Source organism: Eucalyptus grandis, chromosome 2 (genome assembly GCF_016545825.1).
Source record: "Eucalyptus grandis isolate ANBG69807.140 chromosome 2, ASM1654582v1, whole genome shotgun sequence".
Classification (NCBI taxonomy): Eukaryota; Viridiplantae; Streptophyta; class Magnoliopsida; order Myrtales; family Myrtaceae; genus Eucalyptus; species Eucalyptus grandis.
In genome coordinates, this window is record NC_052613.1 from 46,140,837 (window position 1) to 46,212,598 (window position 71,762).

The window sequence follows — 71,762 nt, forward strand, 5'->3', positions numbered from 1 at the left end:
TGGGTCAGAAAACTTGCAAGCATGAGTTCTTTCATGTCCTCCTCAATCACTAGTCTCTGTCTATTTCTTTTTGTTCTGTTGATGATGTCAATCTCTTATTGTAGAGCAATCTCAATCCCTAAAACTAACGAAACTAATCTAGATGCGTTGCTCCAATTCAAGGATAAGATATCTAACGATCCGTTCGGGGTTTTCGGCATGTGGAATGAATCCGTCCATTTCTGCCAGTGGCATGGGATCAAGTGTGGCCATCGGCATCCGAGGATCATCGATTTGATACTTCCATCTCTAAAACTTGTAGGCTCGCTATCTCCTTTTATTGGAAACTTGAGCTTCCTCCAGAAATTGGACATCCGAAACAACAGTTTCATAGGCGAAATCCCCTTGGAGATTGGTCACTTGTATAGACTCAAATACTTAGGCCCTGGGAACAACTCATTCTCTGGTCGAATTCCTGCCAACATCTCAGGTTGCATTAATCTTGAACGGGACTAGGCAAAAATATGCTAGTTGGTGAAGTTCCGATAGCAATTGCTTCTATGTCGAAGCTAATAAATTTTTCAGTACACTCAAACAATCTCTCTGGAAACTTCCTTGAATTCGTTGGAACCTCACATCTCTGGTGTCCATCTCAGCAGCGTTGAATAACTTTGTGGGAAGAGTTCCGGCCCGTTGGGCCGTTTGCAAAATTTGGAGATTCTTTATCTCGGTGCAAATGGACTCTTTGGCACTCTCCCTTCCTCCGTCTTCAACATATCTTCTCTTGTCGGCTTTGATTTTCCCATAAACCAACTTGAAGGGAGTCTTCCTCCAGATTTAGGAGTCACTCTTCCTAATCTTGCTAGGTTAAATATCGGGGAGAATCAATTTACCGGGCCAATTCCTGCTTCCATCTCAAATGCCACTAAATTAATGTGGCTAGTAATCCCGACGAACAAACTTTCTGGAAAGATGCCTACTATGGAAAAGCTAAATCGGCTGCAGAAGATTAGTGTGTCAGAGAACTACCTAGGGAGCAGAGCGCAAAGTGACATGAAATTCCTTGAATCAATCAATTCGTCAAGCCTGAAATTCCTGGCAATCGATCACAACAATTTCGGAGGAAATTTGCTTGAATCCATAGGCAACATATCCTCCCAGTTGAATAGAATGTGGATCGACGAGAATCGATTGTCTGGAAATATCCCTTCAAGCATTGGGAATTTGTGAAGCCTAGAATGGTTGGAAATGGGCAATAACGAGTTCACGGGCAGCATTCCCGTTACCATTGGAAATCTCATCAAGCTGAAGAAATTAGTTGCTCGGATGAATAAACTCACCGGGAATATCCCTTCCACAATAGGGAACCTAATAGAGCTACTGGCACTCATCTTGACTGGGAACAATTTTCAAGGGAGCATCCCTCCAAGAATCAAGAAATGCCAAAACTTGATAGCAATCGACCTTTCGCAGAATGATCTAAGTGGAATCATACCATCTCAAGCTTTTACTATCTCTTCTCTATCTATCTTTCTCGATCTATCTGAAAACCAATTGAGGGGTTCCTTACCAGAAGAAATCGGTACATTGAAAAACTTGGCCAAGTTAGACATACATGGCAACCAACTATCTGGAGAAATCCCTAGTAGCCTCGGTAGATGCACTAGCCTGGTGGAGCTTCACATTCAAAATAATCTATTCGAAGGGAATATATCTTTGTTCTTGAGTTCCTTGAATGGTCTTCAGTACACAGACCTCTCGAGCAATAATTTATCTGGCCCTATTCCGACATATCTGGAGAAATTTTAATTGCAGTACCTGAATCTATCTTTCAACCACTTCGAGGGTGAGGTACCAAGCAAAGGGGTGTTCCTGAACACTAGTGCGACTTCGCTTGAAGGAAACGATAAGCTCTGTGGCGGTATGCTGATCCAACATTTGCCAAGTTGTTCGACAAGCAAAGGAAAACAAGGATCATCTACCTCCCGTTACATTATCATTGCAGTTACATTTGGGATAGTAGCGGCGCTGATTCTTCTGTTGCTACTGATGACGTTTTATTGGCTGAGGAGGAAGAAAAATGAGGCTTCTCCAGAGACTCCATCAATGGGGGGAATTCAGCGAGTGTCTTACGCAAACATAGTCAAAGCAACAAATGAGTTCAGCTCTAGCAATTTGATCGGAATGGGTGGTTTCGGCTCCGTGTATAAAGGGACCCTAGCAGATGAAAACAAAATAGTGGCTATTAAGGTTTTTGACCTGAAGCAACTAGGAGCATCCAAAAGTTTCATGGCAGAGTGTGAAGTCTTGAAAAACATTAGGCATCGAAATCTTGTTAAGATTCTAACAGCTTGTTCCAGTGTTGATTTCCAAGGCAATGAGTTTAAGGCTCTGGTCTACGAGTTCAAGGAAAATGGTAGCTTGGAGGAGTGGTTGCATCCGGACCTTGCACCAAATGGGATGCCAAGGCATAGGTTAAGTTTTGTTCAGAGACTAAACATTGCTTTCGATGTAGCTTGTGCGGTGGATTATCTCCATCATCAGTGCCAAACAGTGGTGATCCATTGTGACCTCAAGCCAAGCAACATTCTTCTGGATGCCCAAATGAATGGACATGTTGGCGACTTTGGCTTGGCTAGGATATTCCCAAATGCCATTGGTGATTTGCCCGTGAGTCAAAGAAGCTCAATTGCACTTAGAGGAACCATTGGCTATGCTCCTCCAGGTATGTATACTTGCAGTAAATCCAATGTCAATCGTCCTCTTATAAGCTCTTTCCCTGATAGTGCATGTAGGGAACTTGTTGTCTAAAATTATGTAGGCAAGACAGACTCGTTCATTCTCTGTGAAAACTTGTCTCAGCTAATTTTCCTGTGCCTTGTTGGAATAACCATAGCCACAGAGTTAAGTTCAGTTTAGTGCAGTTATTTTGTCATTCCTTTGATTCAATTGTACATTCTATTCATAAAAGTACGAGGTTATAAGAGTAGAAAATCTGAGTTTGACAAATCATGCTTAGCATGCTAAGTAACTTACTGATATTGACCTTAATTCATAATTGCTTCCCCCAGTAATTTTTTCCCCTTGCGTCTATACGTGCCTTCTCTTCATTGTCCTTATGATTTGATAAGCTGATCAGCTCATGGGTCAAGTGAAATCCAACTGCAGAGTATGGAATGGGAAGCGAAGTGTCAAAAGATGGTGATGCGTACAGCTACGGAGTCCTGCTGCTGGAGATTTTTACGGGAAAGAGACCCAACCATGACATGTTTAAGGATGCTTTGAACCTTCATGATTACTGCGCGGTGGCTTTGCTGGAAAAGGTGGCAGATATAGCGGATCAGCAGCTCCTATTTTGTGAGACAGAAGAATCATCAGTTACAGACACACTGAGCAATCACAGAAGCATCAGTACTCATGTTCAAGAGTGCTTGGCAATGATATTTGAAATTGGAGTTGCTTGTTCAGCAGAGCTGCCCCGAGAGAGACTGAAGATAAGCGACGCGGTGACAAGATTGCGTTCACTGAAAGAGAGAGTCAACAAAATGGGACTCTGCTAGAAGCGATGGAGAAATATCCACAGCATGGGAAGATTAGGAGTTTGATTGCTTACTGTTTCCTCAGTTCCTCGTTTGGAAATGTGGGTATGCGACATATTCCATGTTGATTACTTACTTTTTTCGTAGTTTCACGTTTTAGGGGCAGTAGATATGTCCCGACGTGCTAAATCCTGATAAAGGAGTACTTGAATAAAACACTTCAAAGACCCCTGTTCTATCATTAACAGCTCTATTTGCATATTCTCTTGTTGTTCATTTACACCTTTGTCACACGAAAGAGAAGCAAAAAATGCTCAGACTGAGGAATCAAAATCAAGGAATCGTCAAACAGTGACTTAGCAAAGCCCAGACTGCACCACTGTTTGCCCAGAACCATCTCCGAAACCAAGTTTCCTCGAGAAAGAAGAGAAGAAGAAGGGCTAAAATCAAATTACAGGGGACGAGGAATGTAATGGCGTTTGGAGACGGGATTGTAAAGAGACGAACAGACAATGTCGGAGGGAGAGGAAAGAGAAGCTAGCTTTCAGAGAAAATCCCTAGAGAAGCTCCGACATCTCCTCAACCAACCACCCATTGATAGTCGGCACAAAACCCGTACTATGATGCCATCTTGATTTTCTTGAAGTTTAGGGCTTGGTGTTGCGGGGCAACCTGTAGAGAACCCACAGGTGCTTCAGAGCCATTGATCTCGCGTCCCTCGGCTTCCATTCCCTTCTCTCTCGCTCTCGCTTTCTCGCTCGCTAGCTCGCCATCTCTGCAACAGTCGACTGAGAAAACCCTGAAGTCTTCGCTCGTCGTTTTGTACATGTAAGTTCTCGACGGAGAGAGCGACAAAGCACAATAGGAAAATGGCGTGAAGCCTGCCCGAAAGTCCTCCCTTCTAAGATTTCAGCCCAAACTCAGATCCAGCTACGGCCCGCCCAGCTTATGTCTTTCTCAATGAGCTAAATCTAGCCCGACGGGCTGAAATTTGAATGCCTTGGAACTTCGTCTTTGTGCGTGCCTTTCACACCCTCTATCCTTTCGGGAAATAGGGGCGGTACCCTTCCGGCACTCCGAAGTGCCGTAAGCGCAACGTTGGACACTTTGCAGCGTAAGCACAACGTCACACGACTTTGGGCTCAAGCTACACAGCGTAGGCCCGAAACTTCGAGGCATTGGCCCGTGCCGCGCAGCACATGCACCGCATATGCACAATGCTGGCTTTCTGCTACGAAGCATTAGTGAGGCAGAGACTTTTTCCTTTTTTGAAAAGAAAAGTTAACGAAATGAAGTGGCAAAACTCAGATCGAGATGGGATGAGCAAAATTGTGATGATGCATTGCAGTCCAGAACATGGTAAGGCAAGCTCATGGGCCTAGTTGTCCGAGATTCACATGGGCTTTGGTAGGTCGGAAACATTAAATAACTGGTTAACAATGCAAATAAAGAACATTATCCTTGAAAATGAAATCCCCAATCAATCTTTTGGGAACTTCCTTTTGAAATGCCGTAAATTTGATCCTGTTTTTATTTTTGGGGTTTAATCGGTTCGCTTCACAAGTGAACCAGAAGGTGATTCCTTCCAACTTTGGGTACAAAATCCCTTGATTTATTTCCTGGCAACTGTCATTTAAAAATGGTTAGTAACTTAGTATTTCCACTCCTAGATGGGATTCATCATGCGCTGGTTGTTTAATTGATGCAAGGGCTCACTAGAAACAAAAGTCAAGCCTTATTGGGAGCTCTCTAGGAGTAAAATCCTAATGAATTAGGCCAATGAAGAGGAGTGCACTCTTAAAAACATCAGAGAGGTGGTCCAATTGAATTATGCGAAAGTTGACTCGGACACTACTTGATTGCAAGAGAGTCCTATACAACGCAACAACCAACCCATAAAGCAACCAATATGATCTTAATATAAATTATTTGCTAAATATAATACTCATGAGAGATTTAATGTAGAATTCCTTTATCTCTCATTTGAATTGATTATCAAGCATTGTGCTCTCCAATCTACAAAATTTGTCTTACTACTACTCCATTTCAGACACTTCCCATTGCTTAATTTAATGTTTTTGAACTTGGGTTCATATCTATGACTATGTCGTTGCTCCTTAATAGAGAATCAAGAAAAGATAAATCGACACAATGCCATTGAGGATTCTCTCAATATATGTTAATTTGACCACGTCCTCTTTTAATCTACTGTTTATAAACAGCGACAGCAAGTATATAAGATTAAGAGTAGCCTCTCTCTTGAAGGCCAAACTATCTAGAAGGCAAAAGGAAGCGAACTTTCTGAGGTATATTTTATGTGCAACGTACGTCAATATCTGCAAGCTGTTTTCTAATACGATTACATATAACTGTGTTGGTGAAGGTGACTGATGTCTACTTATCAAGACTCTCATCTTCCATTTTATTCTCTTTTATATGATATGTCGTGATCATTAGTTGAAGGTAGGTCCCATTGTACTAATACAATAGACAAATTAATCAGTACTCGAAGCCTTTTCCTGCTTTTTTTTTTTTTCAAGTTGTTATATATTGACTGATGATGGACATATCCTTTAAAAAAGAAAAACCAGAAACCCAAAGTTAATTATTCATCTAATTTTAAGGTCATAATGACAAAGATTATGCGGGAGTCAATGGGGGAGTCAAACTGACGTGTGGTATAGCCAACTAACTTCTTTTAAGTGTTGTAGACGATATATATGGGAAAGTATCACTTTAATCCTGTCACTTTTCGCTCCATTTTCAGTTAGCATTCTCCATTTTTTAAAGTACCATTCTCCATCCCAGAAAAAGATTCGTGAGGCAAGAATATCAAATTACGCTCCTAAGTATCAGGCAAACCTCAACTCTGAGATTGCAACAAATCTTGGCCCCGAAATGCAAAACCCCAAAAGCCCCTACACCAACATACGGAGTCAAAGAAAATAGAGAAAACAAAGAGCGGAGAGGGAGGGAGGGAGGGAGGGAGGGATGGAGGGGGGAGAGAGAGAGAGATGCGGAGAGGGCGACAAGCAAGGCAGAGGGGAAGAGAGAGCGGCGATATGAAGCATGGCATAGGGCGGCAATGTGAAGCATGGCATAGCATCGGATGGAGGCAGTCGTTGGCAGTAAAGCGAGGCGAATGTGAGGTTAGGGTGGCTAGGGTTTGCATTTTCTAGTTGGAGTTTAGTTTTAAAGGGTTGAGCCAATATGGGAAGAAGAATGACATTTGTTGTGAATAACCATAAGATATCACCTGATATGAGATGCGATGAAGTACCTAATATGAAATTTGAGGAGGTAAAGTGGTCTTAGTTAAAAAAAAAAAAAAGGAAAAAAAAGAGAGAAAGGTGATTAGTATTTTCCTTAAATATATGTCATATTGCATGATTAAAGGGTGCATACTCGCTAAGGCAACTTTTTCGAAAGCAGGATGCAACTAATTCGACAATTTGATCATGATTAGAGACGCCGTCACAGACATCTCACGATGCACATGATCTGGTAATGGGCATATTACCAGCCAGCCTTCCCATGCTTTGTTTTTCTAAAGCATGCTCGAAGGTGATGCTCTCTTAATGAAGAAAACAAAGTAAGAAAGAGAAAAAGAGAGGAAAAAGGAAAGAAGAGGGAAACACAGAGGCGATCAACTTTTCAGGTGCGGATTAAGTAGGGAGCAATGCATGTTTGGAAAAGCACCAGGGGAATGTGGGGACCCTGCCATCAAACAAAGAGATTAGTTAAGTTGCCCCCAGTTTGATTAAGCCTTTTTGACTTGGAAAATGAATCTTTTTGTCGCCTTATAAGTTCGGGAGGACCAGCCAATCAATTCGTAATGCTACGCAATTAATTCGTCACCCAGTGATTGTTTAATAATTGAGAGTTAGGGGGCTTTTAGACCTTGGAGTAGCTGATTTTTGCACAGATATCTTTTTCTTTCTACACACATTAAGAGATTACTGAAACACTTTTGAAAGGCCTAAATTTCGAGCATTGTACTTAGAGGTATAACTTGGTTTGTTGACCGGGGATTCCAAATTTCAATTTAGTAGTACTTTTTTTTTTCCTTTGGCATTTCCTTTGTAGAAAAATAGAGCATACACCATTTGTGTAAAGATAATTTTGCATAGGCGCCCTTATCCACCATTGACTTAATATTTACAATTACCAATTCCCTCGACTTAATGGTGTAAAAAGCCACTTGTACAAAATCTTTTTTAACCTTGGAGGTATATTTTATAGTGATTCTTTTATATCGTGTGATTTTGTTACTACAGGAGAAAACACTAGTAAGAGGGATCTACATAAGAGAGTATAAGGAGAGGAAACAAAGTTATAATTAGAACGAACGAGGCCATTAGTATGCAAAGGGCAGATAAGCTTCTAAAATAAGGTAGTGTGTTAATTGAGTTTTATTAATACACTGCTACAAAAATGTTTCAGTCAAGACTACAACGAGACATTCTTGAGCAAATATTGGATATTCACTAAATCTTATTAATAGGCAAATGAGTAATACAATCGTCAAGATTCTAGCGCTGTTTTATTGAAATTAATTGAAAGATGCGATAGAACTCGATTATGAGCCCAGCGAAGTTTTTTTAGGGGTCAAACAAAGCTACTCCAAGTAACGCATTTGTCCTGCACAACCAGAAAAAAAGAAAAAGAAATTGTCTCCTACGATGGTGAAATTGTGAAATGAATGTGTCATCCCGGAACGAATGAAAATCCTCTTAGAGAGAGAGAGGAAAAGGGCCATCACACGTCATCGAAATGTCCCAGCCACATGTCCCCAGCGCCACGTGTATCACAACCCCGCCCGCCCTCGGGTTAGCCCAACCAGAGAACCTGGTTAAATCCCTCCCTATCTCTTAACCCACCTCCCAGTTCAAAAGTTCACACGAGGCCAGCCATTGGTCCCCCAATCCAGTTCAAATCACCCAGCACCACTGACTTCGGCCTGACCCCGCCCATCTCTCTCTCTCTCTATATCTATATATATACACGCTCTCTCCTCCATACTTGCGAAAAATTCACCTAAAGACTCGCCTTCTCTCTCCTCTCTCCTCTCTCCTGTCATCAGCAAAATCAGAAATTGTTGCAGAAAACACCGTCACTCGCGCTCTGCTGCTACTGAAGAAGAGAAAGAAAGGAGACCCAGTACCATTATCCATCCTCTCGCAGGTAGTTACTCAACGGTTATTGGCCCCCCGGCTTTCCCCATTTTGCCCCTCCCCTCCCCCCCTCCCCGGCGGCGGCGAAGAAGAAGAAGAACCGCCACCATGATCACGTGGCACGACCTCTACACCGTCCTGTCGGCGGTCGTCCCCCTCTACGTCGCCATGATCCTGGCCTACGGCTCGGTGCGGTGGTGGAAGATCTTCTCCCCCGACCAGTGCTCCGGCATCAACCGCTTCGTCGCCATCTTCGCCGTCCCCCTCCTCTCCTTCCACTTCATCGCCAAGAACGACATCTACGCCATGAACCTCCGCTTCATCGCCGCCGACACCCTCCAGAAGCTCATCATGCTCGCCGTCCTCGCCCTCTGGGCCAACTTCACCCGCAACGGCTCCCTCGAGTGGATGATCACCATCTTCTCCCTCTCCACCCTCCCCAACACCCTCGTCATGGGCATCCCCCTCCTCGAGGCCATGTACGGCCCCGGCGCCTCCAAGCGCGACGACGCCGGCGGCCTCATGGTCCAGGTCGTCGTCCTCCAGTGCATCATCTGGTACACCCTCCTCCTCTTCCTCTTCGAGTACCGCGGCGCCAAGATCCTCATCATGGAGCAGTTCCCGGAGACCGCCGCCTCCATCGTCTCCTTCAAGGTCGAGTCCGACGTCGTCTCCCTCGACGGTCGCGACTTCCTCGAGACCGACGCTGAGATCGGCGACGACGGCAAGCTCCACGTCACCCTCAGGAAGTCCAACGCCTCCAGGCGGTCCCTCGGCCCCGGCTCCTTCTCCGGGCTGACCCCGAGGCCCTCGAACCTCACCGGCGCCGAGATTTACAGCCTGAGCTCGTCCCGGAACCCGACCCCGAGGGGTTCCAACTTCAACCAGTCGGACTTCTACTCCATGATGGGGTTCGCCCCGAGGCGGTCCAACTTCGGGTCCGCCGATCTGTACTCTGTCCAGTCGTCCCGTGGCCCGACCCCGAGGCCATCGAATTTCGAGGAGAACTCTGCGGCAATGGCACAGTCCGTGCCGTCTCCAAGATTCGGGTTCTACCCGTCACAGACGGTTCCGACAGCATACCCGGCTCCGAATCCAGAAATCGCATCCGCTTTCACCAAAAACAGCAAGAACGCGCCACAGCATTTGCAGCCAAAGCAGGAAGGAAAAGCCAACCACGACGCCAAGGAGCTCCACATGTTCGTGTGGAGCTCCAGCGCGTCGCCGGTGTCCGAAGGAGGCGGGCACCACGTGTTCGGGGGGACCGAACTCGGAGCGTCGGAGCAATCCGGACGGTCCGATCAGGGCGCCAAGGAGATCCGCATGATCGTCGCTGACCACCCACCCAATGGCGAAACCAAAGGTAGTTCCTTTTTCTATGTTATTGGTTATCAACTCAGTTAATTTAATAATCAATCTTGCTATCGGGGGCGACAAAATTTCTGCTTGAAGGAATTCTTTTCAATTAGTAATCTTACGTTCGGCTCGCATTACTAAATTTTCTTCTCCTCTGTATTTCTAAATTATTAAATTTTGAACGTTTACATGGTTGTGGTGATGATGTAAAGCGGTTGCGGAAGCCGAGGGCTTGGGCGGGGGGGATGACTTCAGCTTTGGTGGGAAAGGCGGGGAGGGCGACGAGGAGAGGGAGAACAAGGAGGGCCCCACCGGGCTGACCAAGCTGGGGTCGAGCTCCACGGCGGAGCTGCACCCGAAGGCCGCGGGTGCGGCGGAGCAGCTGGGGGTCGGCGGCGGTGCCGGCGGCGAGGGCGGGAAGCATATGCCCCCGGCGAAAGTCATGACCCGCCTTATCCTCATCATGGTGTGGCGCAAGCTCATCCGCAACCCCAACACCTACTCCAGCCTCATCGGCCTCACGTGGTCCCTCATCGCTTTCCGGTGAGCCTTGAGCTGAATTTGAAAATCACGTACGACGGCAACGGCGTCGTCGTTGATGATCTATCGATTGGATTTGCAGGTGGAACGTGACAATGCCGGTGATAATAAACGAGTCGATCGAGATACTGTCCCGTGCCGGGCTGGGAATGGCTATGTTCAGCTTAGGTAAGTGCCCCAGTTGGGGGGTGTCATTTACTTCGGTAGGCCTTTTCGTTCAGGTTTTCCCACAATAAATCTGCACAGACCCGGCATGCTACGCCATAAGCTCGTGTTCGTCCCGAAAGGGCAAACCACGAGCCACCCCATGCTCTGCAATTTTCCCCCAAAGAAGAGAACACGAATCGTATCTTATCGAGACAAGGAAAGCGATTAAGGAAATTTCTTGGCATGAAGAACCGGATAACTCGTCGGCTTTTTTACTCCACGGTTCCATGTTTCGTTTGTTTGCTTGTTTCTTTTTTTGCCATTTTTTCGAAATGAAATATTGGAGGGCGATGTTGGTGGCTGACTGGGCTATAAATGTGTGACGGCGACACTGTCGCTGGGGAGGACCTGATCACGTGCTACGGCACCGCAGTGTTTTTTCTGGTGGTCACGCACTCGCGCGAGAGGCCTATCGTCGTCGTCGTGGGTATTGATTGCGGGGCGAGAGATGATTTGGGGACCAGTGAAGGGTGGGGCCCTTGCCCCCCGATGTCGCTTGCGGTCCTGAGCTGGTGGCATCATTTAACCCATTAGATGCCCGTCTCTTAATTTTAATGTGTTGTCGGAGTTTATACAAAGTCTAGCGTAGAAAATTCATCGCTATGCCTTAAAAAATTGATATAACATGTCTTATCAACGCTTTCATGTCTCTAGCAGAAATCCTTTCTTCTTTTTTTTATTTATTTAAAAAGTTTAGTGTGACGAGGTGTTTGATTGAGGTTGTTGTGTGATTGGCAGGTCTGTTCATGGCTTTGCAGCCCAAGATCATTGCGTGCGGGAACTCGGTCGCCTCGTTTGCCATGGCAGTGAGGTTCCTCACTGGCCCGGCCGTGATGGCCGCTGCTTCGATCGCCATCGGCTTGCACGGGAGACTCCTTCACATCGCCATTGTCCAGGTGCCGCTTCTAATTTCTTATCCAGTTCGCATTGCGTGATTGTCAACAGCAATCTTGAGGTCGGTTAGGCCTAATTTGCTTGTTTTTGATGCAACAGGCTGCTCTTCCGCAAGGCATCGTGCCCTTCGTGTTCGCCAAAGAGTACAACGTCCATCCAGCCATTCTTAGCACAGGGTAAGTCATTTCCTGCAAAGTCGACGCTATGAAAGTTCACCTAACAAATTATACGTGACCACTCGTTCCGTTCGTGCATTTTCCAGGGTGATTTTCGGGATGTTGATAGCACTGCCGATTACCCTAGTGTACTACATCCTTCTCGGGCTGTGAGCTTTCCTCGTCAGGCTCGAATCCACTGACTTTTAGATTGAGGAGCAAAAGGAGGAAGGGCAGCAAACACTAAAATACTGAGTATGATGCATCTTAACATGAGGAATTCCCGGAGGAGGAAGAAGAACGGAAGATTCCCAGCATGCTTGGAAGCAAAGAATATAGCTTTGACCCTAATACCAGGATTGATGCCTTCCCCCAAAAGGCCAGACGAGTCTTTTACCTAATTCTTGAAGACCCTCTTGAAGAAAACGCCTCCAAAGCTCGGCCTGCTTGAAGGAGACATGGAGGAGGGAAAGAAGGAAAGGAAAAAATCGATAAGCGGAGTCAATCAATCATTATCTTTTTTTTTTTTTTTGCTTTTTTGAAAGAAGTTCTTCTCTCCAGGCTAGGAGAACGACAAAAACGATGAATCGATTGTTAGTTTAAATCAAAAGAAGATGAGAGGAGGGGGGAATTTAGTTTCTTTATCCCTGTTAACCTCTTTTTTAATTTTTCTTCGTTGTGTTTTTGGTATCTAGCGGTGTTGTTCCGTTGTCCGTAGATCAGGCAATTATTTGCGCTTGTCGTGTTTCTGGCCTATTTCCTTTTTTTATTTATTTATGGTTGTAGTGTTCTTTTACTTCAGACATCGTGTGCACGATGAAAAGGGGGTGGTGCTGGATTTGTGGGCAGTAGTAGGGAGCCATTTGAGCTTAAGCTTTTGTTAATGATGAGATGACGTTTTGCTTTTCTTGTAAGAACAAAGTCGTGTGGTGCAACGTCGATGTAAGTGTTTTTTCTTTCTTCTTTTCTCCTTCTCTCCTCTTTAAAGCTTGCTTTCGCCGAATCGGAGAGTTCAATAATGGAGGGCCGAAATCAAAGAAAAGATCCGACATCATGTTTCAACTTTTGGTGAAAGGCACGTATGATTTCTTGCCACTCGGTGTGGTCTTTTATGACCTTTTTTTTTTTTTTCTTTTTTTTTGCATGGAGCCCGTCTTGGACCCCTCTCTCTCTCTCTCTCTCTCTCTTCTCAGTGAGATGATATGATGATGATGGTGATAAAAGAGCCGAAAAAGTGAAGTCAAAGGTGCTTGATATTCGGCATTTTTGCCCTTTTTCGACACTTTTATTAGTCGCCCGAAATATGACTTTTGCTAATGAAATCGTTTCCACTAGATCAAGTTAGTCGCCTTTCTTTTTCTCTCTTTTTTGACGAAAATAAGACTGGTGACGACCATGATGCCGGATTGTTCTTCTTTTTGTACATGATCGTTCTTGTATTTGAAGATCTTATTTTTTTTGGCGGATACCAGGCCTCCTCTTCATGTCCCCAACATCGCATTCACTCAGAAAATATATTAAAATGAATTAAAATATTTTAAAAAAATCAATAAAAAATGAAAAATAGATTAAAATATTACTAGAAATTGTCCAAATTACCATTGACTATGCCATCTAAGACAGCCGGCGTTACTTTAGTGTTTTTTTTTTTTATAATAAAATTGACCGGATGAACTTATTTGACAAAATGTAAAAATATTTAAAACTCAATCGACACAATCAAAAGGTTTTTGATTAATTAGTGGTGATCTCACAAAATTTCATATGATATAAGAATTGGACGTCGTAAATTCAAATTTTCTAAGCCTTATTTACTTCCTCAATTAAATATGTCCACCCTTAAGGTTAAGCAAATAAATTAGACTAAACATGAGGGGAAGTGATAGAATAACTAAATATTAAATTGTGTCTTCATCTAGTACATTAATCTTTTAGAACAATCTTTTCAAGGTTCCATTCGCCTCTTCGATTAAATAATATTAAATCACGTATTTATCTAATAGCTTAAACTTTTATAATAGTCTTTCCAGGCTTCATTTGTCTTTTCAATTAAATACATTTATGCTTAATATTAGGCAAAAAGGATTAGATTAGGTGTGAAAAAGTGCAATAGATTTAGAAATTTTTGGACAATTTTTCTGAGTAGGTAGCATTTGATGACAATTGCTGTGGCCGGTCAATTTTCATCTTTGTGCATGCACAAGACTGGTGAAGAAAGCTACTTTCTTTATGCTCAGGTTAGGAGCCTGTCAATCGGCACTTGGAGCTTTCACTCGATATCCACGAATTTCCACTCAGTTAGGTTAAATTTTGGTGCTCCAATGGCCTCCCTCCCACTTTTTGCAGAGGGCTACTACTTATGTCTCGCTACACCCTTCCCAAATCGCGTCGAGTCTCGACCATGATTACAACGTCGAACACGTGATTTGGCAGAAGCATGACCGAATTTTGTTTGGCCATCAGAATTCACTGGCATGTTTGATTGACTCGGATGATGTAGAAGAGATCCTGAAGCATTTGGATGAAAGTCCAAGGCCAGTTCCACCTAAGAATTCAATTTTGCTGCTTGCGCAGGCCCTGACTTATAAAATAATTAGTTTGTAATGGTATTGGTGAACAATTAGAGGTGAGTTCACCATCCATGGTGTCCATATTCACCCTAATAGTGAATAGTTAGAGTAGGCCATGCAGCATAAGATGACCGGCGTTGACGTGAATAATTTTTACAATCTTTAAAAATTTGAATTTTTTTTTAGTTTTTTCTTTCTATTTTTCATTATGGCTAGCGGGGTCATGGCCCTCATCGATCTGGCCAAAGGCCATTGCAGCCCCATCGAACACGAGGAAGACAACCCTTGCTAATGGTGGATGAGGGCTTGCAAGTTAGTGTGAGCGGTTTCAAGTTCCGTCCATGTTTCACTTGTAACCTATTTGTCAGAACATGTTCTATAATTTGAGGACCTCAAAACCTACTCTACATACTTAGAAATGTGAAAGTCTACCCAATTCCCAAGATCTACCCAAGATCTACCCAAGTTCTACTTGTATTCTTAATTGAACGATTGTAATGAATCATTAACTCAAATGATCATTATTTGCTACAATCTACTTATCACAAATCATATTTAAATACACGAAGATTATGAATATTAATAAAATAAAATTTCAATCATAGATATTGTAAGAAATGGAAACTTAGATTAGTAGTTTCGGATTATGCACTTGCCATGAAATGCTATAGTATCGCATAAAGATATAGAACAAGAAAAACACAAATAATTGTTTTAGGTTTGAGGTTCTAGGTTCCATCTAGAACTTAAAGCCTACCTGCCCATGGAGTAGGTTCTCTGATTTTTTAAACTTGAAATTGGACCAATTCTCAAGTTCTAAATTTTACTCCAAAACCAGGCTTAACCCTACTTGCAAGTCTAGACCTAATGGCAAGAGGGACAAATAAAAAAAGGAAAATAAGATAAAAATGTTTAAAATATTTAAAATATAATAAAATTTTCCACGTTAGTGTCGATCGTACTACGTAGGATGACCGATGTTCATCTTAACAATTTTCAATCAAAATTGACTAGAAGAATTAAATTGACAAATTGTCAAAAGGTTTATGATTAAAATGGTTAAATCAAAATGATTATAACTGAATTGACATTCGTATAACAAGTTTAAGACTTTTCTGGTAATTTTCTTAACTTTTGACCGGTTGATATGGGTAAAAGTCAATAGGCAGGTCGATATTAAAACATTAGATAGGCTTGAGCTTACCCAATTTTATATATTTCATCTAATAAAAATTGACACATGGCAATATGTTTCTTTTATTTAAGACATAAGCTAACTGCTCAACCCCCTCCCCATCGCAACGCCGCTATCGACCTCAGCCTTTGTACACTGCGGATTTCTTTTTAGAGATTTTCTCTCTCTTTCTACAACTTTGCCTCGCCAATCTTCATTCGGGTGGGACTAGGAATAACACATGCAAAAGTAATAAAATTTTCCAATTCTTTTTGAGCAGCTGAACACTTATCTCGTCTGAGAATATATAAAGTTTCCATAGACGTTTAGATTCTTTTCAGTATTTTCGGGAACTCTTCATTTCAAAGGTACATTTTGCCAAATCGCCAAACAAGTAGTTTTCACGGAAGTCTCTCAGTTTGGTGGATTTGGAAGGACAAAAGTAGGTCGTATAGGCCCTATTGTTGAACATCTTTCCTTCAAATTTCGTGGAATGGAAAACTTGTAATTAAATACAACCGACAAGGTCGTTCGATAATTTCCAAGCACGAAACAGAGGTTGGGGAGAGGGTATATTGAGCCAAAGAATCTAAGCGGTAATCGGGCGTATTTATGGTTGAAAAAGGAAAAAGGATATAGCAAACGAAAAGGAAATTAGATCTATCAAAGGTACCAAAATTTATTTCTTTTTTCAACATTGATTGTGCTGACATCTTATAACCATTTTCACAACAGCCTTATTCATTGCAAATGCTAGTTTGAACCGTCTCCATAAACACTTATGTGATTGCACCCCCAGTCAAATAAGATAGGTAAAACTCGCGAATTTATGAGTTTTGAGGCGGGAATTGGGTCGAATAAGCAGCTCTCTACACACGGGCAGGGGCGGGAGGATGGATGTTGCTGCCATTGACCGCCAATTTCGTAAGTTCTGCTGAAGACACGCATATTAGTTTTCCTTAACCAAGTCCTTTTAGGCGGGGGGCTCCACCTAATGCAAGCATTTGAAATACGCCACGAAACCAATAAATTCCTATAGATTGAATCTCTCCACTAATTAAGCGCCGGATTAAAACTCTACCTCCGAAGGGTTTCTCAAAACCTCCCCCCCTCCCCCTCGAACGGACAACATTCCACGAACCAAGGTTTTGCCGAGTCCGACGTGAAATCGGGGGAGTCGACAACCCAGGACCACAATTCGGTTTGGTGTAGCACCGGAAGGGAACACACGCACTACATCACGACTTGGGAAACCGCAGCGATTAGAGCTACAAGATTTGGTCCGCAATCCCCTCAAGATTAGTCGCGCGAATTACGACCCGAGATCATCATCCTTAAATTCCCCTTTGACTAATCACCGCTCCCGATGATTGCACCGGATCGATGGTGGCTGATGAAGGGAGGAGACGGGGGCGGCTCTTTCCATGGCTCGGTTTCTGGAAGGCGTGCACTGTATCGTAAGACCAACATGCCCTCGAGAGAGAGCGACGGGGAGGGGTGGTGCGACTGGGGACAGGGTCATCGGTGCCAGCTCGGACTCACATGGCCCTGTAGGAAGGTCGCTCCAAAACCCCACGTGTGTTGAGCCTCGTTTTTTCCAATGCCATCCATCTGGGTCTGGACCATCTCTCGATTTCGACATCTAGCCCTCCCTCACTCCTACTTCCAGGACCATTTCTATCGCTTTGGCTTTAATCATTTCCCTCCCGCTTGACTTTACCATCTATCTCGATAGAGAGTAGTTCTAGTCTCGATGTGTTGAAAAATCGCAGTGAAGTCCGTCTCTATGAGGGTGGTGGATCGGTTTCGTTTAAGAATTTCAAGAAGATTGAGCCGAAGATAGGTAACAATGCTTTAAGCTTAATTGGCCATAGAAGATGTTATAACCTTATGGAAATGTGTGCTAATATGTGACTTGCCAAGATAAGATCTTATTATGTGTCTCGACAAGACCTGAGGAGCTAATGAACTACCTGCTGAAATTCTTGAGGAAGTTGAGAGGTTCCAGGTTAGATCTTTACCAAACATCCAGCAAACTGAGACCAAAGTTCTTTATAGGAGCTTCAGATCAACTAGTATGGAGAAAACGCGCTTACAATTTCCATATATTCCACATTTTCCTGTGGGATGCACGGAAATTTTAGCTTATGGCTCATGGGTATGGCAAGGTAGCGTCATTTCTTACTTCTGTTAGGCATCCATGTATGTCAAATCAAAAGCGATTCAGGCTGACCCCCCCATTATTTACAAACGACGACAGTATCCATCCAAAAAAATTATTCAATGAACAATAAGCATGCACAAGCTCTACAAGTTTGGTACAACAAATCATATGAATGATTTGAACTGTTTTAAGGACCTGACAATGGGTACAAGTTATGTGCTAAAGACCCAAAATTAACGCAGCCCTAGAGATGTCCTGGTCATGCGTACAACTGGGACCGGCTCAGATCGCCCTTCTCCAAATCTCTTATAACGTTAATTCACTTTCGCGAGCATATGTAAACGTACGCCCCTCTTTTTTCCTTTCTCTCTTTTTAAAGACCAAAAGATGGGAATGAGGCAACCGATGTCGGCAAAACCCTCAGGCGTGATCACGAGATTGGTCCTCGCTAACTATAACGTGGAACGCGAGTCATCTCTGACTGGAGAGAACCTATGTACATCACGATCTAATTACAGCGAAGAAAAAAAGGGGGGGCTATAAATGTTAAACCATCCAAAGCCGGTGGGGGGCGACCTATAGCCAAAAGGCGCTGTCCTGTACTGGGCCCATGCTCATATGGATGCCCATAACGAGGTCATGTGGGTGGATGTTATATCGGGTCGCTAGGGCTTCCCTTCAACAGCGACCGAAGCCGAACGTGCATGCAAATGCGAATGCGCGTGCGTGCGTATGTGTGCGTGTATTATTGCAGGGAAAAAGAGAAGGTAGGGAATGGATAGGATCCAACTAAGGTAGGGTCTCATCTCTTCCTCACAGATTTCGACTCCTTTTGACGGGCATCATCTCGGTGGACTTTTGAAGTTTTCTCGCTCGACCTTTCCCTCTTTTTCCTCCTCTTACTTATGTGCATTGCCCGGCCTTTTTCTTAGGTTAGGTTTCGGCCACAAAAGAAGTCGGCCCCAGCACTTGACATTTTGACTTCACGTAGGGGGTCCTACTGCTGCTGCTGCTCTGAATACTTCTTTACCTAGCACGCATAACTTGTGGTGACCGATTTCCACATTTCTTTCTTTCTTCTTTTTCTTTAATTCATAGATACTTATTGATGGCGGCTTCGTACGATTCCCCGCCCCGTGCGAAATCTTAGGGCCATTGGCTAGGGCAACCTAAATGCTTGATGGGATATGAGAGGACGAGCTCGAACCTTTCATTCCTTCGCTCTTAAAGATAAGTTCTTCATCGAAAGACCGAGGCATATGTTGTTACTTCATAGAATGGTTCAATATTGAATGGACCACATCACACGCACACGCACACGCACACGCACAGAGAGAAGGGTCCATTTTGTACGGTGCATGCGTTGCTTTGCTTGGTGCGCTCTGCGAGCATAATCACTGTCATTCAAATAATTTATAGTACGATACGAAGATGATGGACTCAGGGGAAATTTCATGCACCTGTTGCTCTTTCCCGATGCTGAGATACTATTATAAAGGTGTCCTCGATCATCAAAGTCGCACGAGAAGCTTTTTCTTACCTTTTTCAGGGTTGGCCGCATGTGTACGTACTGACCGATCGACTGATCACCTAACAATAATTGAGAAGAGAATCCATGAGACATCACGAGCCGAAGCGCACTATTGTAGCTGCAATCACATTGCGTCCAGCAAGTAGTACGCTTTAGGCGATTCAGATCCTTACGTGTTTGGCTTGGCAACTTATGGCTTGGACGTGTGATGCGAGTCCCGACGGATGGCAAAAGAACAGGGATGGATGGATGGATGGATGGATGGATGCAGTCAAGATAGGAACAGATTGATATTTAGAGCCGTAAGTGAAACGCAAGAAAATCCATGAGAAATTGGAGAAAAGTGCGATCTAAGTGGATGCGTATGGTGGTGTCCCCGTGTGCGTGGCTTCATTCTCCGGCATTCATGGGGGGCCGAATGCTCCCGCAATGGTCGCTCATCGACATCGATCTCACCAGGGACTCCGAATAGAAGACCCCCATCTGCGTGTTGGTTACCAATAATGGAAGCAAGACTCGACAAGCGAGAATGGAAATATCTTCTTCCTTCTCATTGTAATGTGTTGATATCCATTTGGGATTTTTGGACCATTGCAGACTGCCCCTTGTAGCTAGTTTCAATACTTACAAAGGCATTTAGTAGCATGGGATTCCGATATAGTGAAGGACCCCTACGACGCACGGAAAAATCTAGTTTGATAAGATGTATCTTCGAATTCTTGATAGAAATTTCAATCGATACAATCGAAATCTAGTGTTGTTTGAATGAAATATGCTTGTGATTGGATAAGCTCAAAAAATGCCATTTGTTGATAGATTTGCAAGAAGAAAGTTCTATTGATGCAATTTGATTTGGGATAAATGTCATGCACTCTTAGGTTGCATTTGATCGCCTGAATTTTTAACTAAGATATAATTGGATAGGATATAATATGAAATTCATGAATTTTGTCATATCCTATTCATTTTTGGTAAATAACAATAATAAAATTGGATATTTTCATATCCTATCATGTCCATTGTTTAATATGAATGGCATATCGATGTAAATGAACTTGAAAATATACAAACAGAGATGATAAGAATCTCTCACCATCCACTACTAAAGAAACCACATATGCACATGGTGAGGCAACCTCTATGAATAAATCCATAATTATTGTACAACTAAATCTTAAATAGTATTCTAGAGCCACGGGTTAGACAATGCCAAGAAATATAAATGTGCTCTAGCAATATCAATGAGGTATATCAGTTAGTGAATGTCAAATTTAGTAAGAGAGAGAAAATACAATCATTCATCTTCATGATTTCAAAAGGTATAATGCTTTGATTTTCTCGTTTACTTCATTTTTATTTACTAATTATTTTTTATTTTTAATTCCCTTCCATCATTCCTAATTTATTAAATAATAAACTATATTGATATACCTGAAATATTTAAGAAATATAAATACTAAATATTTATTGAATATATATATATATATATTATAGGATAGAAAGAAATTCAAATATATAAATAAAAATGGGAATAAATAAAAACGAAAATTGTTGTTATTTTTATTTTATATTAGAATTAAAATATTATTTATATTTATTTATTAAATGATTTTATTAATTTAAGAGATTTGCTATTTAGAAAAAAAAAAATTTGTGTCATGAATGTAAGAAATCTTATCCACATTTATCTCATATCGTCATTGTGATATTTTTATCTAGATTATATCTCTCTTATATCTGAATTTATCTTATCTTAAATATGAACCAAACATGAGGTAAGATAAATTTCATCATTTTCTAAATTTTATTTTGACTATCAAGGCACAAACTCCATCTTCTTACTCACTTTACATGTTCACGCTAATCAATTATATTCCACATGTGGTCTGCGACCATATTAAGTAAGTCAAATCACGATGTGTATCATTATGAAATTATAAGCCAAGATAAATTGTAAGTTCTAGTGAAGAAAAAGTGTAAAACATGGGAAAGAACTAATCCACTGGAAATTCCCAAGTTACCGCATCATCAATTTGCTATTATCTCATTCTTTCAATACCCAGTAATATTTAGTTTGGGGAAGAAATAAGAATCGTACACATGGAATTTGTAAATAAAAGATGAGATCATTTTGTCTGTGAAATTGTATGAAATTAGGGTAAACTATCCCAAGAATTTAAATTTTTAGGTAAAAGTGTGATTAAATGTTTTAATATTCTAACGTTGTATTTATTAACTAATATTTTAAACCTTAGGTAAGCAAATAATAATGTTTATATGTAAAAGATACTGGAATAGGAGAAAAAAATTTAAAAGATAAAATAAAAATAAAACCCCTCAATAAGACTTATCACCCTTTAGCTATTAGATCCATTTTACTTAACATATCAAAATCTTATTTGAATAAGTTTTGGTTTGTTAAGAAGTAGTAAAAAGTGTGGGAATTAAAAAAAATAATAATTCGCTAAAAACACCCACGGTCTCATCACCTTTTTTTTTTTTTTTTTTTCTAGTTCCATTCTTTATTTGATTGAAACTGCCGAACTTAGATTCTTAAGCATGTTCGAGTGGCACGACTACCTAATCATTACCTGTTCCATAACCATCACTCTTTAAGTCAACGTTAATTTAGGAAACAGAAGGATAATCCAATCAAAAGTTGGTGAAGAGACTCTCCTCCCTCCCTCCTCTCCTCTAAACATAGAATGGACAGATGTTGTCTATTTGGGTAAACTATAGATACACATACTAGAAATGATCATCTCTTTATACTTCTGAGAAAAATATAGGTGGTTTCCACCTCCGATTGATGCCCAAAAAGTACACGATATTAAATTCTTTGATAAAATGTGTTGAAAACCAATGTAGCGTAAAATTTTCGAGATAATTTTTGTCCATACCAAATGTCATCTCAATTGAATTTTCTCATCTCTTATAGCTTCCCAAATGAGTTTCCTAAAATTATTTAATGTCAAAAATACTTCAACGACTTTCATACCATAAATTGCGATTAGAAGGGGGGAAAATCTCAACAGGTAACCTCATCCACCGTCAAGACCTTTTTCTCGACGCTTGTGACCATTCGACCTGGGGAGAAGCGCATCGTCCCAGCTGGTGTGATGGATCAGGGTTTCAATTATTCTTCAAAAGGTATAGCTAGGGTCGACAAGACTTTTGGGTAATGCATAAAGCTTTCGTTTTCCCGAGAATTGCAATCATCCACATTCCGCAAGTTGATATAAGGACCAAGTAGTATTTAAGCCACGGCTCAGATGGGTATAAATACAAGCCAACAAAAACCACACGTCAATACATCGATCGATCTAGAGAGAGAGAAAGAGAGAGAGAGAGAGAGGTGTCATGTTCAGTGTAGGGTGAACCACGGACAGGAGCGGGAGAGATAGGACCAGGGGATGAGCGAGACTGGTGTGGAAGAGTGCTTGGGGAGGTTGGGAGATGAGAGAGACAAGTGCTAAAAGAAAGTAAGGGGGGAGAAGATAAAAAGATAAAAGAGAGGGAGAGGACTTTTCTTTGCTTTTCATCATCCTGATTGAACACCTCCCAATCAATCCTCCCACCCTTCCCAGCAATCCTCCTGAGCAGAGCCACATGCTCCTTCTGGTTTCAGCCCCCTCTTTGGCTTTGCCATTTTGGGTTCATCTTCTTGGCCTTCTCCGTTTTCCTCAATTTGGCCCCGAATGGGAAGTTTACGCCACTGTCCTCTCCCTCATGTCACAGATTTTCTTACATCGAATGACGTGAAAAAAAGTGATTCCGCATTTTAGCTGCTTATTAGATCCATCTTCTCTCTTATTATCTAGTTGGGCAACTCTACTTACTGCTGGAGCATTGCGATTATGTCGCCTAACTAAGAAAGAGAGAATTTCTACGTTCATGAAAAAAAAAGAGTTAAGAGGATGGTGTTCATCTCACATGCGTATTCACGTAAAATATACAATCTATTTAAACTCTATTTATTGATATTGCAATAAACATAGCTTTTTTATCGTCAATAATTTTCAATTGGATGGTCTGTATTGATGTATTTCAGGATAAATTAAATTTTATAATGATACCGTAAAATACTGCAAATACTTGAATTTTTGTTTGTGTTTTCCAATTGAAAATCTGAACTTTTGAAAAGCCATTAAATATGGTTTTATAAAAATTGCCAATTCATGGGTACTTGCTAAGGTGGCTTGCTTACTCAGCAAAAATAAACCACAACTACCGAGGGGGCTTGCTTGCTCAATAAAAGTGATGCCATCTCATTTTAAAATGAATTAAATAACGCTATATCTTTGGGACATCAAGGTGAAGAAAGTTGTGAAGCAAAACGCTTTCTTGATATTTTTCCTCACCTCTCTTATTGCAAAAATTTCAAGAACAGCTCAAACTGTCATTCCCCAAGGTCTCGCACCCTTTCCCAGACAGAGCATAAAAGCTTTAATGGTGGTAGCGCGTTCGGAGCCATATTGCAGTACCTAGGAGCCCAAGAAAATGAGCATTGATTAGTTGAAGATGCTTTTGAGAAAGGAGGTGGATGCTCCCTGCTGAAAAGCCATTGATTTGATCGATCCATTGTACCGAGGGAATAGCAGGACCTCCCTGACTTTTCAAGTGACTAAAGGACGAGGGACATCCCTGTATCGACCTAAATGCATTGTTTCCATAAGGTGCTGTGAGAAGCTATTTTTGGTGACGATATAAATACGCAACAGGGAAGCATAATATAAAAAGTTAATTAAAAGCGGGATAAATAATAATTATGATATCGAATCGGACCAGAGGAGAGTTATCCTAACATGGGTGATATGATGATGTGGCTCTTATCATAACACGTCATTACCGCAACGTGATAGATTCACGTACTTTCTCCAATCGTGCTCCGGATTATTATATGGGTCATTATCATTTGTTCCAGTGCTTTTACATAATTCTTTATAGACTCTCCCTAAATTGCGGAGGATCCGAAAATTCGTTCATACTTGCTTCGCCGCATATGGCTATGTTCTATTTAACAACCGATTTTTAAACATAGGACATAAATACAAAGATGACGGCACCTTATACTTTTATAATTTAACTCAAGAATCTGAGAAGGCTCAATAATAGGGGAAAACCTACCCCGGGAACCAGGGCCTGGCCATCCTTCACTTGCTGTCGGCCTTTCAGCTGAATGGTTCGATTTGTGATCGTATCTTCAAACCTTTTCCCGTGGCCAGACAGCCTCCCCCCAGTCCAGGTGCATGACAGGCCGAGTCCATCTTTGATGGCAGACTCGTTGCCGCTGCTGAAGTGGATTTGAGTGATTTGAGTCCTCCTCACATTGTGACACAACCTGGCGCATGATGATGGGCTATAATAAGGATACAACAATCGACTTTCTAAAGCCTGTTTTGGTCCAGCAATGTATCTGGGATCTTCACATGGAGATAATATGGGTCGTCTGGCGGAAGGTTTAGGCCTTGGCTGGGCTGCCCATCTCATGCACTTTTGCTACTTAGCCTCATCTTTTTGGAAGCTTTCCGTTCGTCCTCTACAAAGGCTGGTAATTGAGATCTTTATTGATCAACCTCGATGGGCTTTGCTTGAATTGGGCCACGTCTAAGAGAAGCGATGCATGTTCTGTTCACTGCACCTGCCACATGAATAAGAGCTTGCTTCCTTGTTATTGGAATCCATCTAGTGTTGAAGTCTTCCCAAAGTTCCACTCAAAAACTCCGTATGTCAATATATACGTAAGTTATTATATCATAAGAACTGACCTTCATATTCAATTCACGTATGAATATTTAGAAAGCTGAAATCATCAGTATAGATCCTTAATTATAGTCTCTCAAATTCAAATATGATATTAAGAAAATTATCTCCTCAATTACTAAGTATGCTTATACCTAGTTATGCACTTAATACTTAGCTCCATTTTCTTTTTGTCAAAATAATGTTTCTTCATTTTCCCAACAATACAAAAGAGAAACAGTGCAGTCCAACTGCAAATTAAGACAAATTCTAGACAACTTCAAAACAAAAAGAAGCTCCGCATAACAAAGTTAATCATCAAAACAAGGTTAGTGGCCACATAATCAAATATCATATCTGCAACTTCTTTAAATTAAAATTGGCGGTCGATCATCAAATTCGTCTTCAGTAATGAGCACACACTAAGGCCCCCATCTCTAGCTATTAATACAGTTTTGCTTTTTGATGGTGCGCACTAAGGTTAGGCGGTCCCAACACCTTTGCTGCTCAAAGCAAATATGTTGAACGAGCACAGATCTATGGTCTCTGAAGTGAAGTCTTCACAAAACTTTTTCGAGCCCCTTCAAAACTAAACTTGTACAACAATGATAATGAATGAATCGAAACTTCGAAATCATATGTGCAAAAACCCCAAATCTAGATTAAGTAAGGGTGGAAACCTCTTCAAAACGAGAAGGAGAAGCCTTTGGATCTAGACTAGATTGCAAGAGAAAAGTTTGTCAAAATAGGAGGAAAGAGAGAACCAAAACCATCAAAAAGGAAAAGAGGGAAAAGGGGAAAAGTGAGGGGAGGGGAGAAATAACTCAAACCCTCTTCTTCTCCATGGGGGTTGAAGAAGGTGTCTGCTTGAAGATGGGAGGGAGAGGAGAGAATCTAGGGTTTCGCAAGCTCCATTTGTTTTGCCGAAATCACTTATATAGCTTATAAAAATGAATTGACAGAAAATTATTTTCATCTTCTACGAAAATATTTAGACATAAATTGTTGCTTGGAAATGAAAATATTTTTCATTGACTAATTATCCTAAGAGAAACAAGCGGTAATTTTTTGGCATTAATTTTCTGTGAATCACCACAAATTCTGCATTAAGGCACATTTTTTTACATAATGTCCACACTTACATAATATGCTACAAGTATACATACTGAGGTCATGTCTAGACTTTTGAAGCATAGTCGAAAGGATCGACAACGGTACTTGGGGGGAGGGATGGGGATCGAACGAGTTTCTTTGTCGCAGGTCAAATTCAGTCTTTCCAAACCCCATACTCTTGAACGCGCTTAACAGTCCGTCGTGCGGGACAGTCCGCCTACCAACGCATATGATCAAACACCTCAAGGGAAATCGATGCCTGGAGCAGGGTATCCTCTGTTTCGAACAATGCAGTCGAAGAAAGCAACTATCAGAAACCCTTTCGAATAGCCTTGAAATCCATCAAGCTGGTGTTGATGGCGATCCGATTCCTTTATCTCCTTCGAGCGTTACACGGTTTTCTCGACGAACTGACGGTGTAAGTTGTGAGAAAAAAGTTAAACCTCGACTCGTTGCTTCCCCAGCGCAGGGAAGGGAGTTAACCTCGGTTGCAGCGCAAGAAAATGATTAAAGATCCGTGAATTAAATCCAGTTGCAAGTTCATCGTTTTCTTAGGAATTTGATTGGTTTTCCGGGTATCAGGAGCGGGTTTAGTGCATTCAAATTATGGATCTCTCCTGCTGACCAAAAAACAGAGTTTCATCGTTGTCCCCTAAACCAGAGCGCAAAATCTCCTTTTGTTTAGCATCTTCAGTTTAATCAGATGGATATGAACAAAAACTACTAGAAATCATGAATTCCGTCGAGCTTGAGATTTTGCTGCTCTTGTCAGTGTCGTCCGTGTGAAGGTACCTACGTATCTGAACTTATGTTTCTCTGAGAATGTTCTTCGTTCACCTCCTTTCGCATCACCATTTCGATAGATTCTCTCTTCAAAAAACATAAAAATAAATAAATGGCGGAAGATCACTCTAAACTTTCTGGCCAGCATTGTAATTCATTTCAGTAGTAGACACCTACATAAATCTCATCTCACAATAATTTACCTCAGGGAATAAAACTGAAAGACAACTCCATCACTCTTAACTTAGCTCAGCATTAAGTACAACAAAAACAAGAGGCCAGTCTCCACAATCATGACCATTGATTCTCGGAAAGGCGCTGCTGACGACTCCGTCTGATGTAGGGGCTTCCGGTAGTAGAACGGGAAGTAAGGCAAGATGGGGTCGGGCGGCGGTGGAACGTAGAAACCGTCACCGTAGGGTGGCGGAGGGACGAACGGCAAATACCCTCCCGGCGGCGGGAAGTAATTGGGAGGCGAATTCCCTGTCTGAGAAGGCGGCGTGGTCGTCACTGGAGTGACCGGAGTCCCGGTGCCAGTGGGGGCGGGTAGCACGGATAGGCGCACGGCTCGTCGGACCTCGCTCTTCCGGCTAATTGCGAGAAGACGGAGACCAAGAAGAGGGTGGAGACGAGCTTGGTCGCTTTTGTGGCCATGAGTGAGGATGGCGATGAGAGGGAGGAGGAGGAGAGAGGATGGCAGAGAACTTCGAGAGGGAGGGAAGGAGTTGGTGGTTGAGTAATTAAGCGAGGGCCTGACTTTTTCGGGAGACTTGATTTCGTGGGTTTTGTCATAGTTCACGTAAGCCAAAGGAACTCATAATGCCTTGAAAACCAAGTTTTAGCTCCTACACAACTGGACCCCTCTCTTGGTTGATCAAAGTGGTCGCACCGTCTTTGCCCTCGCGCTCATTGAAACTCACCAGTTCGGCATGTTCTAGTTCTAGGGCTCCAACTCGGGGCCGCCTCGACAGCGCTAATTGAAACTCACCAGTCTGAAATGTTCCAGTTCTAGGGTTCCGGCGTAGGGCGTTCTCAACAGCGCCAATTGAAACTCACCGGTCTAGCATGCTCTAGTTCTGGGGGTCCAGCTCGAGGTGGGCCTCATCAGTTGCCCCGAGCCGAGCCTCATCAGTTGCATCCGAGCTGAGCCCGGCCGAGCCGAGCCATGTCTAGAATTCCACACAATATATCGAGTTCAACAATAATATATTCAGATTATGTCACATGAATAAAATTTATTAGTTACAAAGCAGTTCGAATTCTATTAACCCCGAGGAGGGAAGTTTTGGTGGACCCTTTTTCGTAAATAGGGTTTTCCAGCTTCGTTGCTTAAACTCTCAATAACATAGTTAGTTTAGTCCCAACGTCATCTTTACAAGGGTCTTGTCGCGAGGAGAAAACAGGGGAAATATGGAGAGCACGTAATCGTCACTGAGGATGTTAGAATCAAACATTTAATTATTCCCCAACAACCGAATACGGGGAAGGTTGCCTTCGACCATGATGGTCGGCTTGATTAACTTCTCGATTTCTTATCTTCTTTGCCCTTTTCTTTATTTCTATTAAGACCACTGAACTCTCTCACCACATTTTCCCCGCAACGGCCCTTGAACGTTCGACCAAACCCGCCCCCACAGAGTCGACTAATTGCCATCCTCCAACGAAAAGCGGGTTGGCATCTTGGGCCCTCGGGATCGCATGTGCATGGCACTTGCACCTGCTTCCTCAGGTCATATCTGGTGGCCAATTATGTCTGTAACATCTAACTAGAAAAGCACGGGTCTACCAATGAGAACAAGACTCGTCTCCCATCTTATTCAAACCATGATGTTTCGATCAAATCATTGAGGAACATCCGTGCCCCTTACGTCGTCGATTCGATCTTCCATGTGATGTTTGCCGAGCGATCGGAAGGACGAGATTGAATGAAATAATTTCCAAAGGGTTTTGAGATTTGTCCGGAGCTGATGGAGCTAGAAAACGAAGGAAGCACCACGTGGATGACGAAATGATGGACGGAAACAAGTGGAGGGAACTGGAAGAAAGTGTACAAAACTCGTTGCTGACTTTGGAAGTATTGACTCGATCCCGAAAAGAGAAACGGGTTGCTCACGCAATACGAAGAAAATGAGGGCGCCCCACAGCTGGAAAGTTCGATAAGGTCGAGTCGAGCGAAGATGAATGGTGGCTGCGTGTCGCGGCCTCATTGGTTGGAAGAAAAGGAGCTTTACCATAAATCATCACGTTCTTTCTAGTATTATCTGCTTTAGCAGGGGAATCAAGGACTCTAATGGCGTGCTATGCGGTAATTTATATTTATGTACATATATGGAAATGGAAAGGTCTGGATTTTAAAAGCTGTTTAATTCACCTTATCTATATGAACTTTATTATCTGTTGCGGGAAATATTCGCTATTTGACCATCTAAATGATGACTATGAATCGAATAATGGAGAAAAATTATCTAAAAAGTCATAAATATATTATATAGGGGTTAATTTAGTTCTAAACTTTTCTTCATGTTAATTTAATTATAAATCTTTGACGATTTATTAATTTAGTAATTCTGGCAAAATATCCAAATAATAAGTTTATAATTAAATTGGTAAATTTTTTTAAAATTTAAAATTAAATTGGCATAAAGAAATGTTTAGAAGGATAATTATTCCTTTAAATTACATTTGTCTTCTTGATTAGTTTAAACACTGAAACCTCTCTTCCCTTGGAGCATCTTGAACCCTTTTTTCAAAACTTTCTAGTCCACTTATTAGTGCTACAGAAAGTGGCCTTTGAGCATAGTATCGCTTTCTAGATTACTTTCCCTTTTCGCCTTTATAAGCGCCTCTTTTCGATTTTTGCTTTTACAGGCTGTTGCGTTCTATTGCCGTCAGTTTGACGACAAAATAAAAACATATGGAAAGATACTCTCGGTTCCTTCCTTCTTAGCCAATGTGTACATACAAATATATATTATGATAAAGTCGAGAAAAAGCCGAAAAGAAGGCACAAAGAAGACTCTGGGGGTCTTTTTCCAGGTATTTTTATATGATTTACGCACTTCAGCTGGTCCAATTTCATGTGAGGATGACGTGAAATTTTTAAACACGAGTCGTCTTGGACAAAATTTCAGCACTACCATAATGCATTTTATATTTGACTGCCCAAGATGCTGTATGCATACTCATCATTAGTCAATCAGTGGAAAATTGTGGTGGCATTGGGCACCGACGTTATGACTTTTTAATAATGCACTATGGAGAATACACAAAAAATAATCAATGTCTAGAAGTAGAATCTTATATAAATACATGAGTAAGGTTTTGTCCACACAGTAGAGAAAAATCACAAAAAAAAAGTTCTAAACCCATTACAATTATGCTAATTTAATTCTATACCTTCCTCCCTTTTTCCCCCAATTGAGTCATAAGTTTTTTTATATTTGTGCAAATTCAGTCCGTTTGGTTAATTTTGGGTGGTCTTTGATTGACATCGACATGGATGCCGGTTGTCCTACGTAGCACCACAATGTCGACGTGAATAATTTTTAACAATATTATAATAATTTTTTGATTATTTATTTATGTATTCTTTTTTTTTTTTTCACTTTCTTCTTCCAGCAATTGGTCATTAGTTGATGATCAGCTAGAAGCGAGGCTAGTTAGGTCTTGCCAACCTTGAGGAAGCTTGGCCATAGCTGGGTGAGGCGCATTTGACAAGGGTGGCCTTGCCCAAGCCACCCGCTAGGTTGGCAAGGGCCATGGGCGAGGTTGTGCCTCACCTAGCCATCGGCAAGGTCAAGCCCTTGTTAAAGGTTGGTGAGACTCAACCCTTGCCAATCCAACATGGAGCTTGGGTGAGGTTCCTTTCGTAGCCTTTGGCCGACAAGGCTGACTGGTGAAACTTGGCTAACTCGTGGCTAGGCTCTTGCCCGCCCTACCTCTAGCTAGTCAATGGCAATGACTTGCTAAAGGATGAAGGAAGTAAAGATAAAAAAAGGAAAAGAAAATATTAAATATTATTAAACATTATCCATATTAAAATTAATGGTGCCATGTAGGATGGCCAACACTAATCGACTAATTTTGGATGGATGAACTGACTTGACACAAGTATAAAAGATTTAAGACTTAATTGGCCCAAAAAATGTTTAGTACTAAATTAACAATTACAATATATTTAAGACATTTTTATATATTTTCCTATAGAAAGCTTGTTTTCTATAAGAGTGAGCTTGTGTCTTCTTCTTCTTTTGTTGAGAGAAGGAATCCTTAGCCACTTACAAGCTCTTCTTACGTCAGAATGAGGCAATCGCAATGGGGATTTTCCCTACCTGTGTCGGCCAACATAGTATCTCTCGTATAGTAGAGAGATAGGCAATGACTAGAGCTCGCAAGTCCACAGTGAAGACTCCAAGAGTCCTACAGAGCTTGTGAGCGAGACGGTAGACAGCGTGTAATGGACGGCAAAGGCTTGTAGCTCTCGTACCAACATAGTTGTGTAGCACTCAAGAAGGAAATGAAAAGATCGTTTAGAAAAAAAACACTAGAGAGACGCAAATACACAAAAGATGTATAAATAACTCAACAAACAGACGTCTACCTAATATCATCACAATGAAATGAATAACTCAACAAACAGACATCTACCTAACATCATCAATGCCCTAACCATCACCACTAACCTCAATTCCTCTCAACATCCTCCGCGGGACCCACTTCTATATTAAGTATCCGTCCAAAAGTACAAGATACGAAAAGGTAGAAGAACACATGTAAAGTAAAGGCGTACCCAAAGATCACCCACCGACAAACGGCGTCGCATCGCATGAAGAGAGCCAAGACAAAAGAGCCACCGAAATCGACCCAAGACCTATCCCCTCCGTCGTCGGTAGAAATTGGCCCCACCGCGCGTGGCCGATTCCAACGGCGAGCGCCCACGAGGTGGCGAGGGGGGCCCACTGGCGGCTAAAGGTTTGGTGAAACCAAGGTTGATCTCGTGTACTGAACGAACGAACATCTGAACCTGACGCATGAAAGAGTAGAGTCAGTGATAACGTCTGACACGTCGAATCGGATCGAACGGCTGGTGACTTCCCCCCCCAGCTTCCCCCACCTGCTCGGTTGGCTTCGTGGATGCCATACCCATGTGCTTTCTTCATTCAGTGCGCATTTGGGGATTCTTAAAGCCTACTTTCTCTCTCTCCTTTTCATATTCTTTGCCATGAGATCAAAAAAGAAGAAGAGGAAAAGGACAAAAGGGAAATATGGAAATTTGGCTCCATTCCTTGGTGCACATACATGTCATGCATATGCTGGAAGGGAACAGATGCTGTGGTTGGCCTGTCAATTTTGGGTTTGATTAAAATGCTGGAGTTTGCATAAAAAGTGCTTCAACTTTGTTTGATTTGAGATATTTTCAATCCGTATCGAAATTTTTCAAAACTCCTGAAATTATGACGTTTTTCAAAAATGTCATAACTTATTTATTTTATTCGTGTGATACGATTATACGTCAATCGAATCAATTTGTCGCCTTTTGACATAACCGTTATGATGCAACGGGACGATAATTCATCAACGACTTAATTTGAAAAGGGAAATTCGAGATTCTGTGTACAACGATTAATATTATTTTGGACTTCCGATATACCATCTTCAAGTCTCTATTTTTCTATAATTAAGTAGTCAACTCTGAGAAAACTCAAATTGAGCTCGAACCTATTCAAGGATTTTGGTGATCAAAAGAGGGATTCGAACTAAAACTGCCAACCACTCAACCCATACAATGAATGAGAATCATTCGCTCCAGCGAAACTTCCGCATGCAAATTATAAATTCCTATAAACCGAGGCTATTTTTTTTTTTTTTTTTTTTGTGGGTAATATCACGACGGCCGTCCTCAATAAACATCCCCATGCATCCGAAAATAATATAACACCCACCTTAATTATTATAATCAATAGTGGTGATAGCGCCAGCCACTAGTAGACATGAAATTGCTCCATTAAAGCACATCAACCAACTAACGGTGGGACTCCACTGAAAACAACGTATTTAAATCGAGACGTCAGTGGAAGTGCAAGCTTCTCGACGACCCATATCATTTTAGAAGAATAAAAATAAAAGATAAGTCAATAATTATACGAAATAAGCAGAGCATTAGCACCGACGCTGACCAAGAAACAGAGCTCGGGTTATAACAAGTAAGAATCATACAGTGCCCTGGAAAAATCGTGAAGAATTCACTGTTGACGTATCGAAGAGAAATCGATTTCGGCGAAATGATATTTCTTGATTTATATAGAGATATATCGGAATGACCGAATTATTGAACAATTGGATGATGGAGCGAGTACAGGGAGAGAACACGACAAGAGGATAAAGAAGAAGAAGAAGAATGAGCAGGAATCTAAAGGTTAAAAAGGAGCATATGTCCCAGCCTAGCGTACTCACTTCCCATTAAAAAGTACAAAAATTTTCTTCGTCAGATCGCCTTCCGTCCTTGGAGATCATCTGAGCCATACCAGGTTGTCCCTAAAAGTATTCCGGCCCACCTTATGCTTGATCTTCTCTTGTCGTTAAAGTCGAGGAAAGAAAGAGGTAAGAAGATAGATAGAAGACCGTCCTATTTGGTTCACCAAAGAGCCAGAAGAACCAACAGCCCCAATACAACCACGAGTGGCGCGCCGGCAGCGAAGCTCCGGCCGGCACCGTTGAAGCCTTGGTCGATAGGGTACAAACTTCCGGGTGGGCCCGTGATGTATATATAGCCCGACGGTGGCGGCGGCGACAGGGGGCAGTATGAGCATGGAGGAGGCTTCTTGTGGGGGGCGGTGGGCAAGGGGTGGGTGGGGGCGGCGGCGGTGGTGGGCAAGGGATGGGCGGGGGCGGCGGCGGAGGCGACTGAGTGCAGGGGTTGCAATTCTGGGATCCGAGGGCAGGGGTGTCGTCGAGCTTCCGCGAAGTCAATCCACTAGTCGGGATCGCAACGGCCAGAACTAGGACCAACAGGAGACCCAAATTAGCCATCGATGAACTTGTCTGGAAATCTTGTGATCCGATCAGAGAGAGAAACTAAAAGGGTGAATCTAGAGAACTGGAACTTCTCGTGGGATTGATGAAGGATCGGACCTTGCTTAGGGTGACGTTATTAGGTGCATGGAAAGGGCAAGAAAATTCAAAGGACGACAGGCTTTTTGGGGGAGTGACATAGAAGGCAAAGAGGACTAGGAGTGAACGAGACGCGTTCTTACCCGAGACTTTGTAGGGAAAGGGGGGGAGGGTGGTGAGGCCTTACCTTGTCCGATAAGGCAATGGAGAGGGCATGTGAATGGTCCATGAATTGGGGGGCCCCCCACTTTGATGATGCTATAATCTTTTATTTTAATGGTGAATTTTCGTATTGGCACGTATTGGGTAGAATAGGTTCTTCCAATGATTGTACTTGGTTTATGGATCATCTGCTTTGTTTATTGATTTCAGCCCGTAGTTAATGGATCATGCAATCTGATGCCACTTTCCATGGTCGATTGATGCTACCAGTTGAGCCTCTCATTCTCTTTATTTTTTGAAAGGAAAATAAATAATTAGAAGGGAGCTTATTTCCTACTGAAACATTAATTATCTAGATTTAAGAGATTGTGTTACAAACATATGACTAGATCGGTCCACCGTTCCCTCGTGTATAGCACTTTCTCCATGCAATGATGAATTCCCATCTTCGGTAGGTACCTATAATCTTTAATTTCTTCACTATAGGAAAAGCTTGTAAAACCTAGGGATTTCCTTCAAACTTCACTCATAAGCAATTCAGCACGCAATATGGTACTGGTACAGGTTGTTGCATGAACAAAATCTTGATGAAGGAATCTTGTTCTTACTTTTTAAAAATGCATATGCTCATAAAAGCTATGCCTTTTATACTAAGTTATTCATGGACAGCCCATGATCGCCATGAAATATTTCCCTTTACATCAAATTATGCTCTAATCAATCAATTCACATGGCCATTTCTTTCCCCCCGGGGGAGGGGGTGTGGCCGGTCATCTATGTTAAGGCTCAAGATCAAGAGAAACATTGCAAAGCTAATTTGTACTATTTCACTCGTGATGTATGATCTTCTGCATAATCGAACGAGGACACAATCATGTAATCCTTCTTTTTCCATGGAGAAACCCTAGGTTTCTAATAGCTTGTCACGTTGCAGTCGTTTACACGACTTGATTTGCGCCCTGTGTCATCACTTCACTGGCATTTTTCAAAGTGATGTCTGATGGTAGGTTAGAGTCAAATGTTGATCGAATTCTGCAGGAAACTTGCATGAATCTTTCAATTTTCCGGAATAGTCCAACATACGTCGTTGTCTTTATTTCTCGGCTTAATCTATGTTTTAAGTCGCAGATGATGTGTATGTCAAGAGAATCCTATGCTCATTATCTGGCAGGCTGAGGCTAAGAAAACATTCATAAAAGTCGGTCGCTTTCGTGGACTATCGAATCTTTTTCAATAATGTATATACGAGCTCCTGGTCCAACATCGCCTTACCATCTTTTACTTGTATCTTTATTTCTCGATCCTTCTTGAAGGATAATATTCTCTTCTTTTTCGCCATTAGCTAGCTTTTTTTTTTTTCCCTATCTTTGATCTGTTCCTTTCTTTCTATAGAATGAGATTATTCCTAACTAGTTTTGGAAATTTTCTCGTCAATTGTGATCTCTCTATGAAGGAAAAGGGTAAAGATTAATACACCGCCAATGTGACCTATTGAATGGACAAAGTTACCCGATTCGAATGGCAAGGTTATGTGCTTGATGCCTTGAAACAATGATAAAAAAATTTGTATCACTATATATCGCATTGAATTCGCTAGATCAAAGTTACACATACATGTTGCATAAAAATAAAGAAACCCGTCTTAACAAGCTCTTTAAAAATGGAGGTAAATGGTTATCTTAAGCCTAGAGTAATCACAATTTCAGTTCAAGAAGTTCTAATACAACTATGAGATAACCCAAAATTAGGTAAAATCACCCAAAATTCGGATATAATTCATGAATCTGACAGCTAATTGGGGGGAATAGGCTGAAAATGCTTGATGCAGGTGATTTATTTATATATTATGTAGAGGTATGATTTGGTAATTCTATTCCATAGGCGTACTGACTACAGAGGTGGAGCCATGAGGTAGCCATCAATGCGAAATTAATGGGAACCGAGAAAGAGGGTCAGTTCAAAAACTTGGAAATTGGAAAGAAAAGTTGGGTGAAAGTGGACGTTTCTAGGAAATGTGAAGGGGACAAGAAAAGTTAGGAAGGAGTGGACGTGGATGAGCGAGTTGGAAGATGAGATTAGTTGTGGGATAGAGAGAAAGGAGACCGTCCATTTTCTTTCTTAAAAGGCACGTTCTTTCCATGCCCCCCCCTCTCTCTCTCTCTCTCTCTCTCTCCACTGCTTTTAATTCAAGTCAGCTTCAGGACTTGTGAAGTTTCACTTAACTAGACCGAACGTTTCTATTGGAACTTCCTTGCCTTGTACCAAACTACCAATCGTCTCATTGGGTAGTAAACGGGGGTGAGGAACATGCCTATCGTGTCTTCCACGTCGGGGCGTTGATGAATTGCCGAGGGGCTTCGAGCCTATTGACATAGGTCGCGATCGGGGTATACGTCTCTCTAGGATCGAGACTTTGTGGGCAGTGATTGTGCTTCTTATTCGTTTCTTTTTTTTCCTACGCGGGTCAACATCTGTGTCCAAATCGAATATTTTGTAGTAGATGTGAGACTCTTGTACTATTATCAAAAGAGGTTGTTATGACTGACCGTCTCTTCTCGCTATTTCCCTTTATGATTGGAGTCTCTCTCCACTTATAATTGTCCCCCTTATAGAATTTATTCTCTAGAAACGATCTATCTCTATCGATGTCGATTACGGAGAACCGAGAAAGTTCTCATTTTCTTTTGGTTGAAATAGTATAAAAGTCGCATAACTTTCTTTGTCCATGGCGTATGGAATTCGAATTTTGATGGTCCAAAACTTCCTTTTGTCAATTAACATCAAAAGATTATGAACACGACTCGGTTGCATCTGTTTGGGCCTCATCAGAAATGAGAAGTCGAAATTGCAATCTCCCGACATCATATTTGGGGAAAACTAGCCCGTGCGACCATGCTGCGCCCGCCGGCGGCGGTAAAGCAATTCTAGTGGGTTAGAATAGGGACAAAGTGGGCTGGTCCAGAGGATGGCCTCCTCCACAATAGCAAGGCCTGCCCAGTCTGGAGATTGAGCTTGGTAATAAGGCCACCGGCCATGGACACGGTGTCCAACACATGTGGTTCGATTACGATAACTTGCACAGGTTCGTGGGCCAATGTATATCCAGCATCCCTCGTGGCATCGATGATTTTGTTGTTTCTTGTCGACTCGGTGCTTAAGGAGAATCTAGATCTAGCTGCGTGTAGTGAAAAGGTCGTCAGAAAATGTTTAACTCCTTTGTGTTTTTGACTCTGCTTGAGGAATGGTCAAATGCTACAAATGTCTTCTCCGCAATAATTTTTTTACGCATCTTCACTTTTGCTGATGCTCAAGAAATTGCAAGTTGCTGCCCGAGAAGTCTGAATCGAAATCTTAAAGTGATACCGCACCTCTAACTCAAAATATATTTTCAGTGAGTTCTTTTAGAAGAAAAATTATTATAAGTAACCCTAAAATATATTTTGGCATATATTATGAGCAAGTTTTTAAGTTTCAATGCTACCGATTAGGCACTTGACAAGAATTATTGACAAGAATTATTGACACACTGGTAACATGACATTCCTATAATTAGTAAACTGATTTTGTAAGTCCGTCCAACATGTGGGATGGTCGAAAAGGAAATTTCATGTCATGATATGTCATGTACCAAAATAATTTAAAGGCGCACCTCATCTTTCCACGTTGTAACTTAATCCCAAATTATCAGACCCAAAAAAAAAAAAAAAAACTTAATCCCAAATTCCACTTCTCTTTGATAAGAACAAAGAGTCACCACCACTCGCCAACTGTGGTCCGGAGGCCCACACCAGGGCCACCGCCGCCCATATGCAGCAACCAGGAGACAAAATAGATGCAGAGAGCAATTAACAACTCGATAGGAGAAACCGGACACTTATCCGATTTCAATACTCGGATCTGGGATTTCTACATGATCTCAGCTTGTTCCCGATAGAATTCCCAAGTCAAAAAATCAAGAACGAAGCCAACCGCCTGATAAACAAAGATCAAGTACAAACACACTTCCCATTCAATATTTCATGAGAGCAATTTCGAATGTGAACTACTGCTGTACATAACATGCCTCCTCTCAATCGAACAAACATGACAGAGGCCATTCCAATACTTTGTGCAACAAGAGGGTTGGGGCGATCCGCACAGCAAATACAAGCAACAACTGCTCACGTTTGCCATTCCCAGGCGTTTGATACCAGTCGTCGCATCGAATGCGGCCATGAGCTCTTCACTGGAAAATCTCTTTTGATGTTTCCCTCTTTTTCCTCCCCGCGCGTACTAAAGTAAGTCTCAATGGCAATAACGACTGCTTGTTTCGTACATCCCGAACCCTGATACGCGCGAATGCGATGTGTCCGGCATCAAGTCTAATTCGCACCGTGCTCTCTTTGAGCTCTTGTGGTCCTCAAAGATCATAGCTTCAGGTGACCAAGGCCCAAAATCGAACCCCTCCGCCATCTCCATGAACATCGTTTGCAAATCTTCCATGCTATATTGTTTGTCCTGAGTTACATTTCAGATAAGGAAAAACACCCCCATTAGGCACGAAGAGACTTTAAAAAAACCACACGGGGATCTTGAACAAGAGCCTACTAATTATAACTCTAATGTGGCAAATATTAGACAAGACATGTGTAGCTTGAAAACCCTTTGCCCTCCACACGGAGACAGAGATTACACATTTCTCAGCCTTTTTCTGCTTTCGAGAACTAGAAATAAGAACATGTGCGCATCGCCTCTTATCAAAGACATCGTTATCTCAAAGCATGATTTCATGAACAAAGTAGAAATCGCAGACCAAAAAAGGAACTTTGTGCAAACATCTCCGACCATGGCTAAACAGAGTTTAAAGCTTCGGAAACCAAAAAAGAAGCTTTGTGCAAACATCTCCGACCATGGCTAAACAGAGCTTAAAGCTACTGAAATGGAAAAGAAGCGAGAAAGAAATCATGTGAACGCATCATACCTCTCTGCTGGCCTGTCCCATGAGAGACACCATCTCTTGCAGAAAGTCACAGAACCCCTGAAACAACGACAAGCAACAGATTCAGCACCCTCTTTCCAGGCAAGAGACTTGATCTGACAAATGGACCGACTTGGTTAGCTCCCTAGATGGCTTACCTCATCTGCTTCGTCATTCGGATCGTACAACCCCGCATCGTATAATGTCCTCTTCCTCTGGTCTGACAATACTGTTCCATCAAAACGAGAGAAATCAGAGAAGGGTGAAAACGCCCCCTCTTCATACTTGAAAAGGCAACGGGGAAAAGAAAAACAGGGGAAAGCAGATAATTTACCTTCGTAGGCTTCCTGAATCTGCTGAAATTTGCGCTTGGCCTCGCCCAACAGAGACGGGTTCCTCGTCCACCGGTCGGGATGCCATTGCTGCACCGAAACGAAACGCCCAGGAAGCATTAGATTTCGACATGGTTCATCCACCCAGAAAAAAAGCTCGATACTTCAATCAGCTGCAGCACATTTAGGCGCAACCCAGCTCCGAAATTTCCCATCTTTCTTCGCCAATCGAGTTCGTTCTTGTGGACTTACCATAGCGAGCTTGCGATAGGCGCGCCTTATCTCCTCCAAAGAAGAGCCGGGAGCGACGCCGAGGACGCCGTAATAAGACCGCGAGCTCTGACCACCCTCCATGTCTTCCCCCCACTCCTCCTCGCCCATCATCACGCCCAACGAAACAAGCAACGAAGGCAACGCGGGCGTTCATCGTCGTGTATATATAAGGGAGGTCCAGAAAAGGGCGACGATGGCGGCGCAGAGGGAAGGCCGGGAATCGAGCCGAGAAAAATATCTGAGAGATTGTTCTAGCAGGTGGGGGCTTTAGAACGTTCCGGAAGCGACGTCGGCGACTACTTTTTCACGTTGAACCGGATATTTTTTTTGGGGGGGAGATATTATCGTGGGCGGGCCCCGCCCGGGTCTTCTCGACACGGACGGCCGAGGTTTGCTGGGTTCTCTGCGGAAGTGACCTGATGCCGACACGTGTGCACGCTGCTCCTCATGACGGAATCGTCTCAGATAAAAAAAAAAAGATCATTAGACCCTTCAGCTGCGTTTGGTCGACCGGATAAAAATCAGAATAGGATATGTTTTATCCTATCCCGTGTTTGGAAGCTCTGCCAGGATAGGATAAGGTCGGATATAGAAGGGATATAGACCGGATAAAAAATCCGGGGGTGGGATAAGGTCGGATAGGATTTCTTTTATCCGAAACATAAAACCCTACGCTTTTTTTTTTCTTTCTCCGTCGTTCACCCACAGACGACTCTCTGTTTCCAAAGTATCGACGTTGAAGCCTTCTCCTCGCTCTCTGATTCTCATCGAAATTTTATGAAAGCGACGAATTTTCAAAGGTAAATAATCATTCTCTCTCTCTAACGTTGATTTCTAAAGTAGTTGTGGATTGTTTTCCTGTTTCATCTATGTTTCAGCTTACGTAGGTCAGAATTTTAGTTCTAGGTTTTTTTGTTGCTTGATTGGAGATCGTCTTCTTGGTAGTTTTGAATATGTAGATTTATAAAGGCCTTTTCTGTTTTTGTGCAAAATATTAGATATCTTCAACGCGAATTGTTCGTTCTTGGTTTTGTTCTTCAATACTCAGATTTCCAAGGCTACTGCATCTCTCTCTCTCTCTCTCTCTCTTTCTTTGTGAGATAATTAAGTAATTGTGGAGAATCAACAATGTTCCTATGGTGGCTGACTAAAAAGATTTGCAATTGTTCCTGTTTTGCCGGTGCTTTTTCTCTCCCTTCTCCAACCCCCCTCCCTCCCCCAACGCCTTTCCCATGATGACCGTGCATGAGATTTTTAGGTGCTTCTAAAGCAAGATGTGCCCATGTAGACACCAACCATGTAAAGATATGCAAAAAATCTCACTGCACTAGGATATTTTTCGTGTGTGTGCTCTCAATTTTCACTTCATAAATTTTAGGGAAGTGATGTCTAATGCAAATTCTGCAAATAACAATATGCACATGTCGCAAGTTAATAGATTCTTGGCTGTGAAATAGCTTGTGCAGCGCTTGGTAAACTGAGAACATCACACCTATCTTCATTCTAGAGATTGTTTTCACGATACCATTAACTTGATCGGGGGAAATCTAGTCAGGAAAGGAGCAAATACCCAAAACAGAAGAAGCTTAGAATATTTCTTAATAGATCAAAAACCTAGTCTAGCATATTTCAATGCTCGAAGTCTCTATCTAGTATACCATGAAACAATTGCTGTGGGAGTGATTTGGGAGTGGTGAGAATGCACGAATTATATACCCAAATGTTCGCTAGGTATGCTTGGAAGTTTGGCTTTGAAAAACAGCCGAAGCAAATCCACGAGATCAAGGATTTTCCCCTTACTACAAGGAGGAAGGAGAACCTCCTTGAAATTTATTGATTTGAAAAAGATATTATCTTATATATTTTTTCTATTATCTAACCTATTAATTTGTACTTGTCTAATGTTATTTTTTTTTTCTCATTAGAAATGGATCACAATGATAGAGATGAAATTTTCACCATTCTTATATTAGAGGAGATGAGCCTCCAAATGTTGCTTTTGTGTATGATGTATATGCTAGTAGTGTCCACTGCTGCTGAAAGGCACTACCGCAAGCATATATTGAAGGATCGGACATTTATTAGAATCCAAGCTCGTTTAGATCACCTTGACCGCCTCATTAAGAGCAATGACTTGAATTGTGTGGAACAACTTAGGATGGATAGACGTACATTTACTCTACTATGCGAGTTGGCACGTACAATTGGTGGGTTAAAAGAAGATGGACTTGTAACTATAGAAGAACAAATGGCCATGTTTCTACATATACTTGCCCATCACGTGAAAAATCGAGTCATCAAGTTCAGATTTATGAGGTCTGGGGAGACAATAAGTAGGTATTTTAACTTAGTTTTAAATGCAGTGATAAGAATGCATAGTGTGCTTCTTGTCTCACCTGAACCGGTTCCAGAGGAATATGCCGACGAGAGATGGAAGTGGTTTAAGGTATGTTTGTTATGCTATTTCATGGACTAATTTAATACTTTAAAGAGAATGTTATTTTATTAATTTTATGTTTCTAGGGTTGCTTAGGAGCATTAGATGGCACATATATAAGGGTACGTGTTCCAGAGGTTGATAAACCAAGGTACCGAAATAGAAAGGGTGAGATTACATCCAATGTATTAGGAGTTTGCTCACGTGATATGAGATTCGTTTATGTTTTACCTGGATGGGAAGGCTCAGCAGCAGATTCTAGAGTGCTTCGAGATGCTATAGTTAAACCCAATGGTTTAAAGATCCCCGTTGGTAAGATAAGCCTTTATCAATATATTGCATTCTATGTATTGTAGGTTTTACAGGTTCTAAGACAATTAATAATATCATCATTTGTTATTAGGTAATTATTATCTTGTAGATGCTGGATACACAAATGGGGAGGGCTTTCTTGCTCCTTATAGAGGTACTCGATACCATCTATCTGAGTGGACAGAAGGTCGTACACCAAATTCACCCGAGGAGTACTTCAACTTGAAGCATTCTCAAGCTAGAAATGTCATAGAAAGATGCTTTGGTCTACTTAAGTTACGGTGGGCTATTCTTAGGAGTCCATCTTTTTATCCAATTAGAACGCAAGGTCGAATAATCATAGCTTGTTGCCTTCTGCACAACTTGATAAGAAGAGAAATGGCTATTGATCCAATCGAGGCACAGTTAGATGAAGTTGCTACCACTATTGAAGATGTGGAAACAATTGATGTTGTCGAGCCGTCGGATCATTGGGCAACATGGAGGCAAAATTTGGCAGTACAAATGTTTAATGAGTGGAATGCAAGTCGAGGACATGGAGGAGTTGTATGATTTTATATTATTTAAAAAAATCATTTGTTTTCCATTGTTGCAAGACTTGCGTTATAAGATGTTTTTTTTTTCCCATTTCTATTAGACATGTGTAATATGGTGCTGATTTGTCATTATTGAGACATATATTTCCTACATAATGTTTGAATTATGACTTTATCATTTTAAATTTGAAGCACTATGCTGTCTCTATCATTAAATTTTCTCTACCACGTTATCTTCCATCATTAAATTTTCTACCATGTTTCTTTACCTCTGTCTTTTATTTTCATAAATAGTTTCTCTGTCTCTTTGGCAAAAAACCTAGCCATGAACTTAAAAGAAGCCTTAAGTCAAGATAGTTCGCATCTACTGCTGGAAAAAAAAAACAAATGAACTTTGGACTTTATGCTTTGTTCTAATTGGGCATTTGTTTAATTTGGTACTGGACCTACAACAAAATGGAAACGAATGAAAACTTGTAAGAGAGAAAAAGAATTCATGTTTCAAAGTGAATATATATATATAGGGTAAAGTTAATTATTTTTTGGGTAAAGAATATATTAAAATTGAGGTTATTCTAAAAACGTTTGATGTTGAAGGGGGTATCCAAAAGATTATTTCAAAGGAATGGAAAAGATTATTACGATGCGTAATCATGAAATTCGATGAAAATCTGTTAATTTGAAAAAGATATATTGTTTTGGATGATTTTGTAAATATTAAAGCTGCAAATTTGTACTTGCCTAATGTTCACCAAACGATAGATTAGATAAGATATGATGATATCCGACTTTAAATCCGTAGTTCACCAAACGATAGATTAGATAAGATATGATGATATCCGACTTTAAATCTGTAGTTCACCAAACAGTAGATTGGATAGGATATGAGGATATCCGACTTTAAATCCGTAGTTTACCAAACAGTTGATGGGATATGAAGAAATCCATGGATTTCTTATCCTATCCTATCTAGTCCTATCCTGTTTAGAAATCCGGACGACCAAACGCAGCCTTCGAGTCTAAGAAGACAATCCTAATATTAAAGTGGGCTTTCGGATAATTTTATTGTATTTGAATAAATGAGGGGAGTTTTTCCTTTTGCATTAGATATTTCAAAGTTTTGTAGATAACAAAAGAAGAGTTTTGACACTTTCAACATGTTTAACCTTAATGAGAGAGGACCGACCAAAAAAAAAAAAAAAAAAAAAGAAGAGTTTCTTTTTACAAATAAAATATAAAATTTGAGATACATTATTAAGGTCTCAATCTAACTTTAAACATCATACAGTAATACTATATTAATCAAACTAAGAACAACAACTATGTGATAAGAGAAAATACTATAATATTATGTCGATTCGTTATGATTCATAATATATATATAAGGGGAGTTTCGTTGGGGTATGCACATTAATACCTATATTATTCTCATTCCAATTCTGTAAGAGTATAACGAAAATATTTTGTTTTTTTTTTAACTAAAAAAAAAAAAAGATGACATAACTAAGTAGCTTTGACTATTAGGTTTCATTTGTCTCACGAAAAATGAATAAACTAAAAAATATTTCCTTGGAAATAATCACTTGATCGCCTAAAATAATTAGTCAATATATCTAATTATTTTTGTGAATAATGAAAATATTTTTTTGTTCATTCATTTGCAAGTGATATAAGCAATCATATTTAGAAAATATTTTCTAAACCATTTATTATTCACGAAACCCACAAAGCCTTAGTCCATTTCACGAAAAACATTTTCCTCATTTTATGATATTTGGTTCGCTTAGAAAAATTAATCAACAAAAAAATTATGCCCAAATTTAGGAAAATGGTTGCCCTATTTGAAAAACCGGAAAATATTTTCCAAAATATAATTAAGTATTGAAACCTGGACTCAAGACTCTACGCTTGGGCTTGAAAATCTTAACGTTGGTTCTCAAGTCCTAGGTCCTAATGTTCAAGACCAGGTCATTGGGGGTTCAAGCCCAAGCCCCCAACGCCCATGCTTGGGTCCTTTGAGGCTGAACTTGAACCTTGGTAGTCATGCCCGATTCCTTGGCACTTGACCCCAGATCTATAGAGGCCTTGCTTGGGTCCTAATACTTGAGCTCTAGTCCATGAAGGCCATGCATGGTGGCGCTTGGGCTCAAGTCCTTGACAAATGAAATATTTGTTTTAATACAAAGTTTGAAAAAAATCAAAATTTTAATTATTTTTAAATTTCAATGAGCAAAGGGAGGGAGGGAGAGCGAGGAATTGACAAAAAAAAGAGAGAAAAAGGTCCCAAAAAAAAAATTCAGATTGAAGGAAGAATCATCTTTTTCCTCAATTGGTGTTGTTACCAAGTTCTTTGCAAGCCCTCAACATTTCAGGTGAGATTCCGATGAAAGAACCGAAGTTTTCACAAGATAATAAAGAGAGAAGGCGCAATTCAAGTAATAATAATAATAAAAAATCAACTACCAAAGAAGATCAATACTCACGTAACAATAGCCCCGATAAGGGGAGTTGACTAATAAATAAAGGAAATTGAGAGAGATGTATATCATTATCTAATTTGATTTGGTATGATTGAAAGTGGGAGAAACTTGAACACAACCATATTGATCAATGCCATGTTGTGTGTTATCTTCATAACCACTGTTAGTCAACTTCCATAGCTTATTTTCAATAGCGTCATAAACCTTTTGCACCATGAAACTAGGATTTTGATTTCAATTAGGGAGTTGCTTGTGAATCGGAATGAAGTGTACTGCACACTTGTGCATCACAAGTTCTACAGGAACCTTGTCACGACGGAAACCATAAAAGAGCTCTCTATCATCACACAACTACTAACTCCCACTTCCCCTTTCCTCTTCTTCTTAATCATGTTTGTAGAACCATTGTCTAGTAACCATTATGCTTACATTTCTGGTTTGTGCAATATCCTATATAATTAGATGATCAGTACCTAACTGAATATTGCTAAACAAAACATAATAATAACCAAGGGGACAAACTTTTCTACAACAATTATCAAACAAACAAAGTTTTCCCAAGATAATAAAGAGATTGGCAAAATTCAAGTAAAAAAAAAAAAAAACCAACCACCATAATGCAGAAATATCCACTTAGGAAGAAGACTAATGCTCACGTAGCAAAAGTCATTACAGGGGGAGCTGATGGAGAAATCAAGGAGACAAAGAGGTATATATCCATCGTCTAATTTGATTTGTTATGGTAGAAAGTGGGAGAACCTTGAACCCAACCAATGTTACAAGCACTTCATGATATAGAATTCCCTGGAGGTTGAAGTTCTTGAAATAACTTAGATAACTTAATGTCGATTGAATTTCCTCTCCTATAAGATCTAATCTAGGATAAATGCTTAGATGGCTCAATGTTACAATTCTCTTTGGAAAAATCTTCACTTCTCTCCTTTAAGCAAATTTAGTAGTCTCCACTTCCCTCATTCTTCAAACTTTTGTTTAACTTTCCTTCTTATTGTCTTATGGCTATCATTTAGGAGGATCCTGTAGTTCTAAACCCCATTGAAATAGATCAAAAACCATGTGGTTGTTATTGAGGTGACTATTTTGTGCCTCCATTTTTGTTCAATGCCTCCTTATCTCACTATGTGGGCTCAGAAAACTCATTCCGAGTTATGTGAAAAGTATGAGTGATCATGCTAATCCAATTTACATTTTCATTGTGAGTTAGTATCGGAAGTTTTGATGAACGATACATTGTCGAACAAAAATACATAGTTTTGAACAAAGTCATACATATCGCTTTTCTACATATCGATGTTGTAAGGATTCATAATGATTTGGATGCTAGATGCATATCAAGGAGTTCTACTGGTGTTGACTTAGCTTCAGCTTGCAGGTTTTTGTGATTTCTAAAGAATTCGATCAATGGTAATAAATAATAAATTAGTTGGGGATTGGGTTTTGACTATCCTATGAGTTCAATCAGAAAAGTGCATGTCAGGTTTTAGATTATTTTTTAAACTAGAGGCTTTTTAAAGAACTTCATCCTTTAGGGATTTGTCACGGGTTGATCAAAATAGTGTTCCCTTACTAGTGCGATCTTAGGAGTTTCTTACCCAAGTCAGCCTTACTAGCTCATACTTGCAAAGATCATAGAGAGAGAAACTCTAGTGAAAGAATAGAGAGAAACTCTAGAGAAAGAATAGAGAGAAACTTTAGAGAGAAGCTCTAGAATTATATTCACTCGTGAGATGGATACAAATGAGGGGCATGGTGATGATTCTGTTGCAGTTGATACTGGTCCTATTATGGGTAATGATGGATTCAATGTGGCTGTGATGATGGTGATGTTGGGGCTTGTATTTCACTAGCGTTCAACAAAAGGCGACCAGAGCATATGAGGCCAAAAAAGATGCAGAGGGGGTGAAGTTTTGAAATTTTAATGTTATATTAACATCTTAAACTTAGAGAAAGTGTGTATGTATGTATGTATGTATGTATGTATAGCACACCACTATTACTATATTCACATACCGGATTGGATGAGCCTACGGCGATTAAAGCAGCTTTTTGTGTAATTATTACCCTAGGTTTGGTTTTTTTTTTTTTTGGTAATGAATGTCACGTTGGGTATAAGGTTTTGTGCATTGCCATATCTAGGAAAGTGCCAAACTATATATAGACTTACTTTCATTGAACGCTCCACCCCTTAGTTTCAATAGGTACATCATTTCAAATGCAAAAGGAAAAATGTATACTAATAGTTTCGCCTAATTGCGACGTGAACTTTGGTTAACACCAGGTCCACAAATCGAAGTCCATTCAAGATCGTGATGGGGCAATAATTAGGGGTGAGCGGTTCCCGGTTCCTTACAGGTTCTGCTTGGAACCTGGAACCTACCCTCGGGTACAGGTTCCTCATTTTTTGGAACTCGGAACCTACCCGTCAGAACCAAGAACCCGGAACCTACCCCGTCACGGGTTCTAGGGTGGTTCCAGTTCCAACAGTTCCAACAGTTCTTTTTTTTTTTTTATTTTTCATTTTTAGATTAAAAAATGGAAAATAATGCAGCAATAATAACGACATAGCCATGAATCCCGCAACCCGATGCTAGAACACACTTCACATGCTAAACCGACTTGAAGCTATTGAAGATGCCCAATAAACGATGTTACTCTTATTTAGACATTGCAGATAGCAAACCAATACCACATAAGTTGAAATTCCTCAGAATTGACACAACTAAAAGCTCCCAATGTCCGGAAGGACGACCACTAATAATCACTACCACACTATGAGAACAAGCACCACCGTGACCTCAACAAGCACCGAACAGAAAAGCAGGTCCAACACAAGCCTATAAGTCTCATCTAAATAAGAAGATCAGGCCAATCATTAGCAGAACCGATCAAAGGCACCGAACGTTGAACACAATGTGTTGTAACAGCGACAAGCTTAACAAGACATAAAGTTGAAGCAACATTAAAATTCACTAAAATCCCATCTCTCGATACTATCAAAACCACATGAAGCAACAGAAACTACCACAATTCGCAGATCATCGGATATAAAAAATGCTTGTGCTCGAGAGTAACAAAGCAGCACTGTATCTAAGCAGCTATTTGCTTCCTTAAAAGTCTTCAATTCGCTTAAAAGCAATAATCGAAAAGCATCAAGGTCTCTTTCGCAACAACTAAAAAGCTCTAACCCAAAGCAAAAGCAACTCCTCCCATGAAAACACCTCGTAACCCTAGCTTGGTGCGGCGCCGGTGCCTACGCTTCGCGTTGTACCCGAACGATTTCGGCGACAAAAATTAGGCCACAAAAAATAAAATAAAATAAAAAGACGGCTTTTTTTGGACAAAACGTGAAGGAAAGTGTTGTCGGTTCGCATGCGAATCCGGGGAGGGATGGGCCTGTTCGGTTCCGGTTCTTCTTCACCAGCTTCTTCTTGATCCGGCGACGGCGAGCACGCGGCGACGGTGGCGCGATGGTGACGAAGGCACGAGACTCACGGCACCAACGGCGGCATGAACGGCGCACCGAAGAAGGCGGCAGCCGCGGCTCAACCCACGGCCAAGGGGGAAGAGCTCGGTTCGGGCGGAGGTGGTGACGGTTCGGAGCAATGATGGCTCGGACGGCCGAGCAAGCTGCAGCAAGAGGTGGTGATGGTGGCTTGGGGACGGCGGCGGTGCCTCACGGTGGCGCGGATGGCAAGACAGCTCGTCGGACTCAACGGAGAGACGGCTTGTTGGACGAGCGGTGGGTGGTGGGGTTTGGTGGCCAAGAGGTGGTGGTGAGTAGGGCGTGGGGCGGCGGTGTGGTGGTGGGTGAAGCAGCAACCGGCGAGAGGAAGGAAGAAGAAGAAGAAGAAGAAGAAGAAGAAGAGGTGGGGGTTCGGCCGAGAGAGGGGGAAAGAGAAGAGAGAGAGAGAGAGAGAGGAAAAGAAAAAGTGGGGGCAGGAAGTGACGTGAGGAGGAAAAGGTGGAGAAAAGAGAGAGGGAAAAAGAAAGGGAAAGGGGGAAAGTTGAACGGAAGGGGGAATCGCACGGAAAGAATTAGGGTTTTTTATTTTGTAACTTTGCCGGTTCCGGTTCCTCAGGTTCCGGTTCCTATGGGAACCGGAACCGGGAACCGCCGGTTCCCGGAAAAAGAGAACCGGGAACCGGAACCGGTCCCCTTAGAACCGGGAACCGAACCGGAACCTCCTCCGGTTCGGTTCCGGTTCCCGGTTCTACCCGGAACCACGCTCACCCCTAGCAATAATCACTCACTCTAAGCACAGTTGCCACAAGCCCTCTAGGCAATAGCAGGTTCAAAATATTATCACTATTTCTTAGATTCGTGGACATAATTCAATTTCGTGGGATCTCTCATTCACATTTTTTTTCCACCAAGAACGTTAAAGAGACCCGCGATATCGTAGAAAGACATCACGATCCCTTGTGGAAAAAAAAAGAATTTGTTGAGACGGAACTAAAGACATCAAATTTTTACCGAGATAACAGGGAGATTCAACTAATATGAATCCTAGTGAACCTAAAAAAAGGATAAAGGCCCAGCAAAAATCACTTATTTTTCTAGACCCCACTATAAATTCTATCCATATATGTTCTGATCGACAACTCATATAGGATCCTTCTGAATGATAGCTATAATATGATAAGAAGAAAAATTAAACAAAAGTTTAAAGAAGAAGGAAAGTGGAGACTTCCAACTTTACTTAAACGGAAGAGGTGAAGATTTTTCCAAAGAGGATCATAATGTTAAGTCGTCTAAGCATTTACCCTGGATTAGATCCTATGGAAAAGGAGATGAAATTCAATTGACATTGAGTTTTCAAAGTTTTTTTGAGAACTTCATCCTTTAGGGATTGCTATATCATGAAGCGTAGTGTGAATTTTTATGTTATGCTTGTTACATCGGTTTGTTCAAGTTTCTCTCACTTTCGACCATAACAAATCAAATCAGATGATGGATATATATCTTTCTTTGTCTCCTTGATTTATCCGTTGGCTCCCCCTCTAATGACTTTTGTTACCTGAGCATTAGATATTTTAATTATGGTGATTGATTTTTTTAATTTTTTTAAAAATCTTTTTTTGTGTTACTTTAATTATGCCATTCTCTTTATTATATTGTGAAAACTCTGTTTGTTTGTTAACTTTTGTAGAAAAGTTTGTCCCCTTAGTTACTATTATGTTTTGTTGTGTAATATTCAATTAGGTACTCATCATCTAATTATATAGGATATTGGACAAACCAAAATTGTAAGCATGATGGCTACTGGACAATGGTTCTACAAACCTTAAGAAGTAAAGAAAAAGGGAGGTGGAAGTTAGCAGTTGTGTGACCATAGAGAACTCTTTTATAGTTTCCTTCGAGATAAGGTTCTTGTAGAATTTATGATGCACAAGTGTGTGGTACACTTCATTATGATTCACAAGCAATTCCCTAATTGAAAACAAAATCTTGATTTCATAGTGCAAAAGGTTTATGACACTATTGAAAAGAAGCTATGGAAGTTGACTAACAATGAGTATGAAGATAACAAACAACATGAGATCGATCATCTCCTTCGAAAAACCTTAAAATGCTTGGGAAATGTCACACCTCCAACTCAACAAGAATAGGTGTAAAGACAACTCAACCTAAAATCAATATATATACACCAAGACAATATATACACATATTCAACAAATCATAAACTCAAAAGACTCAGATGTAATAAGGAATCATACATTTTTCAAGGATCAATTTTATAATAGCCCGTGAAATATGCACGCACAAATATCTTCAATGGGCTTGGCCGAAATTTGTGCTCCTACGAGCTTAGTCAAAAAAATTTAATTATGCTCATAACCTCTCTGCATTAGTCCAATTAGAATATGATTCATGTGGGCTTCTTTCTATTAAAAATGCTTCTAATATGCAAGTTAAAGAATATTTTTGGTTAAAGATTAGGAATAACTCTTAATTTTTAATGAGATGAAATGCCAAAATGGATCGTCAAAATTTAAGTGTCAACATAGTGGCAAATAGCCATTGTGGACATCAACAATGGAAAGCGACAATGATGTTTGTGGTTGGACATAAACCAATTGTGTGTTTTCTTTTGTTTCATTTCTTTTCTTTTTCAATTGTGCTTAAATTTGTTGAGTAAATGAATTATGTTAGTAAAATTATATGACATGACATTTTATTTAATGAAAGTCTTGATTTGAGCAACATATCCTAAAAGTTAAAGTAATTTATGCATTGATGTACTTTCCTCACCAACGAATTTGGCTTGAAGCTTCCTTAGTAATAGAAAGATTATATAATGGTTTTTAGATTAATGTGTACCTTCCTATTAAAGGTGAAATAAAATCCTCCTTTCTGACCCAAGAAAAAGATAAAAGAACCTAGACATTGTGGTAATTCCAATCTTTCAATTTTTATTCTCCAATAGTCCTCATCTATTTAATGTGTCAATAAAAGTTTCCAAATTGCATGCTGACTTTGCCTCCGACAATGGGAATTGAAATTTTAGTGCAAAATACTTTTTTTTTATCATTTATGTGATTGTTGTGACCTTATTTCTAGTGAACCCTCTAAGGTTCGGTTAATAGACTATTAAATTTAGACTTAAACTTTGATTCTCACAAATCCATATCTATTCACAACTTAGGATTCAAGTTATAATAGGCAAATAATTTTCAATTAGGAGTTGTCACTAGTCTATTCTTTGATGGGTTGATTAGAAGCCTAAGTAAAGTAATGAGAGATTTAGTACCCTTTTAGTACTGTAATTTTATCAAAAAAAATAATTGGCACACAATTTGGGTCATTGTAACTTATCTACTAATTTGTGAGGTGATCATGCAGGTATGCAACTATTATATAATACTCAATAAAGCATAGTAGTAAATAAATTGCAAGCACATAGAGAAAATACTTATCTCGAAGCAACGAAAGCATCTGTAATGTTAATTAGAAATATCGCATCAATAACTTAAATATGATTTCTAATCAACATGCAATCCACTCGATATTTTTCTTCGAGATTCACTTACTTAAATGAAAGATAACCTACAATTAATCTAAATGTAATGACGCACAAAGTATGCCTATTTTAACTCAACATGCAATTTCTAATGAAAGTACTCTACGTGAGATGCGATTTAATAAATGAATTAACATGTAATTTCTAATGACATGCAAAATTGATATGCAACTATTTAGCATGACATATAATTTCATAAGCCTAACATACAATCACTAAAGACATGCAAGCAATGACATAACATATATACATATACATATATAATCACGTGGATAGTGATATGACACGACATGGTATTGATGATGTGGCACTATGACGTGGCAAGTTGACGTGGCATTGTTAATGAGGCAAAAAGTGATGCATGGATGACGCAACTAGACCTATATGGCATGCACATGTTTATTTTTGGTATTTTTCATCTTTTAATTCGTATTTAAAAATAACCATAATTTAACCATCAAGTTTAGGATGATATCAAACTTAAACTTGGAGATAATCCATGTTCAATCTTAATTTAAACTTAAATATAATTCCATCCTTCCAAAACCCACCTAAATATGCACTCTATCATAATATCCTAACTTAACAGAAATTCTATCTAGCATGATTCTACCCTAATATTATCTCTAAAAAAAAATCTATCTAAACATTCAAGGTTATCTAACAGAATCTAACCTAATCTACAATATTCAATTATAGAAATAATCAAATAAAAGATAAAAACCTGTCCGCAAAGAATATCACATCCGTTAAAATTTGGAAACAAGATATATCTAAATGGTTATGGATTGAAGACTTTAGTGCAAGAATCATATCTCACGATTGAGATCGGATGGTCGTTGACAAAATATTCAAATTAATATCAGACGAAATCGTTACCTAATTCGGAATATTGTGTGGATAACGATTCTAGATCAGACCTGACGGACGGCGATGGATTGTGGCACAGGATCACGATGATTCACGATGGAGGTGCGGCGGCTCGCATAGCCGACGGTGGGTTTCTCAGCCAAAGGGTGCTTTTGGCTTGGCTTACACGAAGGCGGTGGATCACACGGTAGGGGCCCCTCGGGTCGTTAATTGACTTGCTACAACGGCGTTTCCCCAATGACCGGCGTGGCTGGGCTAGATTAGTGATGAGAAAGCACCAACGGACGGTGAAGTTCGTAAATCGTTGCTGGGAGAACGCTGAGATAAGGTGCTGGTTCACCGTGAATTCACAAGCACGACAAAGCTCTTCGTTAAAGAACCTTGACCTTTGACGGTGTTCTCTTGTTGTGGCTGCCCCGAGAGAAGTTATTGTTGCTCATCCACCTGTTTGTCTGCCGAAGTGGGCCGTTGCTTTGCTGGGTGATGGTCAGCAAACTTCTCTGGTAATTGCACATCGATGAAGGCGTGAGGGGATGAATCCGTTGGTCGCTCCGTCGGGCACAATTGTGAGGCACAGAAAGGACACGATGAGCACGAGAGTTGCTGACCGTGAGCAAGAGCGTCGGTCTCCGTGTCGACGAGGAAGCAACAGCAGGAGCTGGTCGTAGCGCTGGATCTGCACCGGTGCAGGTCGGCTTTGAGGCAAGACGAAGCGGCCGGGGTGCTCGACGAGGGACAGCAACCGCGAGGAAGGGACTCGGCCCTGAAGTTTCTCTGGATGTTCTCCTTTCTTCTCAATGCAACCGCCTCTCACTTTTAACCGTGTCTATCGTGTGCAGCCCTCTCCCTCAATTCAAAATGTGAAGCCCTTAGTGCCAAGTCTAGGATTATAAATTTCGAATTAAAAATCTTAAAAGATACGCCATATCTCCACGAAAGAAGACTCCTTTCTCATCAAATCTTATTGTGATAATATCAAAAGAAATTACTCAATTATTCAATATTTTCCAACATGGCTTTTTTAATGAAAAATTCGGCTCCTAATAATGTTCACCGGCTTGGTTAAATTTCCTAATTGACTCCAGAATTATCCATTCAACTCTATCCGTTGCCGATTCGACAAATATGTATTTAAATGAAATATGCTCATAATGACTCTATGTAGTTTAATAAAAAAATGTGTTTGCTAGGGGTCAAGATTGATTTTTAATTTTCAATGCAATGAATAATTGAACAGGTCACCAAAATTTAAGTGCCAATAGAAGTTATATTGATTAATATTATCTAGTATATTGTATTTTGTAAAATAGATGATCCGGAAGTCCATATAAACATAAGTTTTTTTTTTTTTTTTACCACATAAACATAAGTTGAAATATCGTAGAATAATGCCATTTTCTTTTAGTCCGAATTTGTTGGAGCTTCAACACATGAAAAATGGAAGTCCAGTGCTTGTGTCGTGTAAGTTGCCACATCATCACATTCCATCCAATAAAAAAACGAGGGTACTATTCCTCATGTGTTTCCATCTTCGCTTCAAGTTTTTGTCGCTTGCCCGTCCCTACTCCACCCCCCCAAATAAAAATAAAAATAAAAATAAAAATCTAAGCTTGTGATTTCACGCATCGCAAGCAGAGGGAAACCCTCCAAAACCACCCTTTTACATCATAATCATCATGGTGCGCTAATCATAAGTTGGATGCTCATTTACATTTGTTTTCCTTTCTTGTAGCTGCATCCTGTGTATACAGTTAAAAGGAATGATATTCTTTACTTGTAATTGCAAAGTTGGAGATAATGAGAATGGATATCATACAAGACAAAGTCATAATTACACACAAACTCCATGGACAAGCTCCTGGCGACATTAGCTATATACATCAGATATTTCCATTAAAGCAGAAGCGGACTCATTATACGGTAAAAGAGAGAGAGAGAGAGAGAAGGCAGTACCTACTCCACTTCTTGACAACTTACCTTCGGGGCTTTGCTCATTATCGAAGTTCGTATGGCACACCAATATCAAACAAGGAACAAACTAGGGTTTAAGGGTGCTGAATTCCATGCAAACACCCGTCAACTAAGAAGCCTCGTGCTCCTACCTCAACTTCGTTGTCTGTTCAACCTCTATCATAATATATCTTGCTCGAGACTGCAGCGGTCAATTTTCTTATAGGGAAGACTCAATGACATCAATTTAGCGATTCAAAACTCTAAAGATTTTCAGCATTCATAGATGATCTTACCAAGCAATGGCAGGCGAATTTTGGCTCATAACATCAAATGTAGTCATACTATATATAGAAAAGAGAGATAATCATGATATTATTCTTATTTAGAAGAAGTGTTTCGTTGGCCTTCTCCTACAATGTATTTACAAAAGAGGGTTATCATGATGCCAGTTTGGCTTCATTTAGGAATTACTTCTATCCCGAGGCGCTCCAGATTAAGATTTGACTGCATGGTAAAAGAATAAGAAGAAAAAGACCTTTTAACTCCAGTAGGAGGAAAATGGCGCTGTCACAAAAAGTTCTGGTGGTCCAAAAAGCTAAGACAATAATTGTAAGGTCCTGTCGGGAAATGATAGGGAGAGTGAGAGCTATAGTGTCTCCAGGCACTTGAAAGAGTTTATGGAACAGAATTCCCTGATGCAAACTCAGTAAAACCAGATGATTCACATGCGAAATTTCAGTGACCAGTACCACGCCTAGCTAATCTTATGTTTTCATGTACGTGGTTCAAACTATTACGAAGAGACTAGATGTCCCTTATATTATTTGATTTTCGACCACGTCAAAGTATTCAACATCGCTTATGTAAATAATTTATAGTCTTAGAATAGGTAGAGTCTTCCTCCACATAGAAACTTAACATTTCTAATCATACACAGATTGAAAATAGTACTCTCGTTCCAAAAAAAATTATTGGTTGAACATATCTCCTTGCAATTTTCAAAGTCCTACGTGTAAGATGTATACATAACTCATTGTTCGCATTTACTGGCTAATCCAATACCCTTCTACTTCTTATCAAACAATTCCTTACTGCTTTAATTATTTTACGTCTGCAAGAGTTATGTAGATCTATGAATCATTATCTTCTCCCACGTTGTCCATATTTATAGATGAACATCATCTAGTGGCACCAGTTCACTGTATTTTTTAATCCTAATTTCTGTCCGTCACAAGCCTATTAGTCCGTGGCAAAATAATCAAACCACGGTTGCTAAAGAAAGAAGTGACGAAGTGCTGACCTACCCCATGAGGTATAGCTCTCTTATCAATTCAGTCTCCCTTACACAGCTAGCTTTTTACTTGGAATGACCACATATCTATGTAGACATTAAAAAGTACACACCAGTTAAGGACGACCTTGTTCCTCTACTTCTTACTTGTCGTTCAAACCCAAACACGCTCAACCGCCAAAAAATCAGTCGAGGGTCTGTGTCCTCAAAATAGTTTGATGGAATATAGGACACAAGCTCCAACCGTAACATATGTACTGATCAACCGGCCAAACTTTCTAACATAAGATACGACAAGCAAGTCATTTCTTACTCTTGATTCCGACCTGATCCTCCAATTACGGAAATCCAAATTTGACTCGCCTCTTGGTTTTGGCTTTGAAATATCTTTTCCTAATTTGTAGAACCTCAAAAATTTTGACGCCCCTTCGTAAAGTTCGAGGCCTTGGTGAGTATAGTAGATGGAGAAGAAGTGCATATTTCACACCATATAGAAGAGGGGGGAGGTCGAAAATCAAGGAACTAACACGGGATATAGAGAACTCCGTGCGTGAGATCATATGTAAGAATCATAGGTCAATCGGAGATACATGGTTGATTTGTCTTGAGGAAAAATCAAAGAACTAACACGAGTATATGGCGATGGCTCCCAAAAGTGATTTCTCAAGTCAAACGATTTAAACTGTTCGAAGATGGACATGATTGTGCTTGATATATTAAAGTGGCCTTCGGAAGATTCAAGTTTTTGTTAGCTTGAAAAGATTAAAATTAGGTTTTTCCCAACAGTTGAGATAGGAGGAAAATCCAAAGAACGAACACGAGATTTAGAGAACTCCATGCAAGTGTGAGATCATATGTATGACTTAACAGTCAATCAAAGAAATTTGGCTGATTTGTCTTTGAAAAAAAAAACTGCTAAAAATGATTTCTCCGGTCAATAAATTTCAACCCTTTGACGGCGGATATGATTGTACTTGATAACTTAATCTGGTCTTAGGATGATTCAACTCGTTTTTAGGTTGGAAAGATCAAAACTAGGTCTTTGCCAACAGTCCCGAACACATATGATCAGGTCGAACAGACAACGAACCAAAGGACAAAGCCGCAAAAGGCCACTCACTTGACGAGCATCGCATAGAATTCACTCACCGGTCGAGTTTGAACGTATGCTGAACACAACAAGCTCGATCTGGTAACATGTTAATCTGTGCCGAGAACATCTGAGAGCAAATAACAACACCAGCTAATCGGAGTTAACACTTGAACCAACACATGCAAGCTTTAAACCTTGAAATCGCGATAAACTTATGGAAGGTGGCCCCAAAAAAAGGAAAGGACGAAGAGAAGATAAGCATGGAAGAAGAATAGAGATAACTATGATTACCAAGTAGGCGTTGCGCTATCTGGGAGAGAGAGGTTGAGGCAACAACTTGCGAAGCCGATTTTTTCTCCGATAAGATCTACAATTCTTTCTTTTATAGAGAGAAATAGAAAGAAAGAGAGAGAAGAAGAGTTAGAGAGAAATTTCAAGCGTGTGAGTTTCTCAAGAGAGAGATTTCAAGCGTGTGAGTTTCTCAATAATTTCTTGCTTCGGCACGCGCGGAGAGAGCTTTGACTCGCAGGTGAAATGTTTTCGGCGATGGGATATGTGAGGAGAGGACTTGCGGTGCATGTAGGTCTTGCGCTCACCATTTCTTTTTCTATTTTAACGCCCAAACCCCAACACGAGTTTAATAGTATTATCGTCTCCTTTCTTTTCTTCCCTTCCTTCGGGGGATTGATGTAAACCGACGCTAAATTTGCCAGAACTTGGAAAGCAACATCTTCATTTAATACATGTTGATGAACCAATCCTAGATATTAATAAAGGTTTGTTAAGATATTTATCAGAAAGCTGATAACCGTGCTACATTCTAGGCATATATATTTAAATATATACAGATTTTGTCATGCATGATGCTCCCGGATGAATTGCTAGTTGCACTTGTGTCATGTCCTTGCAAATTGCGTCAGATTGATTGAATGTATGTTATGATTCAGAGGAACTCTTACTCCATGTTCGAAAGAGATTATTGTAAAAATTTTCCTAATGTGGCCTATATTAATTGAAATTGTAATTTACCGTTTTATAAGGTTGGTCTAATAAGGTAAGACATAAGATTTCTTAATAATCAAATATGGAATTGGTTTGTGTGGACCGAGTTGAGCTCAGCTCGTGATAAAGAGAGTTTGACTGAAAACTCTATATATATGTGTTTTTAGTTGAACCAAAGCTATATGGCAGCTTGGTTTGGTTTCAATAACCAAACCAAACGGCCAAATTATATAGTACTATCAATTAATTCATTTTATTTGTTGTATTTGTAATTTACGTATGAAGTAACTTTTTTTCCCCTTTCTAATTGTGAATTCGCTAAGATTTCCATTTTTTGTGAACATAATTTAGTACTATCTATTTGTTCTTCGTGAAATTAATACCCTTTCAATATTACTTTCAGTGGATTAAAGATCATCAAATATAAAAAAGTTAAAGACCGGCAAATAAAAGATAGAACAACAAACAAAACCAAAATGCGATCCAAAGTACGATCGGTTTGGTACAATTTCATTTTCATTCAAACCGTATTCATGCGACTTGGTTTGGTGTTCAATGTGTTAAAATTTTCAAGCATTTTGGATATTGAAACCGGTGAGCCATATACTTGTACTTGCAATATCTTTCAAGTCATTTTATGAATCAATATTCGTATCTCTATTATTAGTTTTATCTTAGCCCGTGAAGAGTTTTCATTATGCTAAACCTTTCACGGTTCTTGGATTTTTCTTATCTTCTATTTTACATATGAATCGTGTGCTTCCTTTATAGACCACTAGAAATAGAAACGGAGTCATTGCAACAGGTTTTTAGGATACTTCATATTGAGCTCGACTCGATCATCATTTGGTTTGTGACGAAAATCCTTACTTCTGGACTAATGACAACTCATCAACTTCTTTACTATAGTGGCCAAAGTTCAAGTATTTCCTATCGTCTCCACAGAATAAAAATAGAATTATACCAAAGAAAATTTAACAACAGTAGACTTTTCTGAATAAGTAATTTTGAAAAGGATTGGCTGGCTGAAAATCAGGTGCAAAAATAAGGAGATTTACTACAATAAATTAACAGATACAGATGCTAATAATGACATTTTAACAGATACAGATGTTCTTGATTTTTAGCCAAAAATAATTTAATCATATAGGTAAGAACTCTAAAATTATAATTTTGGGATGCTTATTGTATAATTGTCAACCTCTTGGTAGCGGCCAAGCCTTTGATGGAATGTAACACGTCGCATGTGTGAATGATGACGTTTCTACATCAAGGTAACCATGGGACCCCTTCAGCTAACTTATTTATTTTTGTTGGGGGGGAACTGTACCTAATGCGCTTTTAATATGACCTTCTGTGTGCATCCATAGCGATTAATAGAATAAAATCGATATTCGTCTTTTTTTCAGAAAAATTGAATTTTCATATACATTATGCTATTTAAAGTGGCAAAGCTTTGGTTATTTGTTCTTCAAGTTGAAGTGATATCGATAATACTTGTTTACAAATATTTGGTTTAGCTTAAACAATAAAGCACGACTCTTATAATTGTCATAATATAATAATTCATATAATCTAGATCTCCTAATTTAATCAGTAATCATGAAAGTTCATGTTACATTATTACATATTACTCATAATGTAACTTGTATGCTAAATTGTTAACTAGCTAATAAAATAAGTGATAAATACATTGTAATTACATAATATTGGAGAGTAGGACATTTGGGATATTCATTTCTATTCCTTTACTATTACAACGTCAAATGAAACAAAGTAGTAGATATCTACTCTCAAGAGGTTGATTGAGCAATCAATCGCTTGCTTTAAATTAAGCAAATTCTTGCGTTTAAATTGCAGCATCGCTTATTTATATGAACTTTGGAGGGCAAGCCTTATTTGATGAACATGGATAGGATAGTTTGTGTGTATCTGTGAGGTTAGTTGAGAAGCAAGATTCAAATATCCTGTATTGTGAAGAAGGAAAAAAACAGAGAGTTGGTAATTATACTTAAATGAGCGGCATTTTGGTTACCGCTATACATTCCCTTACAACTCTAAATAATAATAACGTAGAACTAGTGGTGTTCGATATACGCTTTTGAGGAGTTTATTTGTCGGTGGGTTAATGCGTACACTTGTAGTGCGAGAAAATGTTGTGGTCTTGGACTCAATATTAGCCTATTTGATTAGGTTTGGTCGTAGACAAATGTTTATTTCAATGAAAGGCTTTATTAAATTTATGCTAACAAGTTTTATGATTTCCTCACGTTTGTGCAGCCATGTTAAGAGACTTATTTGATTTTTCCTCATATTATACAAGGATAAAAAAGACGGACAACATTGTCTCGTTGTCGCCGTAAGATCACTTGCCCAGAGAACAATAATAGAACCCCAATTTGACTTTTATGATAACACGAGGATTTCAAAATGATATAAAATATTTAAGAAAGTCAGGTTAATGAAAGTGAGGATATTAATTTTGAAAGGACATGAAGTAGCTTTGAAATGTTTTAAGTTTTCTAAAATGATAAAAAAAAAGAGAAAAAAAAGAGAGAGAAGAAAGTATACATAATTTTACATGTTTGTAGTCATGTAATTGAAAGGTTGCCAGCAATTCATTTTTATCAAAAGATTAATTGTTAAATCTACACAAAATTATGAAAGAAAATAATTATCAGTCAAAATCTCTTCAACAAATCCTATAATCAAGATTATTTTGAAAGATTTATTTAGATACAAATTATGTGTATAGGAAAATTGTCCAAAAATTTCTAACCCTATGGTAAGCTATTGATTCAGCCTTAAACATTTTAATTGTACTAATTCAGTTATAAATCTTTCAATTGTGTCGATTTAACCTTAAACCTTTTGGCGATTTGCCATACTAGTCCTAAATCTTTTAATGATTTGCCAATGTAATCCTTCGACGATTTCCTATCAAAATTATCAAAAGAACTACATTGGTAAATTACTAAGTGGTTGACGATTAAATTGATAAATTATCAAAATTTTTGGAACTAAATTGATACAATTGAAAGGTTTAGGAATTGATTAGCACAATTAAAATGTTTATAATTGAATTGACCGCCATATAATATGTCTAGAATTAAATTTATATAATCAATAAATTTAAGACTGAATTGGTAATCATGAAATAGATTTATGATTTTTAAAATAATTATCTCTTATAAAATCAAATCATAGAAAACTAATGGAGTTTTGGGTTGTGATAACTGAATGACAATATTGTCCATGTCAATAATTTCTTGAAGTAAAGAAGACTTCGATCTTGATTTCATCAAAAACTTTATAATAATTATCTTTTATATAGAGTTATGCTCCGAAACAATTTATTTAATATTTGTAGATCTCTATTAAAAAATAATGATTGGGCAATAGAAATTCAGAAATAATCTCTGGTAAACTCTTTTGCTAGCAAAAATCAATTTGAAGTACAAAAAAGGCTCATTTATAACATTACTTTTTACAATACCGTAACAAGGTTTAGGTGGGCGTTTGATCCAACGGATTTTTTTGACATCTAACGAGACTCGTTTTATCGAGCTTTGCTCACAAACAAACAACAAGAAATTGCACTTTTTTCCAACTTTCAACTTTTTACGATTTTTTTTGTAATCCGTACCTTCTTGCGACCAAAAAAAATAAGATTCCGTTCCTTCTGAAATATAAATCAACAAAAGTTAATTTGAAAAACTGCTGACCACGAATTTTTTCTGTACTTTGCGCAGCTCTTGTTGGATTGAATTTGAGTTGTGCAAAAAAAAAAAAAAAAAAAAAAAAAAAAATTGAGTTGAGTTGATCTAGACACGACTGAAGGATACAGCAATAATTTTGATGTTGCTCGCGCACTGCCCGGTAGATTTGTCGCTATTCCTCTCCGAGGGAATGAATGTCGGAAGACATAAATTCTACCTTTTATTTTATTTCTCTAGTTTTTATTCAACTGTGAATAGCCTTTCCATTTAATTAACCGGCTTATCCTCTATAACTTACGATGTTATTGGTTAGGCTGTAATATAATAGCTATCGCGGTCGTAATATAAGAGAACTTCAGTAGCCATCATAGTATCGATTCAAATAATGAAATACTGCTATTACACTATTTGGTTTAATACTGTAAGAGAGAAGTATAATGATTACAGTATCTAAAATGCCATTACTCTTTATTATATTCTCTCAATTTAATAGTTTTCATACTTTTTATAGTAAGAGTAATATATACCTGTTATAATATGAATGATATATAACTAAATGATATCTGACTTACTTTTTCAGTGCATAGTTCAATAAATACAAATTATATTAAAAAGGGACATTTAAATAGCACTAAGATAGTTTCATTATGATAAATAGTTATCAATTTTTTTTTTTAAAGTGTTGTTTACTTATTATCTCAAATAACTCAGTCATTATTAATTAGCTAAGTGATAAATTATGAGAAAGTATATTATCGACATAGTATGAAATGGTAATTTATAAATATTATGATTAAATTTATATAACATCCAATGTCAATAATTTAAATAATCAACATGTTATCACATTATTTACAACATTATGAAAATCATCAATAGCATCTCAATGTGCATTCAAAGTATCATGCAGCGGGTTTCTATTATGATTACAGAAACACTCAACTTTAAGTAAAGTGAGAAAGACTGAGGGGGAGGAGAATAAACTATACACTTGGTGGTAACATGTACTATATATGAATTGTCGTTTAATAGCAATTAGAACTCTGGTTTTAATAAGGTCGGTGTTATAATAAATGCTATTACAAGGAAATATTGTGATATGTAATAGATATGGCTTGCATCATACCTATAATATACATGAACATTGGATTTTATCCGCTTAAGATGAAATTTCACACCATCAAGGAAATGTAAATCTACCCCATCCATCTCTAGGCCACTGCATAGCAACCGACTAATTATCATGGGAAGAGATACTCTCCTCTCCTTCTATAAATTACTTGAGAGAGAGAGAGAGAGAGAGAGAGAGAGGACCTGATCCATCGGTAACTTTGGGACTCTTGAGGACCGGAAAGGATCGGAGAGTGTTGATTTCCATGCAAATTCTTGTCAAATAACCAGTCCCTCATCAGCATCCCACATTCGTCGACAGTTCGACCTTTAAGATCCTGTTAGGCCTAAGCTTTCTCGTCTTTATGTTGGTAAAGACCTTTTTCCTTTATCTTTCTTTCTAGACTTGACGAAAATAATTAACTTAATAGGAATTAGCAAAAGGTAAAGGACCCTTGTGAGCAACTCTCCATTATATGGGTATTGACTTTATTTATCATATAAAAAGAATAATCGAAGGGAAGGTGCCCTGTGTCCCTAGAAATTCCGTAGATAGACGAGCAAGTACCAACGGAGTTTCCAACGTCGTCTTACTTGCTCGTCATTTCCTAACTAGGAATGTCCGTTGAATCCCCAAAGAACCGAAGAAAGCAAAGCAGACCAGCTATTTTATATAATCTTATTCCAGCATATAATCTGACTCATGCTTTTAAGATCTATTCGGAAGATTCCAATGGTCATTGACCCTGCGTACTTAAATCTTTCCTTTATATGCTCCATTGAAATTATCACCTTTTTCTTTTTTTTTCGTATATCTCGACCCATCATTTGAGATGTCATGATTACACTGTAGGATTTAGTATCATATACAAACCGGACGTAGAACTAATCAACAGTGTCTACGACAAGATCTCCTCCTTCCTGACGCCTGAAAGCAAACAAAAGAGCTTCTTCCTTCTTGAAAAGTTGGTGTTATGAGCCAACGATAGTTGCTTTCATTGTTTTTTCCCCTGTAACCCATGAAGCACCTAAAGGATCTAAAGGATCTATATAGGTCAACCCTAATCAATTGAAAGGCCGAATGAGCTTCTAATTATTCTCCCACAGTCCTTTCATCGTTTCTTTCGTACTTGGGTTTCCTTCTTAAATGAGGCAAGCCATATACATCTCTTGCATTTCTTTCACTGTTAACCGTTTCTACCTCATTGAAGACCAACCAATCTTGGCCGGAAAGAAAGAAGAGACCAACATTACAGGGAAAAACCCTAAATTCTGAAGCAGGAAGTGGCCCATGTTTCCTCCATTATCTTTAGTTAGAGGAAACTTCCTTCAATCAGACCCCTGATTGATAGATTTTTTCTTTTTTTGGTAATACCCGTCTTTGCATTTAACCTATTAGAGGAAGTTTCTTCACTATAGATTGCACCTTCCTAGTGATGAAACATCCAAGAACTATTTGGGAAAAAATGATATACCATGAGGAGTTGAGAAACAGTGCGAGAATATATCTTGGAGTGACGTGGAGATCTGGTTATATCCCTGAGGAAACCGAAGTTCATCTCCAACCGCTGACTCGTTTACATCAACCAGTTTATATCGCTAATATCCAGGTTAGGCTAGAATCAACAAACAGTGCAGGGATTACTTACATCTAAACAATGGGTACGAACTTATCATGATGGAAGAAAAATCTGTTCCAAAACTAGGGTTTTTATGCAAGTCCTAACATCGTGTGTGTTCAAGGTCGAACAGACAACGAAAGAGAGATTAACCTGCAAAAGGACCGCTCACTGGACAAGCATCGCATGGAAACCTTTCACCCATTTTCTGAAGGCGTAGTCGATCACATCCCCAACTCCAATTGAATCCTCTCTTGACCCAAGTTCGCCTCGAACATCTCAGCCATCCGTCAATCCTTTTCGATGCGACACACACAAAGTGGAGATGGAAGATGAAGATGACAAAGGAATCAAATATATATGTTGTAGCTGATGATAACGAAGATGATCAACTCATGAAGGAAGGTATATTTGTGACGTTGGGGAGGTGCAACCTGGATTTATAGAGAAGAAAGGTCATTGAAGAGGGTGGAAGCGTGCGAGAGCCTGCTGTTTGTATCTACTTCCCTTTGGCACGTGCGAAGCTTTTGACTCGCGGGTGAAGCAATAAAAGGAAATGTTCATGTGCAGTTGCCCGCCCCCCGCAACAACCCTCCTATAAGAAAATTGAGAGAGAGAGAGAGAGAGAGAGAGAGAGAGAGAGAGAGAGAGAGAGAGAGAGTATGGTCGGAGATATTTTCTTGGTAAATAGGAAGCTGTCTAAACTTGTATCATTTCAGAATTGAAAGAGAAATGTGGAAATGAATAATCTTTTTTGAGCAACGTATCTGAATCTTTTCTGGAGCTCGTTGATTTGTTTGCCGTAGTCATTTCAAAAACATAAGCCACCACTTCCCGGACTCGTTGCTGCGTCTGTCTTGCGGTTACTCGGCACCATCATTGAAGGCTACCTTCATGACAATGACCACCAGCGCAACTCCGCAACTGGTGAGCGCACACGACTACTTCTATCACCACACGCACTGCAAGACCAAATTCAATGGATGATTAGATGTATCAGACTTGGCTGACCAGCTCGACCAAACCAAGCCTCAGGCCTAAATAACCTTTTTTCACAAACTCAGATTGTAATACTACAAAAGTATGTGTACTTTAATGAAAGTTGGGGCAGAAAAGTTAGCGTTGGCTTCAAACTGGGAAAAGTGTTAGAAAAGTCATAAACCTTTTGCATTTGTGCCAATTTAGTCCTAAACATTTTTATATTGTGACAATTCAGTCATTTTTGGCCAATTTTGGCTAGATTTTGCTGACTGAATGCCGGTCGGCTGACGTGGCTTGATTATTGCTAATGTGGATAATTATTAATAATATTTTATTTTATTTTGAATTTTTTTTCTTTTTCTTTTTTCTTTCTCCTCCTCCTTCCTCCAGCTAGTCGCCGGCAACCGGCCAAAGGCGACCGCCGTCGAGGTCAACCTCGCCAGTCAACTCGCCAATGGCCATAAGAGCGACCTCGTCCGGGCGGCGAGAAGCTAACTTGAGGCCGACTAGGCCGCGAGGGTGGTCTCACGCCGGGTCGGCAAGGCTGGCCCTCACGGCCTAGGCCTCGAGGGTGGCCTCGCGCCCGGATCGGCGAGGTCGAGCCTTGCCGGCCATGGGCGAGGCCGCCCTCGAGGCTTGGGCGGCGAGAGTTGAGCCTCTCCCATGGTCGGCAAGGCTCGACCTCGCTAGCCCGACACGAGGCCGCCCTTGAGGCTTGGGCGATGAGGGTTGAGCCTCGCCCATGGCCGGGAGGCTCAACCTCACCAAATCGGCGAGGGGCCTCGCCGGCCCGGCGTGAGGCCGCCGAGGCTCGAGTGACGAGGGTCAAGCCTCGCCCATGGCCGGCGAGGCTCAACCTTGCGAGATCCAAGCACCAAGCTGCCCTTGAGGTTTGGGTGGCAAGGGTGGAGCCTTGCCTATGGCCGGCAAGGCTCGACCTCGCCAGCCTGGCGCGAGGCCGCCCTTGTGACTTGGGTGGCCTCGAGCGGCTTCTCGCCGCCCGGCGTGAGGTCGCCCTCGCGGCCCCGGCGAGGTGGCCGGCGAGGTCGACTCACCGGTGGTCGCCGGCGACCGTTGGAGGAAGGAGGAGGAAAAAAAAAAAAAGAAAAAGGATAAAAAGAAAAAATTCAAAAAAGTTAAATATTATTATAAGTTGTTAACATCAGCTTGGCGGCGTCCAATTAGCAAAATCTGACCAAAATTAGCCGGAAAGGACTGAATGGCACAATATAAAAAGGTTTAAGACTAAATTGTCACAAAAAATATTTAGGACTAAATTGATACAAATGCGAGAGGTTTAGGACTTTTTTGACACTTTTCCCACCTCGAACTAGAGGAGGTATTTAAGCTCGTCTGCCTCAAGAGCATTTTGGGTCAAACTTAATTGATGAAACCCAATTTCTTTTTTATTTTTTATTTTTTTATACAATGAGCGATTCTATCGAGCCAATTGAGCTGATTGATGATCGATCCAATTGTCAAACCTTCATCATCATTCACCGCTATCCTTGGTTGATCCTTGGTTGTTATCTCTAGCTACCCCAGACCAATCTCTCTACTTCCATTGCCAACACGAACGATGGGCAAGTGGCCTCCAAGAGCGCTGCAGTCCACCAATCATCACTTTCCGAGATTTTAAAGTATGAAGAATTTGCACAGGACATAGGCAATGCAAACTCTAGAAGAGTTCCTTATGTGCACAGCTCGTTATATGGGGCAAGTAGTACTTACTGCAATGCGATTACTCTTAAGGTCATGAACCCTCTCTGAGAACTGTGTAGCTCCTGCGTGATCGGAAATTGTAAGGTTGATCTAGTGTACAAGACAAGGCTCTAATTACGTATCTGTAGTTTGATGGTAGTCGTCTATCATCAAGAGTCCATGTATATACATATAGTTCAACTGTCCCACGACTCTCCTTCTAGGCGGTTGGCTTGAACACAAACTTGAGTTACAAAAAAAACTAGTTTGTGACAGGCGTCAAATTTTGCTTCATGGATTGAGTAGAAGAATTCCTAATAATCTGATATCATATGGAAGCATAAATATCGCAAAAGGGATTGTGTTTCTTTTTTTCTTTTTTACTTATACTTTAATATTGGGTCAGCTCATATATGAGAATGGCGTATGGACTCATGAATCAAAACGTACCCGTGAACTGTTTTTGAGAAGTCAAATTAATGATGCACTCACAAATTGAAATACATGCATCATCTGTAGCTGTCTTTGATGAACGATTCATCTTTGGGGTTTAAATTGTATCTCCTGCATTTAGCTCCGGATCTTAATGCTTGATGGGAAGATATTCCATTTACGCTTGAGAGAGAGAGAGAGAGAGAGAGAGAGAGAGAGAGAGAGAGAGAGGGAATGAAGGAAGTGAAGAGAGGTTAGTTGTGCTCGTGTGATTCTCTGAAGTGTTGATAGGGTGAGTCTACAGATCGTGGAGGCCAACCTCTCATCCACATGGTGCCAATTCTATCTACCATCCTCCCCCACAACTCTAGATATAAAAAAATCTCTAGGGATAATAAAAGGACGTCCAAATCCTTTGCACCATCGACGTCCAGATCATCACATTTGTTTGCACGAATGAAATATATTTCTACGCGAAATAAATACATGAACCAAAAATTACAATTTATTCCATTCCGCTCCAATTTTTCTTCGACTTCCAAAGCGACGCTTCCTCCGACACCAATCATTTCTGTAGGTACCATCAGTACAACCCTCCATAAGGGGCCCAGGAGGTACTAGATTTGCAGATGTCGACCATTCATAGGTCGTCGGAGGCGTTTCTGAGCTTCTTTCCTAACTTAAAAAGTCTTCGTGAATCTACGGGGAATGTATTTTTAATGGCCTGACGTGCATTATTGTAACTTGCAAGCTCCTCTAGATCTGCATGCGGATCTAAAATCGATGCTCTTAATATATTTCTTTTCCCTAAATAGATGTGCAAATGTTTCGTCATCCCCTTACGAGAAACTTGGATTTGGACTACCCTTTTATTCTTCTCCATTTTCTTTTTCATTTGATGGCCGCTTTTAGTGGGTTAGCCCTAGTTATTTGGTCGCAAGTGCATCTATTGATACATAATTGAGAAGGAGGATTCTTGGGATTTATATACCTTCCCCAGATAGGGCAGCTTTTGTCTTTAGTTGAGCACTTGATTATAACATGTATTAGTCATGAGTAATTAGTTAACAACGTAATGGACAAATGTAGTGACCTCAACAATGATGTAAAGAAAAAATTACATTTCCTATACGAATTGGATTGATGGCCATTGGTCAATTGAGTCTGTGATGCTTTATAATAGTTAATTGCATCATTAACGCTTTAATATAAAATTTACATGTCAAGTGCATCTGCAGAAGACAAGGCTAGTCTTAGAAACTAAAAAGTCAATACTTTGCCGCTGCTTACTCTGCTACCTAAGACTTATAAGCCATTTTTCCCTTCTGAGTGAACCTTTAAACGTTGGACAGGGATCAATCTTACAAATGAGTAAGCAGATCGGAATATAGGAAATAATCCATCCTCGACTAACAATCCGTCATGCCATGAAATGAATGTGCGCGGGCAACCCTAATGTACAGAATTCGCTTTGAAATTTCTCGAACGATCTCATTGTTAGGGAAATCCCTTATGATGTTTTGAAGATGACAAAATAAATCAAAGGCTACTAACATGTTTGATGGTTGAGTAATAGACCATGCAGATAATAGAACATGTAAAGGATATTATCAAAGTCGAAGACTGCTAGACTCAAGACTCAAAGTCTGAAGACTGCCAGACTTTAATGTCAAAGTCTGTTCTACATCAGAAGTCTGCTCACTCTATGCTGAAGCTGAACCAGAAGACAGACTCTATGCTGAAGCTTAACTGGGTAAAGACTCATATTGTAAAGTCTACAGACTCAGATTGTAAAGTCTCAAGACTCATATCGTAAAGTGTAAAGACTCAGACTTTACATCCAGATTCGATGAATCGTAACTCAAGCCCAATCATATAACGGCTAGTGATCTGGTTTGGATTCCACATCAAGATTGATTTGATTGAAGACAAGATCTTTCTATACGAAGAAGCTTTACTTATGGAAACTAAGATTTCGTTTGTATGGGCGATCGGAATCAATTTGGGATTTTACCTTTGTCACTCAACGGCTACCAAATCTTCTAAGATACTGAGCTGTCCAATGGGTATATTGGAAGACGATTCTCCGGGATGCTGTCCAACGGTAGTTTGGAAGTGGAGGAGTATTTAAGGAGATCATGGACCGATGAGCAAGTAAGAGACGGAGCGTAGAATTTATAATTCCAAAGTCTAAGCGACTTTAGATCATATACTTGTCTCTTGAGAGCTTAAACGTTTGTAATCGTGAGAGAAATACCAAGAGAGTGACTTAGTGAGATAGTGTGATCTACTACTAAGTGTTTGCACTCGGAGTTGTAATCTCTTGTTGATTGCATAGTGGAATCCAGCCAAGAAGGCTGTTATCGTGGGAGAGTGGACGTAGGCTTGGATTAAGCCGAACCACTATAAATCTCGTGTTCTTATTCTCTTCCTTAACTCCTTTATTTTGTTCATACTAGCACTCTCACTCATGACCCACTTTGTGATTCTACTTATTCACTTTATCACTTTGAATTCTGACACCAAGTTTGTTAATGACCTGAATCTTCACTAGATTATAACAAATGAGATGCATAACAAATGGATGTACATATTACAAGGCTAATTCAGAAACGAAAACTCATTCCGCTTCGGTTGTGCCCTCTACACGAGTGCAAACACAAAAGTGGGCAGCCTCACAGGATCATCGACTCATAAGGCAATCCTCATCGCTTCAACAAATAAGATTATCATGCACGGAAAAGAACATGTACAACGAATTTACAAAGTTTAAAATATGATGCCTACAAGTGGCTTGCGATAAACTAACTATATGCTTGAATAAGTTATCTTCGTACATCCCAAACGCACATAGGTGCGCCATAAGACATACATGATGATCATATCAACTTTGTCATATCAACTACACCCTCGACAACAGAACACATACATCAATTGTGCTGAATTCGATGCCCTTAATCCTAGTCCATATCACTTAGAGACATTCTGTAGGTGATTTGGTTCATTCTTTTCCCCATTATCATTCTTAAAGCCTGTCAGAAGTTATTCTTTGTTCCAATTCTCTTTGCCCTAGGCAAGTCATTGATCTCTCTCATCTGACTGGTTAAATTATACCTTTACCCTATATTTGGTTTACCTCAAATCACACCCTTCATTTAGATTTGATTGAGAACGAAGAAAGATCACAATTTGGAGCTTCAGTATAGCTAGTGAAGTACATAGTTTATGTAGTCCATCCCTTCTTACTCTAATGATTAGTATAATCACGCATTCATTCTATGTACTTTAGATTGAGCATGCCGTTCATAATGCTTTAGAAATTTCTTTAAGTTCGTAGTAATAGTTATAGATTGACAACTTTCTTGCAGTAATGAATCGTCGTGAATGCAGCCATGAAAATTAAAAGATGCAAACGTAGTAGGGCTTTAACT

The 71,762-nt window shown here is 40.0% G+C and overlaps 5 protein-coding genes and 1 long non-coding RNA gene across 6 annotated transcripts; 3 read left to right on the top strand and 3 right to left on the bottom strand.

The window, feature by feature from the left end:
- The first annotated feature begins 1,227 nt into the window (after nucleotides 1-1,227).
- On the top strand, nucleotides 1,228-2,790 carry LOC108957761 (receptor kinase-like protein Xa21). The gene is made up of 2 exons (XM_039307152.1): nucleotides 1,228-1,561; nucleotides 1,985-2,790. The coding sequence occupies exons 1-2, from the start codon at nucleotides 1,228-1,230 to the stop codon at nucleotides 2,788-2,790; spliced, it is 1,140 nt and encodes a 379-aa protein (XP_039163086.1).
- A 5,743-nt stretch (nucleotides 2,791-8,533) lies between these two features.
- LOC104433197 (auxin efflux carrier component 4) lies at nucleotides 8,534-12,803 on the top strand. The gene is made up of 6 exons (XM_010045874.3): nucleotides 8,534-10,055; nucleotides 10,261-10,591; nucleotides 10,671-10,756; nucleotides 11,534-11,691; nucleotides 11,789-11,865; nucleotides 11,952-12,803. Exons 1-6 carry the CDS (start codon nucleotides 8,801-8,803, stop codon nucleotides 12,016-12,018), a joined length of 1,974 nt encoding a protein of 657 aa, XP_010044176.2. The 5' UTR covers nucleotides 8,534-8,800; the 3' UTR covers nucleotides 12,019-12,803.
- A 14,362-nt stretch (nucleotides 12,804-27,165) lies between these two features.
- Nucleotides 27,166-27,852, bottom strand: LOC104435505 (submaxillary gland androgen-regulated protein 3B). Its single transcript, XM_010048239.2, has 2 exons — nucleotides 27,842-27,852; nucleotides 27,166-27,511 (listed from the first exon to the last, which is right to left on the bottom strand). Exons 1-2 carry the CDS (start codon nucleotides 27,850-27,852, stop codon nucleotides 27,166-27,168), a joined length of 357 nt encoding a protein of 118 aa, XP_010046541.2.
- Nucleotides 27,853-31,380: 3,528 nt separating this feature from the next.
- On the bottom strand, nucleotides 31,381-33,469 carry LOC108957760. Its single transcript, XR_005547622.1, has 2 exons — nucleotides 32,035-33,469; nucleotides 31,381-31,944 (listed from the first exon to the last, which is right to left on the bottom strand). It is a non-coding gene; the product is annotated as an uncharacterized LOC108957760 (long non-coding RNA).
- Nucleotides 33,470-38,030: 4,561 nt separating this feature from the next.
- Nucleotides 38,031-40,045, bottom strand: LOC104433195 (dnaJ homolog subfamily B member 3). The gene is made up of 5 exons (XM_010045871.3): nucleotides 39,735-40,045; nucleotides 39,485-39,572; nucleotides 39,309-39,379; nucleotides 39,154-39,210; nucleotides 38,031-38,690 (listed from the first exon to the last, which is right to left on the bottom strand). Exons 1-5 carry the CDS (start codon nucleotides 39,864-39,866, stop codon nucleotides 38,478-38,480), a joined length of 561 nt encoding a protein of 186 aa, XP_010044173.2. The 5' UTR covers nucleotides 39,867-40,045; the 3' UTR covers nucleotides 38,031-38,477.
- Nucleotides 40,046-41,682: 1,637 nt separating this feature from the next.
- LOC104433194 (protein ALP1-like) lies at nucleotides 41,683-43,056 on the top strand. The gene is made up of 3 exons (XM_010045869.3): nucleotides 41,683-42,201; nucleotides 42,279-42,504; nucleotides 42,596-43,056. The coding sequence occupies exons 1-3, from the start codon at nucleotides 41,683-41,685 to the stop codon at nucleotides 43,054-43,056; spliced, it is 1,206 nt and encodes a 401-aa protein (XP_010044171.2).
- Nucleotides 43,057-71,762: the final 28,706 nt, after the last annotated feature.

Bases quoted from the DNA above. Each gene is read 5' to 3' on its own strand.
- LOC108957761 (XM_039307152.1), top strand. From the start codon at position 1,228: ATGGGCAATAACGAGTTCACGGGCAGCATTCCCGTTACCATTGGAAAT. The intron at 1,562-1,984 runs GTACATTGAAAA...TTATCATTGCAG, and splicing joins TTCCTTACCAGAAGAAATCG to TTACATTTGGGATAGTAGCG.
- LOC104433197 (XM_010045874.3), top strand. From the start codon at position 8,801: ATGATCACGTGGCACGACCTCTACACCGTCCTGTCGGCGGTCGTCCCC. The intron at 10,056-10,260 runs GTAGTTCCTTTT...GATGATGTAAAG, and splicing joins ACCCAATGGCGAAACCAAAG to CGGTTGCGGAAGCCGAGGGC. The intron at 11,692-11,788 runs GTGCCGCTTCTA...TTGATGCAACAG, and splicing joins TTCACATCGCCATTGTCCAG to GCTGCTCTTCCGCAAGGCAT.
- LOC104433195 (XM_010045871.3), bottom strand. From the start codon at position 39,866: ATGATGGGCGAGGAGGAGTGGGGGGAAGACATGGAGGGTGGTCAGAGC. The intron at 39,573-39,734 runs GTAAGTCCACAA...GTTTCGGTGCAG, and splicing joins CCTATCGCAAGCTCGCTATG to CAATGGCATCCCGACCGGTG. The intron at 39,380-39,484 runs GTAAATTATCTG...TTGATGGAACAG, and splicing joins GATTCAGGAAGCCTACGAAG to TATTGTCAGACCAGAGGAAG.
- LOC104433194 (XM_010045869.3), top strand. From the start codon at position 41,683: ATGGATCACAATGATAGAGATGAAATTTTCACCATTCTTATATTAGAG. The intron at 42,202-42,278 runs GTATGTTTGTTA...TTATGTTTCTAG, and splicing joins AGAGATGGAAGTGGTTTAAG to GGTTGCTTAGGAGCATTAGA. The intron at 42,505-42,595 runs GTAAGATAAGCC...ATTTGTTATTAG, and splicing joins TGGTTTAAAGATCCCCGTTG to GTAATTATTATCTTGTAGAT.